Source organism: Lathyrus oleraceus, chromosome 6 (genome assembly GCF_024323335.1).
Source record: "Lathyrus oleraceus cultivar Zhongwan6 chromosome 6, CAAS_Psat_ZW6_1.0, whole genome shotgun sequence".
Classification (NCBI taxonomy): domain Eukaryota; kingdom Viridiplantae; phylum Streptophyta; class Magnoliopsida; order Fabales; family Fabaceae; genus Lathyrus; species Lathyrus oleraceus.
Genome location: NC_066584.1, coordinates 31,002,891 through 31,074,979, shown reverse-complemented (window position 1 = coordinate 31,074,979; position 72,089 = coordinate 31,002,891). Strand labels below are relative to the sequence as shown.

The 72,089-nt window shown below is 38.6% G+C and overlaps 2 protein-coding genes and 1 long non-coding RNA gene across 7 annotated transcripts in view; 1 reads left to right on the top strand and 2 right to left on the bottom strand.

The window, feature by feature from the left end:
• Positions 1-48,131: 48,131 nt before the first annotated feature.
• Positions 48,132-52,752, bottom strand: LOC127095919 (uncharacterized). Its single transcript, XM_051034548.1, has 2 exons — positions 52,322-52,752; positions 48,132-49,965 (listed from the first exon to the last, which is right to left on the bottom strand). Exon 2 carries the CDS (start codon positions 49,918-49,920, stop codon positions 48,220-48,222), a length of 1,701 nt encoding a protein of 566 aa, XP_050890505.1. The 5' UTR covers positions 49,921-49,965; positions 52,322-52,752; the 3' UTR covers positions 48,132-48,219.
• A 15,077-nt stretch (positions 52,753-67,829) lies between these two features.
• Positions 67,830-72,089, bottom strand: part of LOC127095918 (uncharacterized) — an 8,006-nt gene continuing 3,746 nt past the window's right edge. Inside the window, exon 3 of the long non-coding RNA XR_007792690.1 lies at positions 67,830-68,361. This is a non-coding gene — a long non-coding RNA (uncharacterized LOC127095918). The remainder of the gene's footprint in view (positions 68,362-72,089) is intronic.
• Positions 70,980-72,089, top strand: part of LOC127095916 (putative wall-associated receptor kinase-like 16) — a 3,939-nt gene continuing 2,829 nt past the window's right edge. For 2 of the 5 annotated variants that reach the window (XM_051034545.1, XM_051034543.1), the window contains exons 1-2: positions 70,980-71,072; positions 71,148-71,996. In XM_051034545.1, coding sequence (XP_050890502.1) covers positions 71,156-71,996 — 841 coding nt within the window. In that variant the 5' untranslated portion in view covers positions 70,980-71,072; positions 71,148-71,155. The other 3 variants (XM_051034546.1, XM_051034547.1, XM_051034544.1) reach the window with 3 other exon arrangements.

Here is a 72,089-nt window from a genome sequence, read left to right as displayed (position 1 = left end):
CCTGGTCATGTACGCCAGGAAAATGTCTACCCAAACTGATAATGATCAGCTTCTGATCCATTATTTTCAAGACAGTTTGTCCGGTGCTGCACTCAGATGGTACATGAGTCTGGACAGTGCTAATATCTGATCCTTCAACGATCTTGGCGAAACCTTCGTCAAGCAGTACAAATACAACGTTGATATGGCTCCTGACCGTGATCAGCTCAGGGCCATGTCTCAGAAGGATAAGGAGACATTTAAGGAGTACGCCCAGAGGTGGCGAGAGCTGGCTGCTCAGATTACTCCTCCGCTGGAAGAGAAGGAGATGACTAAGATCTTCTTGAAGACTCTTAGCTCATTTTATTACGAGCGGATGGTAGCAAGCGCTCCCTCTGATTTCACCGAGATGGTGAACATGGGGATGCGTCTCGAGGAAGGAGTCCGTGAAGGACGATTGGCAAAAGATGAGAGCTCTTCTTCTAAACGATATGGGGCGTTTAAAAAGAAGGATGGGGAGGCACATGCCGTGCAATCCCATGCTAAGCCTAGAAGACCCTCTGTTCAGAGGAAGCCTGCACGGCGTAATAGCAATCAGCACCAGGTGGCTCACATAGCACCTGTCTTCAAAGACAATTCTCAGCAATATCAACACCAGCAGCAATATCAACAGCCTTAGTATCAGCAACAGCAGCGTCCACAGCAATAGGCTTACCAGCCTCGTGGCAGTACCACCAACCAAGCTAACTTGAGTTATGATAGGAAGAAGATCAGTTTCGATCCAATTCCTATGTCATATGCAGAGCTTTATCCTTCCTTGTTGGAAAGGAAGTTGGTTTCTCCCAGGGATCCCCCTGCTATTCCTGCAAATCCTCAATGGTGGTATAAACCAGACCAACACTGTGTTTATCATTCCGGTGCTCCGGGTCATAACATTGAAAACTGCTACCCACTGAAGACTAAGGTTCAAGACCTTATGAGATGTGGAATTCTGAGCTTTGAAGATTCAGGCCCGAATGTTACCAAGAACCCATTGCCCGCGCATGGGAAATCCGTTAATATGGTCCAGGGGTGCCCTGGCAAGTACAAGGTCAAATATGTAAGCCATATTAGACAATCGTTGGTCGAATTACATCGGTTGCTGTGTCAGTACAGCCACATGGAGCATGACCACGACAAGTGCCGCATCTGTTCAGTGAATCGTTTGGGGTGTCGCCAAGTGCGAAGAGAACTTCAAGAGTTGCTAGATGAGGGAACCATTGAGATTCTGCAGAATCGCAATGTTGATGAAGATGAACCGGAGGTTAATGTTATATCTCCTGTGTTCAAGCTGCCTGAGCCTGTTGTTATTCGCTATGATAGCAGCAAGCCGAAGGTCTCTCCGTCTCTAGTGATTAAGCCTGCAGGCCCTGTGCCTTATTCTTCAGATAGAGCTGTGCCATTCCGATATAACCCCGTTGCTGTGGAAGATGGGGTAGAAGTGCCTTTGCCTTCAACGTCCGTGACAAACATTGCTGATGTGAGCGGGCTGACCCGTAGTGGTCGCGTGTTTTCTGCACCTCCCAAGGCTCATGTTTCTTCTGATACTGCTGAGCGTCCGGTTGGGACGGCTGTTAATGTTCAGAATCCGGCACCTGTTGCCAAACCCTCCTCTGTACAAAAGACTCCTGATTCTTCTGTTGGCCCGAGTGGTATTGTGAATGAAGAATGTGATGAGATGCTGAGGCTCATCAAAAAGAGTGAGTACAATGTTGTAGACCAACTTCTACAAACGCCATCCAAAATTTCCATGCTTTCGTTGCTGTTGAATTCAGAACCCCATAGGGAGGCTCTGCAGAAAGTTTTGGATCTGGCGTATGTTGATCACGACGTCACGATTGAACAGTTTGACAGTATCGTTGCGAACATTATTGCTTGCAACACGTTGAGTTTCTGTGACGCTGATCTCCCTGAGGAGGGAAGAGATCACAACATGGCTTTACACATTTCTATGAATTGCAAATCTGATGCCATGTCCAACGTGCTGGTGGACACTGGATCTTCTTTGAATGTATTGCCAAAATCCACACTCTCTCGATTGTCATATCAAGGTCCTCCTATGAGGCAGAGTGGGGTAGTTGTGAAAGCGTTTGATGGGTCACGTAAGACTGTGATCGGGGAAGTTGATCTCCCAATCAAGATTGGACCAAGTGATTCCAGGTTACCTTCCAGGTTATGGATATCCACCCATCATATAGTTGTCTCCTTGGCAGACCATGGATTCACGAGGCTGGCGCCGTGACATCCACCCTACACCAGAAGCTGAAATTTGTCAAGAATAAGAAACTGGTTGTGGTAGGGGGAGAAAAGGCTCTCCTGGTTAGCCACTTGTCTTCTTTCTCGTATATTGATGCCGAGGATGAAGTTGGAACTCCTTTCCAAGCTTTATCTATTGATGAACCAATCGAGAAGAAGTCTCCTTCATTTGCTTCCTACCGAGATGCGAAACTGGCCATCGAATGTGGTGCAGTTGCTGGTTTGGGGAAGATGATCGAGCTTGAAGACAATAGATCCCGGGCTGGCATTGGCTATTCCTCTGGGGCATTTAATGAGCAAGGTTTGTTCAAGAGTGCAGGATTCATCCATGCTGATCAACCTGAAGAGGCTGCTGCTATCTTGGAAGAGGATGCAGAAGATCTGAACAATTTCATCATACCTGGTGGTGTCTGCCACAATTGGGTCGCTGTAGATGTTCCTACAGTCATCCATAGATCAGAGTAATTGTTCATTTTGTTTAAAACCCTTCTCCCATGCCAAAAGGAGAAGTGATGACATTGTTGGCAAAGCATATATACAATGATGTTTTCATTCAATTAATGCATTGTTCAACATTTGTTTTTCCATTTGTTTTCACTTTTTGCTTTTGCATGAAATCAGTGATCACAAAAAACCCATAAAAACAAGAATAAAAGCAACATTTTTCATCTGCATAATGATTTGTTTGTTTAAATTCTAAAGTTTTTATTAACCAAAATTATTATGCAGGTTGATTCTAAAACCCATTGAACATAATGATCCGACGCCATCTCCCAATTTTGAATTCCCTGTATTCGAGGCAGAGGAAGATGATGTTGAAGAGATTCCTGATGAGATCACCCGTCTCCTTGAGCACGAGAAGAAGATCATTCAGCCGCACCTTGAAGATCTGGAAACAGTCAACTTGGGGTCTGAGGATTGTGTTCGTATGGTGAAGATTGGGGCACTTCTTGAAGAGTCTGTCAAGAATAGATTGATTGAGTTGCTACGAGAATATTCCGATATCTTTGCTTGGTCGTATGAAGACATGCCGGGTCTAGATACAGATATTGTGCAACATTTCCTGCCTTTGAAGCCTGAGTGCGTGCCTGTGAAGCAAAAGCTCAGAAGAACTCATCCAGATATGGCAGTGAAGATCAAAGAGGAAGTTCAAAAGCAAATTGATGCGGGGTTTCTGGTGACTTCTACATATCCTCAATGGGTGGTCAATATTGTGCCTGTGCCTAAGAAGGACGGAAAAGTCCGTATGTGCATTGATTACAGAGATTTGAATAAAGCTAGTCCGAAAGATGATTTTCCTCTACCACACATTGATATGTTGGTAGACAATACAGCTAAATTCAAAGTCTTTTCGTTTAAGGACGGATTTTCCTAATATAATCAAATCAAAATGGCACCCGAAGATATGGAGAAGACAACATTCATCACACCTTGGGGAACATTCTGTTATCGAGTGATGCCCTTCGGTTTGAAGAACGCCGGAGCCACGTATCAACGAGCTATGACTACCTTGTTTCATGATATGATGCACAAGGAGATAGAGGTCTATGTTGATGATATGATTGCTAAGTCCCGAACGGAAGTTGAGCATGTTGAGCATTTATTGAAGCTTTTTCAGCGTCTGAGGAAGTTTAGACTTCGCCTGAATCCGAACAAATGTACATTTGGAGTCCATTCCGGCAAGTTGTTGGGTTTTGTGATAAGCGAAAGAGGTATTGAGGTTGACCCTGCAAAGGTCAAAGCAATACAAGAGATGCATGCACCCAAAACTGAGAAGCAAGTCCGAGGTTTTCTTGGCCGCTTGAACTATATTTCCAGATTTATATCCCACATGACTGCCACATGTGCACCGATATTCAAGCTCCTCCGGAAAGATCAGTCTCATGATTGGACCGAGGATTGCCGGAAAGCTTTCGACAGTATCAAAGAGTATTTGTCTGAACCTCCGATCTTGTCTCTGCCTGTGGAAGGAAGACCTCTGATCATGTATTTGACTGTTCTTGAAGACTCAATGGGTTGTGTACTCGGTCAACAAGATGAATCAGGGAAGAAAGAATCTGCTATCTACTACCTCAGTAAGAAATTTACTGATTGTGAGTCTCGGTACTCTATGCTTGAGAAGACGTGTTGTGCTTTGGCTTGGGCTGCTAAGCGTTTGCGCCAGTACATGATAAATCATACAACTTGGTTGATATCCAGAATGGATCCAATCAAGTATATCTTCGAGAAGCCTGCTTTAACTGGGAGGATTGCCCGTTGGCAGATGTTGTTGTCTGAGTATGATATCGAGTATCGAGCTCAGAAAGCTATCAAAGGTAGTATCTTGGCTGACCATTTAGCGCACCAGCCGATTGAAGATCATCAGTCTGTTCAGTATGACTTCCCTGATGAAAAAATTCTGTATTTGAAAATGAAAGATTGTGATGAGCCTACACTTGATGAAGGTCCGGAACCTGGTTCCAGATGGACGATGGTGTTTGATGGCGCTGTGAATCAGTATGGAAATGGAATTGGGGCAATAATCATTACTCCCCATGGCACACATATTCCGCTTACAGCAAGGCTAACTTTCAAATGCACGAATAATATGGCTGAGTATGAGGCCTGTATTATGGGACTTGAAGAATGCATTGATTTGAGAATCAAGCATCTCGATGTATATGGTGATTCGGCCCTGGTTGTTAATCAGATCAAGGGTGAATGGGAGACGAATCAGCCTGGTCTCATTCCTTATAGAGATTATGCGAGGAGGATTTCAACGTTCTTTACAGAAGTTGATTTTCATCATATTCCTCGAGAGGATAATCGGATGGCAGATGCTCTTGCTACGCTTGCTTCGATGATTGTTGTGAAATATTGGAATGAAGTTCCCAAAATTGCCGTGATGCGCTTGGATAGACCAGCTCACGTGTTTGCAGTCGGAGAGGTCAATGATGACAAGCCTTGGTATTTTGATATCAAGAATTTCCTCCTGAACCAGGTCTACCCGCCTGGGGCATCTATGAAAGATAGGAAAACCCTGAGAAGGTTGTCAGGCAGTTTCTACCTCAGTGGTGAAGTGCTGTATAAGAGAAATTTCGATATGGTTTTGCTCAGATGTGTGGATAGACACGAAGCAAACTTGTTGATGACTGAGGTCCATGAGGGTTCATTTGGTACTCATTCTAATGGACATGCCATGGCTAGAAAGATGTTGAGAGCAGGCTACTATTGGCTGACAGTGGAGTCTGACTGCTGCAAATATGTGAAGAAATGCCACAAGTGTCAGATTTATGCGGATAAGATTCATATTCCTCCGACACTTCTGAATGTGATTTCATCACCATGGCCTTTCTCTATGTGGGGAATCGACATGATCGGCATGATTGAACCGAAGGCGTCCAATGGATACAGGTTTATTCTCGTAGCAATTGATTACTTCACCAAATGGGTTGAAGCTGCATCGTATGCGAATGTGACCAGGCAGGTGGTCGTGAAGTTTATCAAGAACCAACTGATTTGCCGTTATGGTGTGCCAGATAAGATCATTACTGATAATGGATCTAATCTGAATAATAAAATGATGGATGAATTATGCGCTGAGTTCAAGATTGCACACCATAATTCTTCTCCCTACAGACCTAAGATGAATGGGGTTGTTGAAGCTACTAATAAGAATATCAAGAAGATTATCCAGAAGATGACAGTGACGTACAAAGATTGGCATGAGATGCTGCCATTTGCTTTGCATGGTTATCGTACGTCTGTCCGCACTTCAACAGGGGCAACCCCTTTCTCTCTTGTTTACGGCATGGAGGTTGTTCTCCCAGTAGAGGTGGAGATCCCATCAATGAGAGTCTTGATGGAAGCCAAGTTGACTGATGTTGAATGGATTCAGAGTCGTTATGACCAGTTAAATTTGATCGAAGAGAAGCGATTAACTGCCATGTGTCATGGTCAGTTATATCAGCAGAGAATGAAGAAAGCATTCGATAAGAAGGTCAAGCCTCGTGTGTTCCGAGAAGGAGACCTCGTGCTCAAGAAAGTCTTGTCTTTCGTGCCCGATTCCAGGGGCAAGTGGACTCCAAACTACGAGGGTCCATATGTTGTTAAGAGAGCCTTTTCAGGCGGTGCATTGATGCTTACAACAATGGATGGGGAGGATTTCACTCGTCCTGTGAATTCAGATGCAGTTAAGAAATACTTTGCCTAAAAAAAAGTATATGCAAATGAAAAACAGAATAGCTCGCTAAGTTGAAAACCCGAAAGGGCGGCTTATGCAAAAATGAGCGTCTCGGTGGAAAATCCGCAAGGGCTATCCAGGCAAAAATTAGAGACTTGAAAAAAAGAGAATATTTGCATCCCGCTAGATTGAGTACCTCACCCTGGGGCAATCTAGGCAAAAATTAGGGATTTGGCAAGTAACTGCATCCTGACAAGACTTTCTGTTCCACAGCTGTCTTTTCGTCAGATAATTCTCGATTCGTCGTCAACTGAAGCTTCGAATACATCGAGATTCAAATTGGTAGAGAAAGGATCATTATGTTCAATGTAGCCCTCTTCCAATATATATCACTGATTTCAAATTTGTACAAATCTATGGAGTCTTGCCATTTGCAGGCTACCATTCCATCAAATCAATTTGAGCTTTTTATCCAATTATTTGCACTCTTATTTGTTTCAATTCAACAAATGTTTTGCATGTTTTAATTGATAAAATGTCATTGTTTTAAACAAATAAATTTTTCAAAAAATTGTTGTTTTAAACAAAGTGAACATTCACAACGACGAAAGGATACTTAAGAATTTCTCAGCGCTCTCCCAAGGGTGGCATGATTTCCAACAGGTAAGACATTTGTTCATATTCTTGGCATTGGTTGTATCCTCTTTCTCTTGCTTTGTTGTTGGGGTTGTTCTCCAAGCAGAGTTTTTTGTGGTGGGTTGTTCCCCAAGCAGATATGTTGTTGAAGACTTCGTTTTCTTCTCCAGCAGTAGTCTCCCCAGTGCAGTCGCTAGCGGAGTTGTTGTTTCTCTCCTCGGCATGGTGACTTTCTTTTTGAAGATTCAGTGGTTGGTGGATTGATATCCCGATACTCTACCGCTTTCCCCAACATTGTTGCAAGCAGGGTTGTTGCTATCTTTCCTCAGCACAATCGCTAGTGGGATCTGTGATATATCCCCAGAATAGAGCGCTTGTGGAAGACTTCGTTTGTTCCAGCAGTACTCTCTTCCCGGCCAAGTCGCCAGCGGAGTTGCTATCTCCCCATCAGTGCGCTTATCCCTTCAGCAGGGCAGTGATTGTGTTTCCTCCTCAGCAGTTGTGGGTGTTCTCCTCAGAAGAGTTAGCATTTGGTGATTGATTCCCTAGCTCTCTTCCATATCCTCAGTGGGTCCCTCAGTGGATTTCCCCAGTAGATCTGCCAGTAGATTCGTGGTTTGGTGGATTGTAGTTTGTGCAAAATCCCCAAAAGAGTTGGTATCTCCAACAAAACCAGAATCCCCGTCAGAGTTAGGATTGCATCTGTGATAATTCCCTCAGAGTCTCCGTCAGAGCTGATGTCCTCGACAGAGTTGCTTTTGTGGCAGTTTTTGCTTGTTGAAACCTCTGTGCCCCAGTAGGTTGGGTTGGTGGTCTATCATCCACAGATTGGGCTGATTTCCTGATTGGTTTTGATCCTCAGTAGAGTGGCTTGTTGCAGAATCTACTTGTGTGATCTGTTTTTCCTTCAGTGGGTGTATTCCCGATGGAATGGCTATTTGTGCTCCCCAGGTAGAGTTGCTTGTGCAGAAGATCCTACGTGGATGGTCTGTTCTCCCTCAGTGGGTTGTTCCCCAGTGGAGTTGTGTGGAGTTGCTTTCATAGCAGTTCTTGCTTGTGCAGTGAACTTTTGTTTCTCAGTTGATACTGAGGATTCCCCTGCAGATATTTTGGGATTTCTCCTGTTTCCCCAACAGATTTGTCTTTGTGGCCGTTTATGCTTGTTGTGACTTTCTGTGCTAGTTGGGTTGTTGTTGATCCATTACTCAGAGATTTGGTGATATCTCTGACCTTTTGCCTCCTCGCGGATCTTTGCTTTTCAGCATGTAGATCTCTAGCAGATTGGCTTTCCAGTTGGACCTCTTTGGTTTTCCTCTGGAAGTATAGTACCGGGCGTTTGATTCCTGGACCTGTTGTGTTAGCAATGTCTGTTTTGTCAGCATTTATCAAACATAAATCACGCATATTCATGCATAATCATAAACATTCAGATATTCATGTTGCATTGTTTGCCATATATCTTTTGTTTGTGTTCCATGCTATGGCGATATAGATCTATTAGATCTTCCCAAGCAGATGTCGGGTGTTTAACCTCTCCATGTAGAGTCAGCCCCATAAGCAGAAAGTGTTTGTCTTTCCTTCTGCAGTTCCCCACTGAGATATACCCTCGTGGATGACGGTTTCTTCCGTTTCCTCCCAACACATATATTGGGATGGATCTTCCTATTGAGTTATATCCTCATAGGATGATGTTTTGATTCAGTCTGTCTTTTCGGATCGATCCCGAATTGGCTATTTGTCAAATGTTTCTCGTGGTTCCCTGTGGAATAAATGAATGATTTGCCCAGTAACCGGCATTAATTCTTTTATCCCCAGCGGAACCTTTTTGGGCCTCTACCCAGTAACCGGTAGTTGTAAGTCCTATGTTCCTTCTTCTTGATGGAATTTGTGGTTATATACCTTTTATTCCTCAGCAAGAGTTGATTCGGTTTTCTACCCAGTTTTCGGTGGTTGTAAATCCTGATTTTCGTACTCTCCAGCAGAGTTTGTGGTTTGTTATAAACCCTATTTTGTTCCCGTGCGGATTTGTGATTCTTTCATTCCCCACGTGGAGTTTTGGCCACTACCCCGTATTCGGTAGTCGTAAGTCCTATCTCTTTTCCCCTAGCAGAGGTAACCTTTGTGGTTTGTTTTGGTTGATGGCGGAATTTGGTGTCGTTGTGGTTTTATTCCCAGCGGAGTTTGTGCCTCGTGGTACAGGCGGATAATTGCCGGATGCTTGCGATTTTATCCCAGCCAGATTTTTGGTATTCTACCCCGTATTCGGTAGTTGTAAACCCTAATTTCTCCCCTTTGCAGAGTTAACCTTGTTGGTCATCCTAACCGATGATGGTTATTCTTTGTGGTTATCTTCATTCAATATTTGATGTTGATATTCCTCTCTTTGCTTTTGGACAATTGCCGGATGCTAGCAATTTATTCTCAGCAAGTTGTCTTTTGGATCATTGCCGTATGCTTGCAATGTTATTCCTTTTGAAATCGCCAGTGGGTCTTTTCACCGTTTGCTAGTGATTTGTTCCCTGGATCATTGATTGTTTATCAATGCATCCCCAACTGGTCCCTGTGGGTAATTGCCGGATGCTTGCAATTCATCCTCAGTTGAGTCTTCTTTCATTTACTCGTTTGCTTGGTAATGATTGTTGCTCCCTTTGATTGGTCATCTTTATATACCTAGTTGGTATCTCGATGCCTTTCTTTTCGGTCGATTTATCCTTTGTTAACCCAGTAACCGGTTGTGGATAATCTTCCATGCGAGTATATTATTCACGTTCTGACGGTAATGGATAATATATCTCATGCGCTCTTCGGTCGAAGCCTTTTGTGTTTCCCCAGTCGAGTAAGATTCGTTATTTCCTTAGCGGAATCGAATATTTGTTGTTGGATAATTGCCGGATGCTTGCAATTTATCCCTTTATGTTGTCTTTCGTTTACCCGTATGCTTGGTAACGATTGTCTCTCTTTTTGGTTAGTCACCTATTATATGCCCTAACCGGTATCTCTGGTGTCTTTTCCTTTCGAGTATATTATTCACGTTCTGACGGTAATGAATAATATATCTTTCACTCTTTGGTTGGAATCCTTTGTTGATCTTCCCCAGTAGAGTAAGATTCGTATTCTTTGTAGAATCGAGTATCCATCCTTTAACCAGTTTGTGTTTTGGATGATGAGTGTTTTGGCATATAAACCAATCCACGTTTTCGGTAGATCACCTATTATATACCCAGTAACCGGTATCCTTGGTGTTTCTTACCATGCGAGCATATTATCTACGTTCTGACGGTAATAGATAATACATCTCATGCGAGTATTCTATTCACGTTCTGACGGTAATGGATATTATATCTCATGCACTCTTTGGGTTTGTGTCCCCAGTTGAGTAAGATTCGTCTTCCCGTTGCGGATTCGAATGTCCATCCTGTAAGTCGATTTGCTTTTTCAAGCCCTCCTTTCGGATGATGAGTGTTTTGGCAGTAAAAACCAATTCACGCTTTGGTCGGTCACCTATTATATACCTCGGTATCCCTGGTGTTCCTTCCTTTCTGCTCCCTATTATGACTTTGGTCCCCTGTGGAGTCAGATTTTCCTGAGTTGATGTACCTTTTCAGGTCTTTCTCAGATGTTTTGCTGATTGATATCTCTCACCCTTATACTGGTCTTAGATATTCATTCTTCCTGAGTTTGTTACCCTTATACTGGTAACATCTCATTGCCTTATTGCTTTCCCCCAGGAGAGTCTCTTTGTTAGATACTTCTCCAGTGGAGTTCCTGTTGTGATTTTACCCTTTGCTGTATTGGCGTTTTCCCCGATATATGCAATTTCCCCCGGCAGGGAGGTTCTCTATGAATCGTTCCTTGGTCCGAGTCCGGATTTTTATCCGAAGTATCCTTAGTGGATAGTCTGAGTCAGCTTGTGTCTTTCCAACGGATGTGTCTTCCTTTGGAAATCCTCTGATCCCCAGTGTGAGTCCTTTACTTCCCCAGTAAGGTCTCCAGTCCAGTCGTGTCTTGTTCAAGTTGTGTCAGTTTTTGTTTTTCCCCAATTCAGAGTCGTGACCTGCTCTCGCATTTCTTTCTTTTTCTTATTATCCCCATAAGAGTCTGTTAGAGTCTCTGTTCCTGGTGAGTGTATTACTCCGATGGATCGTCTTTTCTTCTGTGTGAACCATTTCCCCACAGAGTTTGTTTTCTGCATACACACACTTGCATCATGAGGTCTCTTAGGGACCAAAATTTGTCTCATTACTGTTATTTAAGCCCATTCTACCGTGTCGAGATGAAGATTTCTAAACTTCATTTCTCCGGCTAGAATGACCTTAAATAGGGGCATCTGTAAGACCCCAATTTTGTCCCTAAGATCCCTCATGGCATCATATCATATCATATCATTGCCTCAAGGATCATTGTGCACCTTTGCCTCCTTTCTTGTGGGTGGGCTATCTTGTGAGTGTGGTTCTTGATCACCAAGCATGTTTTGCATTTGTATATCATTGCTTTTCATTTGATTATTAACCCAAAAGTACAAAAATATTGTCATCTAACCTTGTTACTTGCAGATGAAGCAACATTAGGTCAAGCCAGTCAAAGGCATTCATTGAGCCATAAATGGTGGCCATTCTGAAGAATTTGGGCACCATGATCATTCATCAAGAGTTCATATGATTTGTGACATCATTTTGAATCAAGATCTCAAGTGGTAGAGGCTTGGAATTCATCAAAGCATTGTTCAGTAAACCAAAACCCTATCAAAATCAACTGTGGTCAACTGTGCATTTAATCAGGGATTTGATGGTGGGAAATGGTTGGAGAGGCCTCATTCATGTCCATACAAGTCTCATTTGACATTTCAAACATCAACATTGGAGAATTTGAGGTCAGATGGAAAGTTTCCAAAAATAGTAAGTGACCTGTAATTTCAAACTGCCAAAAATGGAAAGGTCTTCTCCTCAAATTTCCATGTCCAAGAAAGCTTCAAATCAAATTTTGTCCAACATTAAAGTTGAAGATCTTGCTCTTACCTTTCCAAAAAGTCCAAGAACATCCATTTCTCATTTGTGGTTGGCAAGTTATGATCAAATCATTGTTAAGAAATTTTGAACTTCAAGCTTGGATAACTTTCACACCATTTGGCCAATTTGAGTGGGGTTTTTTGCTACAATCTCCTTATGACATGCTCTATCATGATCATTCATCACATGTCATCAAAAATCATCACACAAAAATGGCATTTTTCAAGTAAATTCATTTTGAATTTTGGTGGGAAAAGGTGATTTTGAAAAATGGGCATTATTTTCACTCCAAACCAAGTGCCTTTGCCTCAAAATAGGTTTTGCAGCTCATTCCAATTGAATTTCGCACTGTTCCATTGGCACATGATCATAAGGGTGTTTTGGTCATTTGCATGTAACACTTCCATTTCACTTAAACTAATTGCCTTGCTTAATTAGGATTAATCATCATCATTAACATAAGGTATAAAGTGCTAATCCTAACAGAATTGAACATCAACACATCACAATTTCAGATCTGAAACTTTTTCATCTCAATTTCTCTCAAATTCTCTCAAACTTTTTTCAACTTTTTTCCATCGAATTTCTTGATTCCTTTTGCTTGCTTCTTGTTCTAATCATCATTTACAGGCATGGTGAAGATCTGTTGAAGCAAAATCGTGGATAATTCGTGCTGAATCTTGACTGTTGAAACTTGCATATTCACATGGCAGTTGGAAATTTCTTCGAATTCAAGCTGTGTTGAGCTGAAGTCTTGCTTCCATACATTCATCCAAACATTATTGAGCACCTGTTTCACACTTCCAGGCTTTGAATCCAACAGATCAGCTGCTGCATCTTCATAGAGGTAAGAACTCGATTGCTCCAATTCTCACAATTGTCATGTGGTTCTTGTAGATCTTAGCATGAAGATCATTCTGCAATTTAGATCCTGAAATTTCATTAAGTTTTGAGCAAGTTATGTGGATTTGAATCTTGGATGTTGAAACTTCTTTGGATCGATTCTTTTGCCATGCGTAAAATTAGAACAAATCCATGCTATATTGTTGATGTATGATGAAGGCTGTGTCGATTCATGTAATTTTTATGCATTTCTGTGGAGTTTGGATTTTGATGATGAAGAACAGTATGAACACGCATGAGTTCTTAGGGTTTTTCATTTCCAGAATCACTTTGATCTGCCTTGGCCTTGCTTTGCATGTTTTTTGTGTTTATTTCGCCATGCACGAATCAGACCACGCCACCTCACTTAATGAAACGGTGCGTTTCATTAAGTGAGTGCCAATTTTAAACTCATACGCGGTTCGATTCCGCTCCACCGCATTTTCATGTCTTGGCTTTTGGCATTTTCTCTTGTATGCTTATCACATTCATATGCTTCCTTCCATGCATTTTTATTTTTTTCATCACATTAAAAAATCCATAATTCATGAAATAATAATCCAAATCACCTGGAATTTTTTGCATAATGTTCATCATCATGTCTACTTTTTTATGGATATTTTTTCAAGAATTGTGCACGGCCTGTTTTTATTTTTGTCTAATGGTTTGTTCATTATGTCATTTCTTGCACATTGCTTGCCATTTCTTTTATGAAATCATGATGCTTGATCCAATGGAGCTGAAATTTTGCATGCATAATCTAGACACTTTGATGAACATTTTGGTATATAGTTTGTGATTTTTTCATTTATGGATGTTGAGATATGGTGTGATCAATGTATGTGTGACAATGTGTGTCACACCATTTCTTGTCCAACTTCTTGATTTTATTTGCCATGCCATTTGATTGCCAATTACTCTGAATTTTTGCATAATGATACTTCTGGATGTCTAGTTTGAGCATGATTTTTTGTAGAATTTTGGAATGCACTTTCAATTTGTTTGAGAATTTCTCCCCTGTTTGACCAATTGTGAACCTTTTGTGAGTCATGATATCATATGATTTGTTAAATTCTTGGTGTTTATTGGATGGACTTGAAATTTTGCATGTGCATTGTAGACATCTTGAAGGTTGCCATGGCTTTGGTTTCATTCATTTATCATGTTTGGTTTCTGTTTTATGTTTTCTTGAAGTTGATGCATGATTTAGTGCCTTGTATGAGCTTGTTTGAACATGCTTTGACTTAGGGATTTTAATTGACTTGCTTCCCTTTATCCAATTGGCTTGATGTTTGGTGTGTTGCTTATTAAATGTATTCTGTTTAAGCATGATTTTTCTTGGACTTTATTGAGCCATTTTGGTATTGATATGCTTGTGTTCATTCTATTTACCTCATTGAGCTTCCAACTTGCCTAGTTTGACATGTTTTGCTTATAAAATGGATTTGATGAATGCTTTTGATATGAGACCAATTGGACTTTGTTCTTATTTGATTAATCTTGATTTTGGTCAACTTTCATGTTCTGTTTTGGTTTATTTCTCCTCCTTTGACCCTAGGCTTTGTCCTAGTGGTCTACTTCTCATGTTTGAGTGTGATTTTCAGGTTAAGAAGCAATTGCTTTAAGGAGATTAATTCAAGTTGATTGGGTTTGGTTTATTTAATTTGTTATGGACTAACTTGGTTTGTTTTGTAGGATGCCTCTAGCTCATTTGACTTGAGCTTGTGCTTTGCACATGTGATTGATTGTGTTGACTGTCGGTTCTTATCTTGTCTGTTTTGACTTTGTGATTGGTATACTGATTATATTTGATTGATTTCAGGTACATTAGTTGCTATAGTTCCATTGTGAACTTGATTTTGCTTTGCTTGATAGCTTAAGCATTAAGGTATAATATCTCTTCTTCATGTAGTCTGGAAGACCTGGCTTGTTACTTAGCCAGGCACCTGTCTGAAGTCCTCCTTAAGAGGCAATGTTTGTGATTGTTTATCTTTGTCCCCAAGCAGGAAAAGTCCTTTTGATAAGGCAATTGGTAGATAGAAGAGATGTGTAATCCATCTCCTACTATTCTGTGTGTCTTCCCTTTACTCACATTACATGTTGTAGCATTGTGGATCTTAACCCAAGATCTATCGAGTCATTAACTTGTGGAGAGAGTTCCAACTTTCTGAACTCCCACACCTTCTGATATTCAATGCTCTCCCTGACCAGGGATAAGAGCAATGAGGCACACCCCTCATATCCTTTCATCTGCTTCACCTTAACTCTCAATGTTAAGGTTAAGAGCACCATTTACCCCATTCCAGTTGACTTTAAAGTCTAACCCTTGCTTGAGCCTAATTGCTTGGTTATAGTGTGTGCTAAATGACTTTGTTTGATTGATTGCTTGATTCATATGTACATGTTTGCTTGCTTGCCTTTGTGCATTTATCATCATTAATTGTTCATTATTGCATGATCCTCATTTCATATCTTTGTGATTTGTTTGAGTTTTCCCATTGAGGAATCAACAGTAAGACCATTCATTGGCCATTGTTCCTATGATTTGGAAGGGATTGAGTGTAAGACCATTTCATTGGCCACTTATGTTCTCTTTGCTTAGTGCTTCTGTTTGATTGTTGTATGTGAGGATGCAATTGTAAGTCCATGTTGTTGGCATTTGTACTCCCATGATCATCTGGTGGAGATGAGAGTAAGCCCAGATAGATTGGCATCTGACGTCCATCTTTTTGTTTGTTTGTTGTATGTGAGGATGCAATTGTAAGACCATGTTATTGGCCTTTGTACTCCTATGATCATCCTTTGGAGGTTGGTATAAGTCCAGATAGATTGGCATCTGACATCCATGTTTTGATTCTTTGGAGATTGGTATAAGTCCAGTTGATTGGCATCCGGTATCCACCCTTTTATCTGTTTTGCTTTGTGAGATTGGTGTAAATCCATTTATTGGTATCCGGTATCCGCTTTTGCTTTAGGAGATTGGTGTAAATCCATTTATTGGTATCCGGTATCCGCCCTTGTTTGTGAGATTGGTATAAGTCCATTGATGGCATCCGGTATCACCTTGCTTTATTAGCTTACTTGCTTTGTTGCCTCATTCCAAAGGACACACTTGAATCATCTTCTATATGATTTCAAGAGGTGAACTTCTAGGAAGTTTTACACTCCTTCATTCACATCCTTTTTGTTTCAAACCCCTTTTCACTTGTTGACTTTTAAAGCTTGTAAATACATGTTGTGCAAACATTCTCATCTCTTTTCAAATTAGAAACCTGGACCTTAAGTCCTTGACTTTTCAAACTCCATTTCATAACACTTCTTCGAATTGAATCTTAATCATACTTTGACCATCCTTTTGTAAATACTCATAATCAATTAACTACACCCATTCAATTGTTTTGTGGCTTTGTCCATTGTTAATATGCTTTCATACATTAGCCATAGGTTTCAATTACCATAGTGGTTGATGTAAATCTTACCTTATCCTTAGTTGAGTTGATTGTAAGTCTTCCATACTTATTATAGGGTTAACCCCTCACTAGTATGTTGAAGCCGTCCTCGCATGGTGGATTGTTGATTCAGGTTGAGTTTTCTCCCATTGGTAATGAAAAGCCTTAGTGCTCGTGTTTTAAAATGAACTCACTAATTTTTGGAAATCTTTTAGCCAAACTACGGCGTTTTGATCCTTACCTTTCATGGAAGGTACGTAGGCAACGGGTTCATCCGTTCAAACACAAAAATAATAAAATTGTACATTCTTTTCTCATCATCCCATTCATGTTTGCACAATATGCCATAAACAAATAAACATTTTTATACAACAATTGTGAAAAGGGCTCCCTAGGAGTACCTAGGACGTGATGGGTGCCTAACACCTTCCCATTGTGTAATTTACCCCTTATCCAGATTCTCTGATCTTTTCATTAGTTTTCTATCTGTAAAACTTCTTAGGCTTTTGTTCACTTTTTAGCCAATCCTTTGGATAAATAAAAGTGCGTGGCGACTCGATTTCTTTGTATGCTTTGCATGGTTTAATCAATAAATCATAAAGTGACGAATACACCGCTACAATGTGGCCTAATGGACAATGCCAAAGGTAAGTTGGATTTAACTCATTAGGTTTCATCCTTTTAGTATTAATGTTATAAATATACATTTCAAGATCAAGGACATATAGTCCATTGTTCATTTGTGCAGTAACATAGAATATATTATTCAAATAAATGGAGCAACAATTGTTCTTTATTAAAAATGAAAAACCAAACTTGTCTAAACAAGAAACGGAAATAATATTCCTGCTAATTGCAGGTACATAATAATAGTTCTCTAATTGAATTATTAAACCACTAGGTAAAGTCAATACATAAGTTCCCACGGCTAAAGCAACAACCTTTGCTCCATTGCCAACTCGTAGGTCAACATCACCTTTTGCCAAATCTTTACTCCTTTTTAGGCCCTGCACATTGGTACAAATGTGAAAACCGCATCCAATATCTAATACCCATGATGCAGAAGTAGATAAATTAATTTCAATAACAAAAATACCTAAATTTGAAGTCTCTACTCCATTCTTCTTATCTTCCAAGTACTTTGGGCAGTTTCTCTTCTAGTGTCCGGTCTTACCGCAATGGAAGCAGGTGCCTTCCTTTGCTATGCCTCCACTAGGCTTCAAAGCAACAACATTGGGTTTGGGTTTGGCAACTTCCTTGCCTTTCCCTTTATCGCCCTGCTTGGTGGGTCTTTTGTTATGTCTTTTTCCATTTCTGATCATCAGAATGGACTTCCCTTTTGACTTTAGATTCTTCTCAGCAATTCTTAACATGGCTAGCAGTTTAGGAAGAGATTTGTCCATATCATTCATATTGAAATTAAGGACAAATTGACTGAATCTATCTGGAAACGATTGCAAGATCAAATCAGTCGCAAGTTCCTTTCCGAGGGGAAAACCCAACCTCTCAAGGTTCTCCACATACCCAATCATCTTGAGCACATGGGGACCTACAGGGGCTCCCTCAGCTAACTTGCCTTGAAAAAGGGCCTTTGAAACTTCAAACCTTTCATGCCTTGCCTGCTCTTGATAGAGCATCTTCAGGTGTTCGATCATATCGAACGCAACCATGTTCTCATGTTGCTTTTGCAACTCTGAGTTCATAGTAGTTAGCATGAGGCAAGCAGTTTCATTGGCATCATCGACATGCTTCTTATAAGCATCTCTTTATGCCTTAGGTGCAGAACTAGGAGGTTCCTCTTCAGGAACAGGTTTCTCCAAGACATACAGCTTTCTATCATGTTTGAGGACAATCCTCAGATTTCGGTGCCAATCCAGAAAATTTGTCCTAGATAATTTTTCCTTATCAAGGATTGATCGTAAAATGTTGTTAGAGGTGTTTGTTGTCATGGTAATCTATATGAAAATAATTAAAATACAAGTATCAATAACATATTTAATTAGGCCTTTAATTAATATGCTCCCACTATTTTACTCAAAACAAATGACCTTCACCATTTGATTCGGAAAATCCCGTTGGAAGATTTTCTAGTGGGTCGAGATCCACATTTCTCTTTGTTTTAAGTCCGCGTAGGCGGATTACACAAAACTGGATTATTTAGGTAGGAACTCCTTCCAATTGTATCTAATACAACTCTCGAATATTTGAGTTAGGTGAATAACTCCTTATTCCAAACCATCACATGGATCATTTCCAACTCTTGCTTCTAAACATATATAATCTTATTATAATTTGTTTAGTTAAGTTTGACTCGTTGTTTTAGAAATTGGATATTACAATTATCCCATCGCACCTTACTAATATAGAACATGCACCTCGCGTAGGCGAAACCTACATTATTCGATACTAGTCTTGATGAGTGCTAAAACTTGGAAAGCATAAACTTAATATTTAATTTGAGGGAATTTACAATAGTTCTGATCTCACCGGCTTATTTATCATATAAATCTTCTCTCACATGCATTAACATACATACAAAATGAAACAGTTATGGCTCCTAGCGCAATTGTTCTCCCAAGCCAATGAGAGAACCTAAGCTAACCTAATAACGATCTAAGCTTCTCCAAGCGAGATCTTCAAGGTTGTCCTCCTTTGATATTATATTCTTCTCTTTCTTTATAACATTACATTATATAAAAGAAACTCATTTTACATACGAGGGGAGTGAGATGAGAAAAGAAGTTACATTAAGAGATTAAAAGAGAGGCACGATACGCAAGTCGTATTTTAAAATCTCAAAACAAAATAAAGGAAAACTAAGGTCATAACCGATCACCGCAAGACAATAATAATAAACATATTATTATTATTATTAATTTAAATTTTGTTAATTAAATAAACTAAATTAAATTTCGGCGATCGGTCACACTACATAGAGTTAGCCGGGGGTCAAGGGGGCAGCGCCCCCTTGAGGGGTTGTTAGGGGTAGCTCCCCGACGCAAAATTTTAATGAACAATTCATTTGAAATCGACGTCGTTTTTCGCATCAACACTTGGTACTTTAAAGCACAAATCTTGCTCAATCACAACCCTAATCGCATAACTCTTTGACAACACAACCCTTGTACCGTCATGAACCCTAATGCACCAATTTTAGACTGTCAAACACACATCGATTATTAATTCAATATGATTGATCAACACGGCATTGCTTCACCATACTAATGTCGGATCAAGAAGCAAATGACCATTGATCGCTCAAAGGAAAATAACCATTAAGTGTTTGAATGAACGAAACAGAAACAATATATCATATATACCATATTTTACATCAGGATTACTTATATCATATATATAACTTGATCGATCTCAATTTTGTAACCTATGGACGATCGATGTATTGTTGCTTCACCACACTAACGTCGGATTCCGAAGCATAGTCAACATCAATCATCCAAATCGTATACACATGATGCCAAATTTAATTACTCGTTTATTCTTTGATTCATTCTGTCTTTTAATCGTATTAATACAGAAAATACAGAAAATAAACACCTATCAGATGCATGGTTTCATAAGTGGCTCTGATACCACTGAAGGAGAAGAGCGATCCAAAACGCAGCGGAATTTAAAAATTTATCCTTTAGTGATCCTTACGAATGGGCATGAATAGTGATAGAATTGTTACCTCTTGTGGCGATTGAAACCTTTGATGCAGATCTACGGAGCGATCACGAACGTTGAATGGTGACAACGCCTCTACTCAGTCCATACGAACGGATTCCTTCAATCTCAGCGCTAGCTGCTACGAATGAAGGCTTTGAGTGAGAGAGAGAGAGAGAGAGAGAGAGAGAGAGAAACGAAATTGCAACTTCACAAATGCTTCTGCACAAGGGTTCTATTTATAGAACCACTTGTGTGGGCTACAAGCTAAAAAACCCACTTAAGTGTATGTGGCCCATATCTTATGATATGCCAAAATCACTTAAGCGTGTGGTACCATACCATATTTTGTATTCTACTTAAGTACACCGTACCTTACGATGTTCTACAATTCACTTAAGTGCACCATACCTTACAGTGTTCCTTAGTTACTCTATCTCTCATCAATTTGTCCTTTTGTGTGTGACCCTGTAGGTTTTCGCGACATTAGCAATTATATTAAATCACGTATTTAACATAATAAACAGTGAGTGGTATCTAGCAACAGATACTGTTACCCAAGACACGAAAATGTCATGTGATCTGACAAATCCTTTTGTGATAATACTTATATGTACAATTACCATTTTGCCCTTATGTATATATTGAACACAAGGCATAGACTGTGTCATCCTTGTCCAGTTCAATATTGGGCCCGTAGACATTTATCCTGTTACACAGGATGGGCAAATTCCATCTAGGTTACTCATGTCCCTCAGCATGCTTCTTGGAGTATCCATCAACGATTTTTATGGTCATCCAGTTATGGACAATGTTTGATCAACAATAAGGCAGACGACTTTACATCTAGGGAACATAGTGGATTCAGGTCAAAGGGCGGTATACACCATTATCACCATGAGAATAACTTATGACACTTAGCATAACATTCTATATAGTATTCTCATAGCGGGTCAATCCAGTATAAGTATTACTCTCAATATTCATGCTTATGTTTAAGACTTGATAACTCCTTATCCATGATCCATGAGTGTGATCATCAGTCTAAATACATAATAGTCTTAATGCTTTAATGTTATCCCACTTCACAACAAAGTTCGACTATGGATACTTTAAGAATAATGTCCTTATGTTTAATGGGATCTCATGATTAACTCACACTTGATACATTAAACGGACTAGCTATTCTAGGGACTTTATTAAACAAACATAATAAAGAAAAAGTCTTTTATTATTAATAAATAATTCAATACAAGTACCAAAAGTATTGGCCTCTAGGGCTTATACCAACAGTTTTTCCTTCTTCTTTGGTCATACATTTTAATAATGGGTATATGAAACATCAGTGATACAAGTGGGCTTCTAGCAAAGAGTAGGAATGGACTCGCCTTCGAGTTTTAAAATTCTATTTAATTTGTTCTAGTAGTTCACCGATGAGGATGTACTTGACTATCAGAGTCATCTAGTTAATTTGTTTTATTCTTCATTTTATTATCCCACTATGGTTACAAGATTAGTTGTGTTGATGCAGGTTAGTGTTTTGTGTATAACCGTTTTGGTGAAACATTTCGCCTTGGAGCTAATGATTTTGGATAAGAGGTTTGCCCTTAAGTTCTTTTCCCTAGGTATGTGATGTATCTCCCCCTTGTGGAACTTTGATATGGTGCCCTCGCCCTTGAATTAGTTAGCTTCATCCTTGATTCAATCAATCATAAAGATTTTATATGGACCAAAGAGTACGAGACGAGTTTTCAATAACACAAAACTCATCTAACCCAGACACTAGTTCTAGTGATTCCTGACCATACCCTAGGATTCTAAGTTTGGTGTGATGCCTCCTTAAAAGGCTTAGGGTGTGCATTAGTGTGGAACCTGAAGATGGTTGCCTACGAATCCAAAAAACTTAGATCTCATGAATATAATTGTATGACACATGACATAGAGTTAGTATCAATAGTCTCTACCTTAAAAATATGGAGACACCACTAATATGGTGTCAAGTTTGATATTTTTAGGGACCATAAAAGTTTACAATACATGTTTGATTAAAACATATAGAATATAAGGAAAATAAGATGGATGGAATTCTTGAGTGATTATGAACTTGATTTGAAGTATTTGTTGGAACAAAATAAATTGGTTAATACCATATCACTTGGGTTTTGATGATAATAAAGTATTGAAAGAACAATTGGGGATTCTAACATTTGTTTAACTATGTAGGATTATATCATTAAGAACAAATGAAGAAATGCTTAAGGAGTCTAAATCTGAAGATCAGACTCTGGCTTTGAAGATCGCTTCTGAAGATTCTGTCTCTGATGGAGATCCAGACTCTGAAGAAGTCAACTTTAAAGAAAGTCAGTCTCTTGTGACCTAGACTCTGAAGCTTCAAAATCTAAGAAGAGGATTATGATGTGATCAGACTCTAAAGAGTGAAGTCTGAAGGAAATTCATCCTCTAGAGCAAAAGCTCTTCTACCAAGGCAACTCTGACAAACTCATAACCTTTTTTATCACATGAAAACCTAAGGAAAAATATCTCTCTCTTGGTTGTCTGAGCCTCAACAGATCATTTCTCTTGCAGAAAGGTGTTTGCTTGATGTGTCTAATCAAGTACAAAGGTTATCCAACTTTTGGGTGAAAGTCTTAATCAACTCTTTCTCTTCTCTCTATATAAAGAGCTCCAGACCTAAGGAGACAAAAATAACACAACAATACACCATACCACAAGACTCTGAAACTTGACATTCAAAGAGACTGTACTTTGTCAATATTGTTAGACTTAAAACATATTAACAATTGTATATTTTAGAAGTTCTTAAGTTTTAGAGTCTTTTTAAGTTGTATTCTATCTACACCTCTGATTGCATATCAATTGTAAGTTGTTACCCAAATCTCTTAATAGTTTGTTGTAGAGTCGTAAGTCTCTTGATTTAGTGCTTGAGCATTTGAAGTATTTAGCTTGTGTGCTAGAGCAAGAAAGTCTCATACTTTTGTGTTTGAGCAAGGAAGTCTTGAGCTTGTGGGCTTGAGGAAGAAAATCTTAAACTTGTGTGTTTGAGTAAGGAAGTTGTATACTTGTGTCTATAACCAAAGAAGTCTCTTTCTTGTGTGCTTAAACATTTCTAATCAGATTTGGTTATATTGGAAATCCCTTAGAAGTACAAGGGGACCAGACTACTCTCAAGTTGTGAGAGGAACTTGGATAAACTGCTTGTGTCATGTGCTTTTACTTTACTTGCTTCTGAACTATCCGTTGCTATAATTTGTTTAACATCTAAGTCAGATTCTGTTTCAGAATCTGATAAAGACATACAAGAGTTCAGACTCTGAGTGACTCTGATTCAGACTCTAAACTGAAGGTTCAGACTCTGATTAAGATCAACCAGAAGCTAACCAAGCCTTTCTGAGTCAGATTCTGAACTAAGTGTTCATAATCTGTTTAAAAGTCATCAGAAGTAGAAGTTAACAAAGTTTGAAAGAAGAAAAAGCCAACACAATTTAACCCTTATTCTTGTGTTTTTCTCACCTTCAGTTGGCCAGAACAAGGTCTGTGCTAAACACTTGACAATGGTGCAGAAAATATCCCGAGAAAAACACATTCTTTATTATGGCTGATAGAGGTCCCATAATCCTTTTGGTAGGGTTAATCATGATTACAGTACCTCTGAGAAAAATAGTTATACAACTAGACCCCCTTCTTTCAGTGGAGATTCCACTGAGTTTGAATGGTTAAAAAACAAAATGTATACTCACATCATAGGTCTTCATGATGAGTTATGGGGAATCTTGGAAGATGGCATTAATATCCAAGTCAATAGTGTTGGAATGGTGTCTAACAAAAAATCTCTCACAATTGAGCAGAATTTTTTTTATAGAAAACACCATAGAGTTAGAGGCATCTTGGTTGATGCTCTACCTCATTCTAAGTATATCAAAATCATTGATAAATCTACTGTTCACACCATCTTCAAATCTTTATGTGCTATCTATGAAGGAAACCAGCAAGTCCGGGAAGCTAAAATAATCTTCTGGTTCAGTAATATGAGTTGTTCAAAATGAAAAAGGATGAGAACATTAAAACTATGTTCTCAAGGTTTCAAGTACTAGTGTCTAGATTTCAAGTTTGAAGAAGAGCTACACTACCTTTGATCATATCAAAAAGATTCTTAGGTGTGGTTTCCTAAATTTTCGGTGTCTATTTATATTATGTGGCTAAAGAATATTTGGTTTAAGTCTGTTATACTTTTAATTTTGATTGCAAACTAAAGTATTACATTATGGTTCCATCAGTTTGATTGACGATCCAATAAAGTCAGCTCATCTTGCTTCCTTGAGAATTTCCAAAGAATCTGATTGGATTCTCTCGTATGATCTGAATTTGAGATTAGCATTATGCCCATCATCTTAAGCGGAGGTAAGTTGCATTCGACCATTAGTGATTGCTAAATTTGTATGCAAAATTTGGTGTTGGTGACACGTTTGTTAGTGGGGTTCTCTACAAGATAACTTCTGATCCAAGTATTTTCAAGGTGATTCTGATTTTTTTAGACATTCAAGTTGTTGATTCTAAATAAGTTGAGAATGTTGATGAAGTTAATTTATGTGGCAAGATGAGGAGGGTCTCCAAAAAATGCTATATTTTGCCAATGTATATGGTGCGATCACGGTGACAGATAGAGGGAAAATTCCTACACTACCTACAAAAGATGTTGCCATTCAATTCAATGCCAAATATCAACACCTCAAATAGGCTCCCTTTCAAAAAATCCATGAGCTTCTTTTGTAGTTGAATATCCAAACAGTAGTTTGCTTAGTGTTAGACTGTGTTAATTTGACAATCCATTTTGAATTTACAAGAGTAATGTGATAATATGTTGTGTTGCAGGAATCTATAATGTCTAAACATCTTACAAAGTCTAACAAACCAAGGTATACTTGGTGTTCTCTATTTCTTAAGAACCGTCTAATATCATGAGCCTAAAAGTTAAAGGTGAAATAGATTCTGTACTTGAACTGGCAATGTGTTATTTATGTTCAACTTTGTAAGATGTTTAGACATTGTCGATCATGGTCTTAGTTTTTTTTAACGAATCAAATACGAAAACTTTCTTTAAAAACCATTACGGTGATCACGAAAACTATGGTTTCTTCCTGTAGTTCGAAGAGAAAAGAGATCAAATAGCTTTAAAGTAAATTCTTCGAGTTATTTTTATTGACCCTGGTCGAAACAGCCCTGCAAAATTACATTCATCTCTAATATATTTTATGGCCTTAAAATTTAATTTGCAGACATATTTGAAAAGTTTTGATTCTTTTGAAGGCCATGGGTAAGGTAAAACAATAGTTAGTTAAGGCAGAGGCTGCATTAGAATCACGAAAGAAACCACCCGAGGAGACAGGTCTACGAGTTTCTAGAGAGTGACTTCTTATAGATGAATGAGTTAGGCATTTACATTTTTAACTTATTTGAGTTTATACACTTGTATAAATGTGAGACCGTTTAAGAGAGCTTATGAAAATAACTTGTGACAACAACAACTTATAGCTTATGTTTTATATTGCATTGTCTTTCTCTCACCTTACATTTATTAATAACTATTTCTTGTGTAGAAAGAAAGAAGGGAAAGATACTTGGTGAAGCAGCAAGTTAAAGGTGTTGTTGATTCATTGTAAATTGTTAAGTACTACTTATTTCATTCTTTTTATGACCTTATGTCAAAGATCTTTTGTATGTTCTAAAATTTAATTCCTTAGAGGCACTAATCTGCCAATTAATGGTTGAATGACATATATAATTTGGTATGAAGAGATATTAAGAAAACACTTATCTATTTTGTGTTTTTTTCCTTCATTTTCAATAGTGTTTATGATGTACCTTAAATGTGAGTGATCTAATTAATACAATAATCAGATTTACTTTGTGAAATGGATTTTTCACTTCATGTCATTATTGTTGTTTTTGTTGCCATTGGACTTTTGACTTCATGTAATCAAATGTCCAGCTTATGTGATCAATGTATTGCTTTATATTTTTCCTAGCATATCTATGACGTGACAAGTGCTACTATATTTTGTGTGTGCTCTCATGGATATAAGACTATCATGTGATGTTGACGTATTCACTGCACTTTTTGCAATAATCCAGGTATATACCAACTACAGTAGTATGGTGAGAAACTTACTACACTTTTTCTCTTCAAATTGGAGGATTGTAACTTGCGGTTCCAAAGTCATGCTTGGGAAAACTACCTGTCAAAATCCAACTGCACACATGTACTACACTTAAGCTGTGTAGAGTAGACCCTCAATGTTACCTAACATGTCCAACTAAAATTTCAAACTAACCAGTTTTCTTGTAGCTGCTTTAATTATTTAATCATTTCACAAACTAATCTGTCAAAAAAGATTGTTCTTCTAGGGCCTATAATTCCCACTTCCTAATGTCTTTATGACCAATCTTTTGTTGAGATTAGCTCTTCATAAATATGTAACATTTAACAAAGATATTAATCATGTATTACATCATGAACCTATGAATCTCATGTTACATCATTGAACCATGTATTTTGTTGTTCCCCTATTTTCAAGGAATTTTAATGTTTATCTATAACAATTACAGTGACATGTATTTTGTTTCCCTCAACCTAATTATTATGTTTTTTGTAACTGAGTTTTAATACAACTATTGTCAAATATATAACTAAAATATGTCATTTAAGACACTTATACCATGTTGTTAGAATCTCTCTAATACACGATACATACCATGTTTGAATTCTCATAAAGTAAATCTACATAAAATAAACAAATGTCAAGGACAATTACAATGCCATCAGTATTTGAAAATAAAATTTTGAAACTAAGTTTTTTTACATGATGGTAACTAAGTTTTTGAAACTAAGTATTTGAAATTAAGTACTTAAAACATGAGAGGTCTATTTCAAATTTCCTACTATCACATTTTTATTTTGTTTTAGATTGCAAAACCCATGTTTCCCCTCTTTGGTTTCCTTTCTCACATCAGCTTCATTTCAAAACAAGTATGAAGCGCCGCGAAAAATACAGAGTTGCCACCGAATTTTATTTATTCCAAAGGAAAGGGAAAATAGCAATAAAACCCCAAATGAGAGAAATGGTCTCGCAACCAAGAGCGGATTCGGAAGTCGATTATGCAATGGGGAGGTATTAGCACCCCTCACATCCATGGTACTCCATGGGAACCACTTGCTCGTATCAAATGTGTATGGATGTTGTTTATCTGTAAATTGCTTACTATCGGGAATGAGATGAAAGGATAAGATGAGAGAGAAAATAATTTTTAAGTTAGTGTGCTCGCCAAGGATTTGGGCCCTTGTGCCTACGTATCCCCATACATGCAATGAGGAAGTCAGAGCTTTGTAGTTTGACTCAAAATGGAGTATTTGTTTGGTTGTTTTTACTGAACAGTATTAGCGTTCACGCGCTACTGTTCACTTTCTTGTATACTCTGTCATGGGAGCGGAAAGTATTTGCTTGTTTGCGGTAAAGTGGATACGCTTGATTCGCACTCTAGCAGTTAAACATTACTTGCTCGCACATGGAGGCTTAAGCTTCGTTCACGGTAGAACGGAAGTAACACGCCCTTATTGAAAGGTTTTGAAGAGAAATCCCTAAGGCAAAAGATGATTTGATTTGTTGGGGTTGATTTTATGTACAGAGACAAGCATTAGACCCTTGGCTAGATACAGTCAACGGTCCAATAACTCAAGAGTTGAGAGGACAATGTTGTCATAACCACTCTTTTTCATCAAAAAAGTAGATTTGAATTGTGAAAAGAGTTTGGCAAGTCTAATCATTGGAACTTAGAGGGTGACAAGTATCTGACCCTTGACTAAGTACGGTCAACAATCAGAGTACTTGGGAATTGAGAGGATCATGGAGTCCTAACTACTCTTTTTCATCCTCATAGCACCTAGATCTAACTTATTTGAATCATTAGATGTTTTAAGGGGGAAATTCAAGTGTCGGGTCCTCAGGCTAGGTACGGCCAACAACCCAAGTACTTGAATGTTGTGTACAAACACGTACACCCCATTTGCATTCCAATTTATTATGAAAATGGTTTTCAAAAAAGGAACTTGACGTTGGATAAAGCATTTGAATTTATTGTGAAAACAGTGTGTAAAGAATGGAGGTGAGAGATAGAATGAGGTTAAGAAGAGAATGGAGAAGAGATGTGGATAATGGATCATGGAATGGAATGGAGAGTGCTTGACATTGGATCAAGCATTCACGTTGCAATGGTGTGAGTTTTGTTCGGAAAAAACAACTTGACGTTGAATCAAGTACCTTTTGTTTATCTTAAAATGCTTTGTTTATCGTTTTGTGTTTTATCTTGGTTATTAACATGCACGGTGAACTACCTGGAAAGTAATAAATCTAAGCTATTACATGATTATGGGGTGGGGGAACATTTAACCCACAATGGAGGGATGGATCCACACAATACAACATAAAGGAATAAGGGAAATACAATTTGCAACTCATGTTCCATGCCTAAACCATACAAGTGGCATGGCACTCCAAACAATACAAACTAATGAATAGAAATAAACAGAACTTGGATGGTGTTGAGATCTCTTATTCACATGTCACCATAAAAACAACAATGGTCAGTATGCATTAATGAAACGAAATTAAAATTCTAATCCAAGTGAATGAGATGGTATGATGATAGCATGGTGTGATATGATGATCATGATGAACAAACGTATTTCAAACTAAAATGAAATGGAATTTTTCAATTTAGCCACTAACCACAAATAAAATGTAACTAAGTCAAAGTGAGATTTCTCATGTACATGGAAATTAATATGGCAAATCAAATGGAATTCTAGACATAGCATAGTTAATCACATGAAAATTATTTCTGGAAAATTAAGGGATTAAATCTAATATGCAAATGATGAAGCTTAATTCCTAACTAATTACCTAATCCTAATGAACCTAATTAAACATGGATTAAGCTAATTACCATTAAAATTATGTGAATCCTAAATGTAAAAAAAAACAGGAATTAAAATCTATTTCATACAAAAAACTACATCATGATTAATAACAAAAACATAATTAAGATTTGGAATTGATTAAATCAAGTATGAGATTTATCATGATTAAGATGAACAGTTGTTTGGCCTAAGGCCCAGTTAGCACGGTTAGCAGGAATTCAGCACAATAATGAAGATGGAAAAAATGCTATCAGCATGCGTGTTAATGCTACATATGGCAGTGAATGATATGGAGTGAACACTCATTGGACCAGTTAACTAATCCAAGTCTCAAGGCAAAACAGAACCACCGCCGGAGGCGGCGGAGCTGGTCGGATTCAAGAAAAAACACCAATTTCTTACTCCTCTCCAACTTTTCTATCCTAATCTCTCATCTATCTCAACTACAACTCAACAAATTCTGGAAATTAAGCAATTAAAGCCAAGAATCCTAAGCACAATATCTGAGATAAAATGGAAATGGAGGTGAAGAAGAATCAAATCACCAAACCTTGGGATTTTGATTCTCCACTACACAATCTACATTGTGATATCAACCGTTCGACAAAGATAAAGATTCACCGACCGGCAAGACAAGGGATTGTCTTGGAACTTGTTGAAATTTGGAAGTGATGAGGATGAAGAAGAGAAAACCAGAGGTATGCTACTTTGAACCTTGAATCTTCTACTTCTACTGTGAACTTCTCATCTTCAAGAATCAACTCTGAGAAATTCTGAATTGGATTGTTGTTGTTGATGTTGATTTGGCGAAAGCAGGGATAATTGTTGAGTGAAAGAGGTTTAACTTAATTGATAATAAACTTCAATGTGAAGCTTGCTCCAATGGTGATTTGAGCTTTGGTGTAGGGAGAGGAATTGGAGAAGATGAAGTAACAAGAAGCTGAATTTGCAATGAGAAATTTGAGAGTGATCAAAAATTGAGAATGAATGAAAAGTCCTTTTCTTTTGCTTCCCCTTGTGTTTATATAGGTTGTAGGTTTGGGTCCAAGGGAGGTTCGGAGTTAGTTATTGTCAGGTTAGGAGTTAGCTTAGGAGTTAGTTGAAGTGAACTCAGTGAGTTTGGTTGATTAACTCACTGAGTTGGCAGTTAGTGTAACACCTCAAAATTTGCCCTCCTCTCTTGGGACTAGCTTAGCATATTGCATCTCATTTTTAGGATATTAGGCATTACATCTTTGCATATCATGTGAAAATGAGCAAGTCATCCTCCTATGTTTTTATCAGAAGATATAGGGATTAAAAGATTCAAGCTTGAGGGTCTCATGGATTGATCACTAATCATCTGGGGTTTGTGCTTCAATTAGGGTTTCTTGGTTCCTCAAGGAGGTGGAGTATTATCTTGGTTGAAATGGTACATTATCATCATCATGATTCATTATTCCTGATCATGTTCTTGGGGATTAGGGTTTTGACCTCTGGTCAACCCTAATCAGTTGCATTATGCCAGTCAGGGTTTTTCAAGGAGATGAGGTCTTTATTGAGATGGAGATCCTCATATGTTTTTATTGAGCTTGTATAAGCTAGGGTTTCATTTTGGTGCCATTTCATCAAGTGGTTGAGGCTCAGAATCATCTGTGCATGATCAAGTCATCTATCAACCATAAAAGTCAACAAAAGTCAATTGTCAGTTCAACTGTGGATTTGGAGGTGGGAAGTGATTAGAAATACTTCACTCATGTTCAAACAAGTCTCATTTGACATTTCAAACATCAACATTGAAGAATTTAAAGTCAGGTCAAAACTTTCCAAAAATAGAAAGTGACATGTAATTTGAACTTGCCAAAATGGAAAGGTTTTCAACTCAAGATTACATCATCAAGAAAGATTCAAATGAAATTTTGTTGAACATGAAAGTTGTAGATCTTTCTCTCCCATTTCCAAAAAGTCAAAGATCATGGATTTCTCATGTGTGGTTAAGGAGATATGATCAAAACTTGACAAAGTGTGCATTAAACTTCAAATGGGCATAACTTCTCAACCAAAACTCCAAATTGGATGGCTCTTTTTGCATTGTTCTTATTTTGACCTCTAATTTCCAAATCTTGCATTACATGACATGCATTACCTTCACATGAGCATTTGGAAATTCCTTTGATTTTTGGAGGGAAATATGAAATTTAAAATTTGTGCATTATTTGAACCTTACACCATTTCTATTGGCTCCAAAACAGCATTTTAAGTGAATTTGAATCAGAATTCGTGCACTATTCACCATGCATTTCATGCATAGGGTGAAAAACTCATTTTGCACTTACACCTCATTCTCACCAATTCCATTTGCAAATTGGTTTAAACTTGGTTAAGGCATGATTAGTAGAACATATATAAGCCTAATCTCTAACTGTTTTTCAGTTAACAATCACAATTTCAGATCTAGATCAAATTTCTCAAACTTTTTCTCTCAAATTTTCTTTCATTTTCTTCAAACAAATTGCATTTCTCTTGGTTGATTCATTATTTTGAAGCATCATTGAGCAAGTTTGGAGGTAGAATTCAAGAAAATCGTGGCACATGGAAGCATATTCAAAGCATGAAGCATCAATGGTGATTTGAAATTCTGGTTGAATTAAGTGCAATTGGACCTCAATCTCTCTTCCAATCATTTGTGCAAGCTTCATAGAGGAACATTGGAGCATTGCAAGGCTTGAATCAACACAAATCCAGATCTGCTCTTCAAGAGGTCATTGAATCGAATCTCTCATTTCTCAAAATTATTATGCTATTATTGTAAATCTAAGTGTGCTGATCACTCTGAGCTTTAAATCATGAAATTCCATGCAAAATTGAATTAGTTAGGTTGATTTAAAGTTTTGTGCATAAATATTGATTGCTTCGATTTGCTCATGTTAGTTTGATTCAAGCTTAGCTATGTGTGTATTCTTGATGTATGATGAAGGATCTTCACATTGATATGTTCAATTTTGAATTCTGGTAAATTTGTTCTTGGTGTGTTTGAATGTTTCACTGTTCATGTTGTGCGTGCAATGAAGAAGATGAATACAGTCCTTTGGCCACGGTTTTGATTTCTTTTTGCCACGAAAATTTGTTGCAGAATGTTTCCTTAGGGCTTCAACGTGATTGGTTCATGTAATATCCCATGCGCGCTTCTGATTGGCTTATGGCTTCGAACATGCCTTTGGCTGACAGCACATAAGTGAAACGCTGCGTTTCACTTGCTGGCGCCAATTAATTCAAAATTAAATAAATATTTCATTTCCATTGTCACATTTTATTTCATTTCATTTTCAATCTTTAAAAAATCATATCAAATCCAAAACACATCCAAAAATAACCAGGTTTTTTGCATCATGATCCTGATTCTCTCTAGTTTTTTACCATCATATTTTCACAATTGTGCTTGGCTGAATAATTTTTGGTGCTAGAATGTTTGAACACATGTCTATATTTGACCTTGCCTTACTTATACATTTGTGAAATACTGGTCTTTGATCCAATGCTCATGAAATTTTGCATGCTATAACTAGACTCATTGCTTGACATTTTGGTGTTGATTTGGTATTTTTATCAATTACCATTGCTGTTTTATGATCATGTTAAGTTAGGTGTGACAATTTGTGTCACACCTTGTGATATTCAACTTGATTGATGTGTTTGCCATGCCAAATGATCTCCAATTGTTTTGATTTCTTGTATGATGCATGCTATGGATGTTGTGATTGCTCATCATTTTTGTTGGGATTTTTGGGATCATTTCTGATTTATTTGAGATTTTTCATTCTGGTTGGTCACATTTGAGCTTTTAAATTGCCTTGAACTTAATTTGATCATGAAATGCTTGTTCTTTATCCAATGAATGTGAAATTTTGCACACTATTTCTAGACATGTTGAGTGTTGTTTTGGCTTTGGTTTGAGGTTTTTACCAATTACCATTTCTGTTTTATGCCTATGCTAACTTGGTGTGACAATTTGTGTCACACATGTGCTTGTTGTGCTTGTCTTGACTTATGCTATGTGATTGCCATGCCTAATGATGTCCAATGCCTCTAATGTTTTGTGTGATGATCATGTTGTATGTCCTGTTTATCTTGAATTTTGCCAAGATTATTTGAATCATTTTTGATTTAATGTGCATTTGTTTCTTCTGATGTCACAATGTGGTCACAATTTGCATATCTTGCCATGTTTGGTTCATGAATTGCTTTTGGTTAATTATATTGACATGGGACCTTTTGGAATGTGTTCTTGATTGAATGAAGTTGATTCATGTTAAATTTCATGTTCTGTTTTGAATGGTTGACCTACTTTTGACCCTAGGCTTTGACCTAGTGGTTTGGACTCACTGTTTGGATTGTGGATTTCAGGTTAAGAAGCACATTGCCATGATTGGAGTTGCTCACTCATTTGAGTTGATTAGTTGATTGATGTTGGCTTGAGTTGTTTTGTAGGTTTTGAGAACAAGTTCCATTGAGCTTGTGCCTTGCACATTGGTGCTTGATGCTTTGTCTGATTGTGTGACTGATCGTTGTTTGTCTGTTTGTTGACTTGTAAACTGATTGGTGTCGCATCCGCGAAAAACAACCGGCGGGCTAAAACAAAAACAACACAGAGCCGCCACCGTGCGTTATTTATCCCAAAAGAGGGAAAGGAAATGCTCGAAGTAAACCTAGGAAAAAGCATGGTCTCGCGATCAAAGAGAAAGGGATCGGGAGTCGGTTACGTAAGGGGAAGGTATTAGCACCCCTCACGTCCGTCGTACTCGACGGGATCCACGCTCAAAAGAAAGAATAGGTTGCTAAACAAACATCACACACACACACCAAAGACAACGCAGGTGGGGGAAAAGAGGAGAGGGTTCGCTAGGATATCGCATCCTATGCCTACGTATCTCGTCTGGAACGAGAATCAGAGCTGCCGTAGTTCGGCTCACGCACGCCAAACAAGACACACACAAACACGGGCAAACCTGGAACTCGAACGCCAATCGCTGGACTTACATCGGCTTCCGAACCAAACAAACACAATCAGGATACGGACAGCCAATCGCTGGGCTTACATCCATATCCTGACACACAAGAGGAAACAAACAACAAGTTACTAAGGAGTCGGGAACTCGAGCCTAGCAACTGTCAAGCAAACACACTCAAAAAAAGAAAAGGGTGCCCGGAGAGACCTCGCACGGTCTCCTGCCTACGTACCTCATCTGGTATGAGGATCAGGGCGACGTAGTTCCCCTGAACGGGAAAGAAATTCTAACCAGATACAAAGGGAGACACACTACTAGGGAGCTGGACTCGAGCCTAGTGTTATCATGCATCATTGCCCTATGTTATGGTTTCTATCCTGACTTGCACAAGCAAGCTAATCCTATCCAGGCAAAAGCAAGCAAGCATAAACAAAACAAAGCAAACATTTCACATAGCACACACTATATCCAGTCAAGTGAGGCTCAAACAAAGGGTTCGACTGCCGAAGCAAGTCAACTGTACAAGGATAGTGTTAGCTCTTAACCCTGACATTGAGAGTCAGGGTGAAGCTGGATGAAAGGTGAGTGAAGATTAGACTTCACAGCTCTTATCCCTGGCCAGGGAGAGCTTCAGACAAAGGAGCGTGGGTCCAGAATGGAGGAACCCTTCTACACTCAAGACTCTGACTCAATTGTACATTGTACAAGATCTTGGGTTAATGTCCCAATGCATCAACACAGTGGTGTGAGCAAAGGGACGACTCAACAGAATAGCGGGAGATAGATTGCATCTCTCTTTGATCCGCCATTGCCTCATAGAGGTCTTTACCTGCTTGGGGACAAAAGTAAACAATCACAAACATCGCCTCTTAAGGAGGACTTCAGATAGTTGCCTGGCTAAATAACAAGCCAGGTCTTCCAGACTACATGGAGACAAGAGAGTCTACCTCAACTGGTTTATACAACCAAGCAGCAACACAACAAGTTCTTAAAGAACTAAAGCGACTATGGTACCTGGAATCAATCAAGCACAGTCAATATTCCAGACAAACCAACATTAAACAGCAAAAGTCAAACAGTTAATATATACAGTCAACCAATGCAATGTGCAAAGCACAATCAACTCAATTGAGCCAAGCATCCTACAAAACACACAAGTTAGTTTACAACAAGCAACCAAACTCAATTCAATCAACTTGCATTTTTCTCCTTAAGGCATTTGCATCTCAACCTGAAACACAATTCAAAAGTGAGAAACAAGACCACTAGGCCAAGCCTAGGGTCCAAAGGAGGTGAAAAATCCAAAACAGCAAGTGAAAATTAATCAAAACCACAATCAAACAAATTAGAAACAAATCCCATTGGTCCCATTCTCATATCATTCATTATCATCATTTCATGAACAAAATATCACAAAGCATGTCATTTGCAACCTCAAAAGACCAAACAGAATGATCACCATCAAATCAATATCAAAACAGCTCAATAAATTCCACAAAAATTCAAGCTTAAACAGAACACATTCAATGAGTAGCATATCAATTTTCAGCTCATTTGGATCAATGGAAGTATGGAAATTAAATTCATAAAGTTCAGACAAGTTCAAGCAAGCCAACATATGGTATCCAAACAATCATCAACTTCCAATAATCATAAAACAGTGACAATTCATGATAAATGAATGGGATCAAAACCACAATGACCTATAATGGTCCAGGCAGCGCGGTAAACAGAATTCAAAATCAAGCCAGGCAAATGCAAGATCAAACACGCGTTTCTTCATGTTCTTCATCAAGAACGTTCACAAATTTTCCAGAAATGATGATGAACAATCTCTCACCAAATGCTACAAACCATATACTTAGAACCGTCTCAACTAGCACATCACGAATATGTAATTTGTTTAACCTAACTCTCAACACACTAAGCAAATCGAACGAAAAAAGAATGCACATCCAATGTTCAAATTAAGATTTCTCCTCCTACACTTAACCAAATCACAAACTACAAGCAGCATGATGTTCTACATGGAGAGATCTACAAAAGCCATATCGTAGTTCATGCAATTAAAGAATTCGAGGATTTACCTCTTGAAGATGGCAGATGCGAATCTTTGAGTTTCCAAGTGTAAATTGCCAAAATAGATGGAGTGCAAGGCTATGGAAGATGATTGGAAAAGCTAGCTTAGCTCGATGATGCTTCAATTGCAAGATTCATCAATTTGCCATGGAAATGCAAGCTTTGGACAGTTGGAATTCTTCACTCTTTGGCCACGAATTCAATGAAACAGTTCCTCTATGATGATGATAGAATGTAGATCCAAGAAGAACGAACCAAATTGATGAAGATTTCTTGAAGAAATGATGAAAAATGTTGAGAAAAGTTTTGAGAATTTTGAGAGAATTTGGAGGGAAAAACAGTTAGATCCTTGAAGAATGAAATGTAATTAGCATTTTCTGTTACAATTAACATTATATACCAAGCTTAATCCACTTTGCTAATCACAATTACCAAAAATCAAGTGAATTAGTGCTAATGAATTTTTAAGTGCAATGTCCAAAAAGTCCTTTTCCAAATTGGCAATGTATGACAGCAAAAACCAGCTGGAGCAAATTTCATTTGGCATTTGGAGTGTGTTAGAATTGGTTCCATGTGCATAGGCCTTGTATTTCTCAAATTCACCATTTCACACCAAAAATACAAATGGATTCACTTGAAAAATGACTTTTTGCCTTGACCATTTTTGGTGAATTTTGATCATGCATCATGAAAGTACATGTGAAATGGGGTTTGCTCAAAGAAAGATCACCCAAATTGGCCATTCCATGTGAAAGTTATGCCACTTTGAATTTAGGCATTTTTGGAAAATGATTGGACCATAACTTGTCAACCATACATGGGAATTTCAAGTTCTTGGACTTTTTGAAAAGGTGAGAGAAAGATCTACAACTTTCATGTTGAACAAAATTTCATTTGAAGCATTTTTGGACACGTAATTTTGAGGTGAAAAACTTTCCATTTTTGGAAACTTTCATTACAAGTCACTTTCTATTTTTGGCAATTTTTTGTCTGACTTTATTTTCTTCATTCTTGATGTTTGAAATGCCAAATGAAACTTGTTTCAACATGAATGAAGTGTATCCAACTCTCTCCCACCTCCAAATCCATCATTTCAGGCACAGTTGACCACAGTTGACTTTTCTGACTGATAGATGAATTTGGCTATGCACTGATCAAGTTGAGCCTCAATCTCCTGATGAAATGGCTCAGTGATGAAACCCTAGCCTCCATAAGCTCAATATAATCATGAAACCATTATAGACCCCATCTTCTTACCAAGCCCTAATTGGCCCCAATACAACTGATTAGGGTTGACCAGAGGTCAAAACCCTAATCTCAAGGTATCTGATCATGAACTTGAATCTTCTGGATGATAACAAAACCATGATGATGATGATGTATCATTTCAACCAAGATGAAGATCAATCTCCTTGAGAATCAAAACCCTAATTTATAGCCTATTCCTCAGATGATTAATGATCAATCCATAAACCCTCAGGCTAGAATCTCAACCTCCTATCTTCTGACCAAGACTTAGGAGGATAACTTGCTCAATGTAGCCACATGATATGCAAATATGTTATGCCTAATGACCTACAAAATGATATGCCATATGTTAAGCTAGTCCCAAGAGAGGAGGGAAAATTTTGAGGTGTTACAACTGCCCCTATTCAATCCACTGTGAACCTGTCGATATGAATAGCCTCGACTTTCAGATGATCAGGATGAAGAGTGATTGAATACCAAGAACAGACGAACAATTTGCACTCCGATGGGAAAACAATTAACCATGCCTGTCAGAATCGGCAAAGAACACAATCTTGAACAAGAATCCGTCTGGTACGGAGAAAGTCGGCCTGATCACCGAAACAACAACGTCGACCTGGATACCAAAATAAATGGTAACACAGGGATAACCATGGCCTGAACACCATACATCCGCTGGGGATTATTATCTCTTCTTTTTATGCTTTTCTTGAACCCCGAAATTTTCTCATGATTTCTCTTTTTCTATTTTCTTGAACCCCGAAATTTCCTTTCGTGCAAATGATCCCAGACCATTGCATTTGAACCCCGACACCTTGTTTGCCAAAATAATGCACCCCATTCTCCATTTTGAACCCCAGTCGCCTGACGATAACTCGCGATCGCCATTGTGAACCCCGTTCTCCAGAAAACACCTCGTGTCTCCTTTTCTCCGTTTGAACCCCGCTCTCCAGAAAATGTCTCGACATTTCCCTTTCTCCATTTGAGCCCCGTTCTCCCATCTCGTGTGATAATTCCGCTGGCAACTCGGAAATAACACCAAACACCACTCTGAGGGCGACATATCAGAGGGTAAACCTTCACAAAAGGAAAGTAACATGTGCATCTCTTCTTCAGAAGACACCCATAACGACCTCTACTGGCCTCCGCCAAAGTCTAAGGTGACACATGAACAGAAGATAATCCTTAGGACCTCATCCTGGATATAATCTTCAACTCCAATCTCCATTTGGACCCCGATCTCCAGAAAATGTCTCAACATTTCCTTTTCTCTGATTGAACCCCGCTCTCCAGAAAATGTCTTAACACTTCCTTTTCTCCGTTTGAACCACGATCGTCGCGCTGATCGCGTAGCGTCCTTTGATTTTATTTCCATCTCTGTCCGACAGAAAAAATTTCCTCCAGTATCGCACTACTGGGGAACCTTGCTGATCTGACGTCATGATGCTAAACTCCTCAGAGTAACACCTTCCAACTTCTGTCTCGCACGACAGGAATCTCCTCTAGTATCGCACTACTGGGGAATATTGTCGAACCAACACCACCATATTGAACTCCTCAGAGTAACATCTCCACCATCCGGCGAAACTAAATCTCAAACGGTAACCACGGCTTGAGTTGCGCTGATCGCAAAATATTCCCATCTCTGTCCGACGGAAAAGTTTCCCCCAGTATCGCACTACTGGGGAAGTACGGTTGATAAAAAACGGTATCAGACTCCTCAGAGCAACACCTTCACCCTCAGGCAACCACTTCTCAAATGGTAACCACGGTCTGAGACTAGCTCATGCTTGCAATATGATGCATGATTGATTTTTCTGCGTAACGCTCCATAATTATGGAAATGCTACGCGATTTATTATGCAATATGCTATGCTATTTTTTTTCATGATGAATGTATATAAAGGCATCCCCCTCAAGGGACTCTTCTGAGGAGCTCGAGACACTCTGCTGAGGAACTCGCCAACACTCCCCTTCCACCCTGCTGGGGAATAGCGCTGCTGCTGGAAAAAGGCAACCCTTGCTGGGGATAACCTCCTTTGCACCCGATCCGCTTGGGAAATTGCTGGGGATAGAACCACCAGCGCTCTGTGGGGATACAACTGTCTTTGACTTGCTGGGGATATCAATCCCTACTCCGCTTGGGAAACCACCGCACACAGATACTTCCGCTGGGGAAAACGCAACCTTCAGGCCTGGCGACTGGGGAAGCATTGATCTGACACCTGCTGGGGATAACCATCCTGACCCTGCTAGGGAAGTCACAGACCTTGAATCTGCTGGGGAGTTGGTCCTTCTGACTCTGCTTGGGGATATGCATCCCGACTCGTCTGGACCTTTTCTGCTCCATCATCTTGTATTCCAAGCCGCTCCGTACTCGACGGAGAGCGAACTCCCGGGACTTATACAGACTTTTCAATTTTCCGACTTTGAAGAGTCTTCTTGATTAATTCCAAGGATCATCGTACGTCTCGTCGTCTTTTCACCGTTCTTCTATTCATTCGCTCGTCCCTGATCGGACTCCATTGGGGATTTGTTTTGTCAAAAGCTTCCACATCACAACCTGCAAGTGAGGGAAAATACCTAACAGTTCCTGCAAAAGAGATCGTTAGATAAAACCGTGCCCCAGGCGTGTCAAGATTTCAACACTTGGGTCACTCAACCTTCCGAATAAGATTTCAAGCTTTCAATCTTATAAACATGCATTGGAAGGGACCTGTATGTCTTAAAATGCAAGATTCTTTATCAAAATAATCGGATGTTTTTGCAATCAAAGCGGTAATGAAAAACAAAAACAAAAATTATTTGACTGAATATGCATTTTATTGATTGAAAAATGTGTGGCTCACATTGAGCAATACAAAGGAAGCAATTCCTAAAAAGAGGTAAGTGCGCACAAAAGGAAAAATCTATCCTAATGGCAATGTGAAACCCGTGATCTCATCGAGTTCCAACTCGGTTACACCCCATATGTCCTCAGACTCTCCGTGCTTTCTGCCTTCTGAACAAGACGCTTCTGATTGATCCCCACCGGGTATTATCCATGATGCCTTAACCAAAGCAAACGATCATGCTAGACGCAGTTGTTCGTTTCAATCCCTCTTTTGCCTGGACCGCCCTTTCAGGTTTTCAGTCCACCGGGATACCCTTTTTTGCCCAAGTCGCCTTTTCAGGTTTTCGACTTGCCGGGTGTACAGTTTTTTCATTTTATCCCTAATTTTTGCCCGAACCTTTTCTTTCTGTTTTTGGTTCTCCGGGATGCCCATTTTTGCCTGGACTATTTTATTCTTTTCGTCCAGCGGGTCTCTTTATACGAAGTATTTTTTAACTGCGTCCGCATTCACAGGGGATGGAAAATCCTCGCCATCCATGGTCGTTAGCAACAAGGCTCCGCCAGAGAAAACCTTCTTGACCACAAACAGACCTTCATAATTGGGTGTCCATTTGTCCCTTCGATCGTTTTGAGGAGGAAGGATCCTTTTCAGCACCATATCACCCACGTGATATACCCGAGGTCGTACCTTTTTGTCAAAAGCACGCTTCATCCGCTGCTGGTATAACTGCCTATGACAAATGGCTGCCAACCTCTTCTCTTCTATCAGGCTTAACTCTTCGTACCGGGTCCTTACCCATTCAGCCTCTTGCAATTTCACGTCCATCAGGACTCTCAAAGAGGGAATCTGAACCTCAACCGGTAACACGGCCTCCATCCCATATACCAATGAGAAAGGAGTTGCCCCAGTAGATGTACGCACCGACGTTCGATACCCATGCAATGCAAACGGCAACATCTCATGCCAGTCTTTATAGGTTACCACCATTTTTTGCACAATCTTCTTTATGTTCTTGTTGGCTGCCTCAACCGCCCCATTCATCTTTGGACGATAGGGAGAAGAATTGTGATGTTCAATCTTGAATTCCCGGCACAGCTCTGCCATCATCTTGTTATTCAAATTAGAACCATTATCAGTAATGATTCTCTCGGGAACCCCATATCGGCAAATGATGTCTCTCTTGAGAAATCTGGCAACGACCTGCTTCGTCACGTTCGTATAAGAGGCTGCTTCAACCCACTTGGTGAAGTAATCAATAGCCACCAATATGAACCGATGCCCATTCGAAGTCGTAGGCTCTATCTTCCCAATCATATCAATGCCCCACATAGCAAACGGCCATGGAGACGACATTAAGCTCAACGGATTTGGAGGCACGTGCACCTTATCAGCATGAATCTGGCATTTATGACACTTCCGCACGAAATTGAAACATTGGGCCTCCATTGTCATCCAATAATAGCCTGCTCTCAGCAGCTTCTTCACCATTGCATTCCCACTGGCATGGGTACCGAACGATCCCTCATGAACCTCTTTCATCAATTGGCTTGCTTCTTTATCATCAACACATCTGAGCAAGACCCAATCGAAATTCCTCTTGTACAGAACCCCATCCTCATTCAGGTAGAACACCATGGCCAACCTCCGCAGAGTCTTTCGGTCCTTCTTCGATGCTCCCTCAGGATACTCTTGAGTCTCTAGATAGCGCTTGATGTCGTAATACCACGGCTTCTCATCATCAGGCACTGTATCAACAGCAAACACATAAGCCGGTCTATCCAGACGACCTACTTCAACACTGGGGAACTGATTCCACCACTGCACCTTAATCAAGGCGGCCAACGTAGCCAAAGCATCTGCCAAAGAATTCTCCTCTCTAGGCACATGATGCAACTTCACCTTGGTGAAAAACGTCAACAATCTCCTCGTATAATCCCGGTATGGAACTAAATGAGATTGATGCGTATACCATTTTCCGTTAACCTGATTTATCACCAGAGCTGAATCTCCATATATGACAAGGTTCTTGATCCGCAAATCAATCGCCTCTTCAATTCCCAATATACAAGCTTCATATTCAGCCACGTTGTTGGTGCACTCAAATGTTAGCCGGGCGGCAAAAGGAATATGGGATCCTTTCGGCGTAACCAAAACAGCACCAACACCGCTACCATTCACGTTAACGGCCTCATCAAACATCAGAATCCATTCGGATTCAGGGTCAGACCCCTCCTCCGGGATTGGTTCCTCACAATCTTTCGATTTGAGAAACATGATATCCTCATCAAGGAATTCAAACTTCATCGGTTGATAATCATCAATGGGTTGCTGGGCGAGGTAATCAGACAATACACTCCCCTTAATGGCTTTCTGAGAGGTATACTGTATATCATATTCAGTCAAAATCATTTGCCACCTCGCAACCCGTCCGGTCAATGCTGGCTTCTCAAAAATGTACTTGATTGGATCCATCTTGGAAATCAATAAAGTGGTATGAACCAGCATATACTGCCTCAGTCGGCGAGCAGCCCAGACCAAAGCACAGCAAGTTTTCTCGAGCAGTGAATATCTTGTTTCACAGTCGGTAAACTTTTTGCTAAGGTAGTATATGGCATGCTCTTTTCGACCAGACTCGTCATGTTTCCCCAATACACACCCCATAGACCCCTCGAGGACTGTCAGGTACAGAATTAACGGTCTTCCCTCCACATGAGGCATCAGAATCGGAGGCTCCTGCAAATATTCTTTTATTTTTTCAAATGCCGCTTGGCAACTATTATTCCACCTGACCGTTTGATCTTTTCTCAACAATTTGAAAATTGGTTCACACGTGGCTGTTAGGTGAGATATGAACCGTGAAATGTAGTTCAATCTACCTAAGAAACCACGAACCTCTTTCTCTATTCTCGGTTCAGGCATTTCTCTTATTGCTTTTACTTTCGCAGGATCAACCTCGATTCCTTTCTCGCTCACGATGAACCCCAGTAATTTACCGGACCGCACTCCGAACGTGCACTTGTTCGGATTCAACCTCAGTCTGAACTGTCTCAGCCGGTCAAACAACTTGGCCAGATCTACCAAATGCCCCTCTTCTGTTTGGGACTTTGCTATCATGTCATCAACATAGCATTCAATTTCATGATGAATCATATCATGAAACAAAGTCACCATGACCCTCTGATAAGTAGCATCGGCGTTCTAGAGACCGAATGGCATCACCTTGTAACAAAAGGTGCCCCACGGTGTAATGAACGTTGTTTTCTCCATATCATCTGGCGACATTTTGATTTGATTATAGCCAGAAAAGCCATCCATGAAGGAAAACACCGAGAATTGAGCTGTATTATCTACCAACACGTCAATGTGAGGTAATGGAAAATCATCCTTCGGACTAGCTCTATTCAGATCTCAGTAGTCCACACACATTCTCACCTTACCATCCTTCTTCGGGACTAGCACAATATTCGCAACCCATGGCGGATAATTAGTGACAGCAAGGAAACCAGCATCCCACTGCTTCTGCACTTCTTCCTTAATTTTCATCGCCATTTCAGGTCGAGTTCTGCGCAACTTCTGCTTCACTGGAGGACAATCTGCTCGCAACGGTAGCTTGTGCACAACGATATCGGTATCCAACCCTGGCATATCTTGATAAGACCAGGCAAAGATGTCGACATACTCTTTCAACAACACTACCAATCTGCTCTTTACACTTTCCTCCAAAGCAGCCCCGATTTTCACCTCTTTCTTGACCTCGTCGGTACCCAGATTCACAACCTCAATCTGCTCTTCATGCGGCTGAATCACCTTCTCCTCTTGTTTCAACAACCTGGCTAATTCCCCTGGCAGTTCACAATCTTCTTCGCATTCTTCTTCAGCAAGATAGATTGGATTGTCGAAGTCATACAAGGGTGTAACAGGATTGTTATCAATGAGATCCGGAGAATGATCGCATCTGCATGAATGTTGATTCATGCATTGCTTTAGAACCGGAACGAGACAAATTGAAAAAGAAAAATGAAAACATTGCCATTTTTATTTGTTTTTATTTTTAAACTGCAAAAATAAATGAAAAACAGGGAACACCGCTTTTAATTGAAAAACATCCTTTTATTAATAATGCGAATTTGCAAATTTTAAACATGAGGTGGCCCTTACAATGAACCATTACGTGTCGGGCAACACGTATGGCTTTCATGCATATAAAATCAAAACAGGAAAAATATTACTCTTCCAGCAGAGTGACCCGGATGATCTTTTCAGCCTTCCAGTTCTGGATTCCCATCCCTGGTGCGCACGACTTTATCCACCGGTCCATTTCACAGTCGCTATCAGCTTCATCACTCATCATGCAGATGTGATCTGGATCCAGCATTCCGGCACTAGTGAAGGTGACTGACGGACGACGTCCTCTTCCTTGTCCCGATGAGCCTCTGCCAGACTGATACCCCACTCCGAAGTGGTCTTTCTTTGCAGAGATATCCATCATCCTGCCCCAACCGGGAGCCTCTCCATTCTTCACCACCTCAACGGCCTGTTTGTACGAAGCCATGGACGGTTTCTCCTCCTCTTTCGTAAAAAGAGCATTCTCCACCTTAACGGTTTCGAACGCTTGACTTGGTGTCTCCCAGATTTCGCCGTCCATTTCAACGTACTTGAATGAGGACAAGTGGCTGACAAAGATGTCCTCTTCTCCGCAGACGGTGACAACCCGTCCTTCCCAAATATATTTTAGCTTCTGGTGTAAAGTCGAGGTCACTGCCCCAGCAGCATGGATCAACGGCCTACCCAACAAGCAACTGTATGCCGGCTGGATATCCATGACATAGAAAGTCGACTTAAACACCTCTGGGCCTATCTTCACTGGCAGCTCAACCTCTCCAAACACGGCCCGCTTTGACCCGTCAAATGCCCGCACTATCAGATCAGTCGGAGTCAGAATCAGCCCGTCACAATTCAACTTAGCCAGAGCCTTCTTCGGCAACACATTTAATGAGGAGCCGGTATCAACCAGCACATGCGAAAGCACAGCTCCTTTACACTCCATTGCGATGTGTAACGCCCGGTTGTGATTTCTCCCATCTACAGTCAGGTCCATGTCTGTAAAGCCTAACCCATGGCTAGCATGCACGTTAGACACGACCGTCTCCAACTGGTTAATGGTAATCTCTTGAGGAACATAGGCTTTCTTCAAGATTTTCAACAAAGCCTCCCTGTGCCCCTCAGAGCTTAGCAGCAAAGATAGAATTGATATTTTGGAGGGAGTCTGCTGCAGATGGTCAACCAGCTTGTACTCAGACTTTTTGATGATCCTTAAGAATTTCTCTGCATCATCATCAAGCTTCTCTTCCGACCCAACCGGCGCCGGCGTCGCTACTGGAGTACTATCACCAACCACTGCTTTTCCTTTCGCCCTGGCTAAAGCCTCGGCCTTTTCTTTTTTCTCTTTCTCTCCTTCTCCTCCCCTCAAGGCATCAGGAGCAAACAATCTTCCACTGCGAGTGAAACCGCTGGGACCGGCATTACCCACCTTTGACACGGTGGTTTCACTAGCAGTCTGGTCTTCTACCCTCTCACCGTTACAGTACACTTCCCCACCATAATGCCATGGCACGGCATCATCTTTGTCATATGGAATTGGTCCAGGTACCGTGATGGTAACTGGAGCCGCCTCAGCAAGAGTAGACAAATCCACCAGATCAAAATATATTGTTATGGTGGAGACTTCATCCTTCCCCTTATCAGCCTTCTCAATTAAAATACTTCCCTCGTCCATCAGACTCTGAACAGTCTTCCTCAACAATGAACATCCATTGACAGAAACAGTGCACTCAGCACAACCAACACCACAACCCAGATAGACCCCATTCAACAACAACTGTCTCTTAACCTCAGCCAGAGGAGTCTTCAACTGATCAACAGTAGACAACCCAACTCTACTCTCTTCAGAAATAGCATTCACCCCCCTTTGACCATGCGCAGGCATGGGATTAGCATTGACATTGGGAGATGGTGCGAAGTTGATGGCTTTCGAATCCACCAGGTCTTGAACTGTGTGCTTAAAAGCTTTACAGTTCTCTATATTGTGTCAGGGCGCACCTGAGTGAAATTCGCATTTTGCATTCTCGTCATAATTGGCTGGCCTTTGATCAGGTCTCAAAGGTGCCAGAGTTCTGAGTTGTACCAGCCCCAGATCCATCAACTTTTTAAACAGAAAAGAATAAGTCACAGGCGGCCTGTCGAACTGCCTATCATTCATTCTCCCCTTGACTTGATATCCGGCCCTCTGAGGCCTCTGCTGAAATGGTTGTCTTTGTTGTTGAGGTTGTTGCTGTTGTTGTTGCTGATTATCAGCAGGAATAGTTACTGCAGCAGTGTGCTGGAAGTAACGGTCCCTACTGGGTCCCCTCTGAGCATATATGGCGCTGGTATCACCTTCTTTCTTCCTCTGACCATTCCCAAAAGGCTTTTTCGACCCTGAAGAAGAAGCGTTACCCTGAATCTTCCCGAGCTTCAACCAGCTCTCGATTCTCTCTCTAGCCACGACTATATCCGAAAAGTTGGTCACCGGACAACCAACCATCCTCTCAGCATATGCCCCTTGCAAGGTCCCCATAAAGAGATCAGACATCTCTCTGTCAACTAGTGGAGGTTGCACTCTGGCAGCCAACTCCCTCCACCTTTGGGCATATTCTTTAAACCCTTCATTGTTTTTCTGAGACATACCCTGCAGCTGGGTACGACTCGGAGCCATATCAGCGTTGAACTGATACTGTTTAAAGAATGCGTCCCCAAGATCTTGCCAATTCTTGATATCTGAGGACTTGAGCTTGGTGTACCACTCCAATGAGCCTCCGGACAGACTGTCTTGGAAGAAATACATCCACAGCTTTTGGTCCATAGTGTAAGCTAAGATTTTACGAACAAATGCCTGAAGATGAGTCTCGGGGCAAGAACTCCCATTATACCGATCAAATGTGGGTGCCTTGAATTTCTGCGGGATCACAATCCCCTCTACCAACCCCATATTTGACATATTGACCACCCCAGGAGTGGCATAACTCTCCAACGCTCTGATCTTCTCAGCCAGCAGCTGAATCTCTTTGTTCTGTGGTGGGGCACCGTATTGTCCGAACGGTTCGTTGTGCATCGAGAACTGATCGGCTTCTCGGTCTTCCTCTCTGTCGTCATCAACACCGAAGAAAGGAGGGAACAAACTGTCTTTCATGTTCTGACCCGGTTGACCACCAGCAGTACCGAAACCAGCGGCATTATTCACTATACCCACTGTTGTTCTCTTACCACCATCTCGAGAACCACCCAGCCCCTGGTTGGAGACACCATCCAGGTTCACACCACTGTTTGCCGCTGAAGCCCGCTCGAGCTTCTCGACTTTATCAGCTAGAGCCTTCTGACCAACCGCAAAACCTTGCATGATGTTGATCAGCTCGGTCATCTTGTCTTTCAGCTCGAGGATATCAGTATTTGGGAGATCCATCAGTCTGGGAGTATTACGGCGCGTGAAATATCTGTGCGGACGTGTTGAGTGCAAAGGTACAGCTCTGCGAGCACGAGCAATGATTCCTGAAACAATCAAGCACGTTAGAACTGATACCTGCAAAATAAAACACAAGTTATCATGATCATGCATGAATGCAGTGTTTATCCACATGAGGAACACTTTGTCTCTCGATCCTGGCTTCATCGAGACAAATAATAATCCGGCAGCAATATTCTGACATTCAACATTTGATTTCATCATACAGATCAGAGATATATGATTTAGCAAAATACTGCCCAACCATGTGTGTGCTTGTGTGAGTGCATACAGTAAAGCGAATAAAGCTTGAAGATCAATCACTGAATGAAAATCACCATCACATAACAAAATGCACAATAAGTGTCATAGTCATACATCAAATCAGATACAAATCTCCAGAATCGGGAAAGAAATACAAGCAAATGAATTCCGTCAACAAGCCTGACGGTAATCCACACAAATGATAAAGCTAGCCTGACGAGGGTCCCACAGATGGCCCTATCTCGTCAACCATCTTCGCGAACTCTGCGGCGAACCTGAGCTCGGTGTTCTCCTGCTGTAATCTCCCCACCTCTTTCTGGTGAATCTTCATCTGCCTGAAGTAATGATCTCTCTCAACAATGTAATGATCTCTCTCGGCGATGATCTTTACTTTCTCCGCTTCCCACTCTGCAGCAAGGGCTCTGGCTCTGTCGTCCCTCTGGTCCCTCACGAGGATTTGCCTCCTCTTCTCATCTTCAATGACCTTTGAAGCTCTGGCTAACTTCTCTTTAGTGATGTCGTGCTCCCTTGTGGACGATGCTAAGGCTTGATTGATCTTCCCATAGTAGGAAGTATCCATCTCAAAGCGCTTTGCTTCCAGGGCATGTCGTGTGTCCTGATCCTCCATCTTCACTCTGATCTCCTGGTTGGCCGTCTGAATTCGAGCAACACTCATCTCCAATTCAGCTTTCTCTACGAGCAACTGATCTCTGGCTCTCTTCATCTCGAGGAATTCTCCCATACTGACAGAAGAACTCGGACCCTCAATCATAGGACACCCAGGATCACCTCCCGGAAATGGTAGATGTGTGATCTCAATCCTCTTCCGAAGCCAATCCTCGAATAGAGGAAAATACTGGCTATTGACCTTGCCAAACGGAACTTTGCCCTTCCTTTGAATGTTACGCCATGACCCAGACACCTGCATCAGCTTGGCCTGATTGCCCTCAACCGGGAAGTAAAAGGACTCCTGAGTCTCACACTCAAGGGGAGGAACTTCCATAGCGAACCCCATCTGTCTCCTAAGAAGCGTTGGGTTGTAATTAATGCAACCCTGAACTCCCATAAGAGGCACATTGGGAAAATCCCCGCAGCTATATATAAAATTCCGTCCAGCCAAACCATTATGAGTCCATGCTATATCAGCAGCCCGCAAACCCATCAATCTGACCGACCACTTGACCGTAGGATCGAGATGAGCAAAAGCACCTCGGGAAGGCAAATACCCCATAAACCATCTGAACAACATTTGACCACAACATCGGATCAGACCACCACGCCGCTTCTCATTCCTGTTATGAACCGAATAATAGACGTCTCCGATCAGAGTAGGAATAGGGTTCCTCTGTATGAACAATCTGATAGCATTATGGTCGACAAAGCTCTTCTGATTAGGAAACAGAATGATCCCATAAACGCTCACAGAAATCAAAGCACAGACCGTCTTCCAATTACCCATAGCAGCATGTTCCTTGGCCTTAGCCTCCAAGAAACTCAAATGAAATCCAGGTAATTTTCCTTTCTCCTTCAAACCCTCATTGGTCATCTCCGGACTCAAATAAAGAGCACGAGAAATCCCAAGGACATCAGGCTCTCTCCTAATGGCGCAGAAAGGAATCTGATCGCGGATCTGAATACCCAGGATGCTAGCATAATCTTCCATCAGAGGTCCCAACAAATAGTCTGGAAACACAAAACATCTCAAACCCGGGTCATAGAACTGGAGAAGAGTATGAATGGCGCTTCTGTCACTGTCAGTGAGTCTGAAAACCGCCTTCAAAATACCACTGTATGCCTCTCTAAACATCCCCACATGGTCGGGCGTAATCAGTGCTATCATATCTCTCAACTCGTCAATCTCTGGGTTGAAGAAACTATAGGCAACATCATCTTTCAAACCGGGCCTCATATCTGAGCAGAAAGTCTCTCAACCAGGATCTCGATCAAAATGTCCCTGCATATGGATAAACATGTGTTAGATGCAGGTAAATGCAAATGTTAATGATGCTGATGAATGAATGCAATGCATTGCCATCCTCCAAGTCATTTGATCGACTGTTGCTTTGAGTCACGGCCCTGATCTCTGAACTGATCACAACCATCTGAAGGAGTATGTAACCACAAATCCGACTCAAGGGATTCCGAAATAAACGGAACTGAAAGATACACCATCATCATCATTCGGTAATCTCTGAGCAGATACCCACAATCCTCTGAATCGGCCCGGGGAATCCTGAAATAAACGGATCCCCACTGATAAATAACACGGACAGCACTCCGACGTCTCGGCAATAAATGACCATAAATCCGACTTATAAATATGACTCTGATCAACGTAACCAATAGTCACCATCTGAGTCATCATCTGAACATGCATCTGTACGAATCACCCTCCCCTCACAGGTAAATTCTAATCAGGTCATCCTAAGGCGGATAATAGTCTCGACAATCGGGCAGAGATACTCAATGGGTTTGCCCTTTCGGGTGTGCCATTGTAGCTCTCCTGAGATCATCTAAACCAAAGATCCGGGAAATGATCGGTCACCAGAGTCAATAGTTCAGATGAAGTGACACAACCAAAGTGGATACTCCACAAAGGAAGGGCACTATCAAATGAACCTCGTCCGGCTTGTGGTATGTCACGTTACAACAATATGCTGATAAAGCAAATGAGGAACATGAGACCACACTAATCCTAGGTGTATACTCGGGCCTGGGTTTTAGCCCCACTCAGAACACCCACCCCAAAACAAAGGAACCACCTGCACAGAGGACGGCAACATGATAGTATGATGCATGCAGACATTAATGCAAATATATACACAATCAGAATAACAAATGCAATAAATAGAACACAAGCAACCTAAACTATCCTAGAACGCTAGGAGAGACTCGCTTAGGGAAAATGGACCAGCGCATGTTAACATTTCTATGTCCCCAGCAGAGTCGCCAGCTGTCGCATCCGCGAAAAACAACCGGCGGGCTAAAACAAAAACAACACATAGCCGCCACCGTGCGTTATTTATCCCAAAAGAGGGAAAGGAAACGCTCGAAGTAAACCTAGGAAAAAGCATGGTCTCGCGACCAAAGAGAAAGGGATCGGGAGTCGGTTACGCAAGGGGAAGGTATTAGCACCCCTCACGTCCGTCGTACTCGACGGGATCCACGCTCAAAAGAAAGAATAGGTTGCTAAACAAACATCACACACACACACACCAAAGACAACGCAGGTGGGGGAAAAGAGGAGAGGGCTCGCTAGGATATCGCATCCTATGCCTACGTATCTCGTCTGGAACGAGAATCAGAGCTGCCGTAGTTCGGCTCACGCACGCCAAACAAGACACACACAAACACGGGCAAACCTGGAACTCGAACGCCAATCGCTGGACTTACATCGGCTTCCGAACCAAACAAACACAATCAGGATACGGACAGCCAATCGCTGGGCTTACATCCATATCCTGACACACAAGAGGAAACAAACAACAAGTTACTAAGGAGTCGGGAACTCGAGCCTAGCAACTGTCAAGCAAACACACTCAAAAAAAGAAAAGGGTGCCCGGAGAGACCTCGCACGGTCTCCTGCCTACGTACCTCATCTGGTATGAGGATCAGGGCGACGTAGTTCCCCTGAACGGGAAAGAAATTCTAACCAGATACAAAGGGAGACACACTACTAGGGAGCTGGACTCGAGCCTAGTGTTATCATGCATCATTGCCCTATGTTATGGTTTCTATCCTGACTTGCACAAGCAAGCTAATCCTATCCAGGCAAAAGCAAGCAAGCATAAACAAAACAAAGCAAACATTTCACATAGCACACACTATATCCAGTCAAGTGAGGCTCAAACAAAGGGTTCGGCTGCCGAAGCAAGTCAACTGTACAAGGGTAGTGTTAGCTCTTAACCCTGACATTGAGAGTCAGGGTGAAGCTGGATGAAAGGTGAGTGAAGATTAGACTTCACAGCTCTTATCCCTGGCCAGGGAGAGCTTCAGACAAAGGAGCGTGGGTCCATAATGGAGGAACCCTTCTACACTCAAGACTCTGACTCAATTGTACATTGTACAAGATCTTGGGTTAATGTCCCAATGCATCAACACAGTGGTGTGAGCAAAGGGACGACTCAACAGAATAGCGGGAGATAGATTGCATATCTCTTTGATCCGCCCATTGCCTCATAGAGGTCTTTACCTGCTTGGGGGCAAAAGTAAACAATCACAAACATCGCCTCTTAAGGAGGAATTCAGACAGTTGCCTGGCTAAATAACAAGCCAGGTCTTCCAGACTACATGGAGACAAGAGAGTCTACCTCAACTGGTTTATACAACCAAGCAGCAGCACAGCAAGTTCTTAAAGAACTAAAGCGACTATGGTACCTGGAATCAATCAAGCACAGTCAATATTCCAGACAAACCAACATTAAACAGCAAAAGTCAAACAGTTAATATATACAGTCAACCAATGCAATGTGCAAAGCACAATCAACTCAATTGAGCCAAGCATCCTACAAAACACACAAGTTAGTTTACAACAAGCAACCAAACTCAATTCAATCAACTTGCATTTTTCTCCTTAAGGCATTTGCATCTCAACCTGAAACACAATTCAAAAGTGAGAAACAAGACCACTAGGCCAAGCCTAGGGTCCAAAGGAGGTGAAAAATCCAAAACAGCAAGTGAAAATTAATCAAAACCACAATCAAACAAATTAGAAACAAATCCCATTGGTCCCATGCTCATATCATTCATTATCATCATTTCATGAACAAAATATCACAAAGCATGCCATTTGCAACCTCAAAAGACCAAACAGAATGATCACCATCAAATCAATATCAAAACAGCTCAATAAATTCCACAAAAATTCAAGCTTAAACAGAACACATTCAATGAGTAGCATATCAATTTTCAGCTCATTTGGATCAATGGAAGTATGGAAATTAAATTCATGAAGTTCAGACAAGTTCAAGCAAGCCAACACATGGTATCCAAACAATCATCAAGCCAGGCAAATGCAAGATCAAACACGCGTTTCTTCATGTTCTTCATCAAGAACGTTCACAAATTTTCCAGAAATGATGATGAACAATCTCTCACCAAATGCTACAAACCATATACCATTAGAACCGTCTCAACTAGCACATCACGAATATGTAATTTGTTTAACCTAACTCTCAACACACTAAGCAAATCGAACGAAAAAAGAATGCACATCCAATGTTCAAATTAAGATTTCTCCTCCTACACTTAACCAAATCACAAACTACAAGCAGCATGATGTTCTACATGGAGAGATCTACAAAAGCCATATCGTAGTTCATGCAATTAAAGAATTCGAGGATTTACCTCTTGAAGATGGCAGATGCGAATCTTTGAGTTTCCAAGTGTAAATTGCCAAAATAGATGGAGCGCAAGGCTATGGAAGATGATTGGAAAAGCTAGCTTAGCTCGATGATGCTTCAATTGCAAGATTCATCAATTTGCCATGAAAATGCAAGCTTTGGACAGTTGGAATTCTTCACTCTTTGGCCATGAATTCAATGAAACAGTTCCTCTATGATGATGATAGAATGTAGATCCAAGAAGAACGAACCAAATTGATGAAGATTTCTTGAAGAAATGATGAAAAATGTTGAGAAAAGTTTTGAGAATTTTGAGAGAATTTGGAGGGAAAAACAGTTAGATCCTTGAAGAATGAAATGTAATTAGCATTTTCTGTTACAATTAACATTATATACCAAGCTTAATCCACTTTGCTAATCACAATTACCAAAAATCAAGTGAATTAATGCTAATGAATTTTTAAGTGCAATGTCCAAAAAGTCCTTTTCCAAATTGGCAATGTATGACAGCAAAAACCAGCTGGAGCAAATTTCATTTGGCATTTGGAGTGTGTTAGAATTGGTTCCATGTGCATAGACCTTGTATTTCTCAAATTCACCATTTCACACCAAAAATACAAATGGATTCACTTGAAAAATGACTTTTTGCCTTGACCATTTTTGGTGAATTTTGATCATGCATCATGAAAGTACATGTGAAATGGGGTTTGCTCAAAGAAAGATCACCCAAATTGGCCATTCCATGTGAAAGTTATGCCACTTTGAATTTAGGCATTTTTGGAAAAAGATTGGACCATAACTTGTCAACCATACATGGGAATTTCAAGTTCTTGGACTTTTTGGAAAGGTGAGAGCAAGATCTACAACTTTCATGTTGAACAAAATTTCATTTGAAGCATTTTTGGACACGTAATTTTGAGGTGAAAAACTTTCCATTTTTGGAAACTTTCATTACAAGTCACTTTCTATTTTTGGCAATTTTTTGTCTGACTTTATTTTCTTCATTCTTGATGTTTGAAATGCCAAATGAAACTTGTTTCAACATGAATGAAGTGTATCCAACTCTCTCCCACCTCCAAATCCATCATTTCAGGCACAGTTGACCACAGTTGACTTTTCTGACTGATAGATGAATTTGGCTATGCACTGATCAAGTTGAGCCTCAATCTCCTGATGAAATGGCTCAGTGATGAAACCCTAGCCTCCATAAGCTCAATATAATCATGAAATGATCCCCATATCCATTATAGACCCCATCTTCTTACCAAGCCCTAATTGGCCCCAATACAACTGATTAGGGTTGACCAGAGGTCAAAACCCTAATCTCAAGGTATCTGATCATGAACTTGAATCTTCTGGATGATAACAAAACCATGATGATGATGATGTATCATTTCAACCAAGATGAAGATCAATCTCCTTGAGAATCAAAACCCTAATTTATAGCCCATTCCTCAGATGATTAATGATCAATCCATAAACCCTCAGGCTAGAATCTCAACCTCCTATCTTCTGACCAAGACTTAGGAGGATAACTTGCTCAATGTAGCCACATGATATGCAAATATGCTATGCCTAATTACCTACAAAATGATATGCCATATGTTAAGCTAGTCCCAAGAGAGGAGGGCAAATTTTGAGGTGTTACAATTGGTTTAGATTTTTTTCAGGTACCTAAGTTGCTTTGAGTTCTTTGAACTTGCTTTGCTAGCTTGTGGGTTGCTTAACCTAGGTATAACTCTCTGACTTCATGTAGTCTGGAAGACCTGTCCTGTTATGTGGGCAGGCACCTGTCTGAAGCCCTCCTTAAGAGGCAATGCTTGTGTTTGTTTATCTTTGTGCCAAGCAGGAAAAGTCCTCTTATGAGGCAATTAGCAGATAAAAGAGATGTGTAATTCATCTCCTGCTACTCAGTGTGTCATTCACTTTTCTCACACACCTTGTGTTGATGCATTATGGATAATAGCCCAAGATCTATGTTGTGTCAGTCATCTGTGGAGAAGAGTTCCTACATTATGAACTCCCACATTTTCTATTTGAGTCAAGCTCTCCCAGGCCAGGGATAAGAGCTGTGAGGTCTTACCCTCGCTTCCCATTTCATCTGCTTCACCCTAACTCTCAATGTTAGGGTTAAGAGCTAACTACACCCGATTCCAACTGGCTTGTGTTTCACAGCCTAACCTTGTATGAGCCCCAATTGTTTGCATATAGTGTGTGTGCTTGCTTTTTGTGCTTGTATGTGTTTGTTTGTGCTGTTTAGGATAGCTTGCTGCCTGTGCAAGTTAGATAGAAACCTCAACCTAGGACCATGGTGAATTTGCATGATAACTATTAGGCTCGAGTCAGTCTCCCTTTTAGTTTGTCATTTCCCAGTCTCTGGTTAGGAGAAAGTTTCTCCCTTGTTCAGGGGAACTACGTCGCCCTGATCCTCATACCAGATGAGGTACGTAGGCAGGAGATTGTACGAGATCTCTCTGGGCACCCTTTTCCTTTCTTGTGTGTGTTTGCTTGACGGTTAGCAGGCTCGAGTACCAGACTCCCTGTTAGCTTGTTTGTTCAACTCTTTTGTTGCTTTTGACGACTCAGCGTCCGGTTAACCTCTTGTTTCTTGGAGTCTGACATAAGTCCAGCGATTGGCAGTTGGTTTCTTGTGTGGGTGTGTGTTTGTTGGTTCGGAGTCTGATGTAAGTCCAGCGATTGGCATTCGGTTTCCAGGTTTGCCTGTTTGTGTGGAGTCTGACGTAAGCCCAGCGATTGGCAGTCGGTTTCCTGTGTTTGTTTTGTTTCGGCGTGCGTGAGCCGAACTACGGTAGCTCTGATTCTCATTCCAGATGAGATACGTAGGCATAGGATGCAATATCCTAGTGAGCCCGTTCCCCTTTTCTTCCATCTCTGTCTTATTCCAGTGTGTGTGTGCATTCTTTTGAGCAGTTTTAGCAACCTTTCTTCTATCCTTTTGAGCGTGGATCCCGTCGAGTACGACGAATGCGTAGGGGTGCTAATACCTTCCCTTCGCATAACCGACTCCCAATCCCATCTCTCTTTGGTCGCGAGACCATGTCTTTTCCAGGTTTACTTCGAGCGTTTCCTTTCCCTCTTTTGGGATAAATAACGCACGGTGGCGGCTCTGTTTGTTTTGTTTTTCCCGCCGGTTGTTTTTCGCGGATGCGTCAGTTAGTTGGTTGAATCAGTTGGTTGGTTTTGGGGATGATTCCAATAGTGATCGGTGGTAGCAGGTTTCCCTCTAAGTGGATTTGGCTTTGAAGTTTTATTCATGACCTGTTAATCAATTAGCTTGGGTGCAAGGTATACCAAATGAGCTTAAGTGTGACCTGCAATTATAGGTTAATGTAGAGTATCTGAATCATTGTGATTGGGTTGGCATGACAAGGATTTTGTACTTAGTAGTGCTTCAGCAGCTAACAGTGTTGTCGAATATACTGCAAGGAACAGGTTGAGTTGACTCAAGCTGGGAAGGAGTCGACTTAAACAGAGCATTCTCCAGGGTTGAGTCTACCTCTGGGTCGACCGAGTCGGACCCACGACGAATTGGTTCAAAGAAAAATAAGGAATGAGTTGACGTGAGGAGTGGGTGAGTTGACTCAAGCAGGATTTCTCAGAATTGAGTCGACCGGTGAGTTGACCTGTTCGGACCCGCGACGAAATAACTCAAAGGAAAACGGAAATGGGTCTACGCAAGGATGAGATGAGTCAACTCAACCAGGTTCCCCTGAACTAGGTCGACCTGTGAGTCGACGTGTTCGGACCCATGGGTTTTGCGTCGAGTCAATGAGTCGACTCATAGAGCAGAAACTTCCAAAAATGAGTTTTGCAATGTGTTATACATTTTTTGCACCTTTTTCCGTATGTAATAACTATTTTACGGATGAATATGAACGAAATCGGCCAATTGAATGAATTGACTTAATGTATGACCAGGTTACTTGAAATGGAGTGAATCGATACATATAACGAAATAGAATCCATACAAAACCTATGCATGAACCATTAACCATGAACCCAAACGATCAAAGGCAAGCACGAAACAAGAGCAACAAATGAAATGACCACTGACCAGATGACCATGGGACATGGACTTGGACAAGCACAAGATGCACATCGGAGCAAATGATATATGGAATCAAACCCAAGAAACCAACGTGCATAACCCCAAACTAGGAGGTTGTTGGGTGAAACTTGATCAAGTGAGAAAGGCACACTCAATGGAATGATGAAGGACCCATTAGATAGGGTTTAGGAGGCCATCCAAAGAGCGTTAGATACAGTTAGAGTTTGCGATCATGATCAAGTGAGGATCCCAAGATTAGGGCGTTGCTTCACCACTTAGCCAAAGTTGAGTTACCAATGATAAGAACACACACAAAACTTGAGAGCCACCTCTGATTATAGTTTGATTGAGCCCCCTTCATCTGCAGAGAAAACTTAGCTTTCACTGAGTGAAAGCATAAAGCTTGGAATCCACGATACATGTCCTCTCGTATTGGACAAATGGCTATGCAAATGAAATGAATGATATGAAGACATGCATATGACTAGGGTTAGGGACCTAAATGAACTTTGTGAAGGGTAGGGTAAATTTTAGGGTATGACAAAGTACAAGGTGTATTTCAAAATAAATACAAACTTTCAAGTTTCAAGTTTTTTTTCATAAATTAGAGTTTTTATAGTCCAACATTTAAGGTAAGTCTTTCATCTATCTATACAAGCTCTGCTTCAATGTATTGTTATGAGCAATCCTAATTACTAGTTATGCTTTACAACTCATATGTTCTTGGAAAGCCAACGCATTATCCACCAATCACATTTCAATATTAATATAACCTTTAAACATGATTTGAACAAAACAAACAACCCTGTCAAATGTCCAACACATGTTTGTATGTTTTCTAAATGAACTAGCATATTTGGAGAAAGAAAATGAACTAAGGTAACTAACTAATAAGTTTTTCCTACACTGTTGTGTATCTTTCATACAAATAGTTATTTAAAAAAGTTTAAATAACTATTATGAATTATGTAGTGAGTCAATAAAGTTTTAATAAATTTTGTTGGCTCATATTATATAAATTATATGAAACGAGAAAAATAAAACTATCGATCTAAATATGTAGTGAGTCAATAAAATTTTAATAAATTTTATTTTCTCATATCGTGGAAATCATATGAAATGGAAAAAATGAAATTACTTATCCAATTATAAATTATGTAGTGAGTCAATAAAATTTTTTTAAAAATGCTCATATTAGGGAAATTACATGAAACAGGAAAAATGAACTAAATATCCAAATATGTAGTGAATCAATAAAATTTTAATAAAATTTATTTTCTCATATTGTGGAAATGATATGAAACTGAAAAAAGGAAACTGCTAATTCAATTATGAATTATGTAGTGAGTCAATAAAATTTTAATAAATTTTGTTTTCTCATATTGTGAAAATTAAATGAAACGGAAAAAATGAAACTACTGATACAATTATGAATTATGTATTGAGTCAATAATATTTTAATAAATTATGTTTTCCCATATTGTGAAAATTATATGAAATGGGAAAAATGAAACTACTAATCCAATTATGAATTATCTAGTGAGTCAATAAAATTTTAATAAATTTTAGATGTATTACTATTTCAACATTAATTTACTATTATTCTTAAGTTTTTTCTTTTTTCAACTTCTTATTTTTATTATAGTCTGCAAGCAAATGTGTGTCTAGAACCATATCCTGCCCTAAAACGTATCATATGCATATGCACAGGTTTGTTACTAGTTTGTATTATAAATGAAAGTTGTTTCAATCAAAAACTCAATATATTATTTTTATTAGAAATGAAAGTTGTTCCAATCTAAAACTCACTTCACATATTGATGGTGAATCAATGGATGATTTTGTGATGTTAGTGGATTAATGTTATGTTATACGGTCTCCAGTATACCTAAAAATAAGTTGATGTCCAAGTCAATGGGCTATTAGAGATGAGAGACGTTTTAAGGTTAGAAAGTGTGTACATTGAGTCTGGATAGTGTTAAGTTCATATAGTCTTGAAGTTGTCGTATTGAGTTTGGATCAGACAAAAGTCATGTTGAGTCGTTATAACAAATACATCGGTACATACCGGAACAGTAAACCTCAAGCTTTAGTTGACAAAGGCAGGTAATGGCTTGAGTCCGATGTTTCATCAGGGTCGTAGATTATAGGTCGAGTCAGATGAAAATTTGAATCTGACATTTTCATATTTAGAAATCTCTTTGCGAGACCATTGTTAATCCAATATGTTGTAGTGATGATTAATCTGAGAATAGAGTTGACTTTGAAGCTAGTCTTTTTGGATTTAATATGTTTCGTCTATGTCTTGGCATCATAGATGATTCATGACTTTTCCTTAGTGTGTCTGGTCTCATTGACGTCATATCGTATCTTAAAATAATTTATCAGTTAAAATGTAAATGTTCTCATCTCTGGTCTAAGTTGTAGCTCTTGGATTAACGTGTACATGGTATCATATACTAACGATATAGTGGCTACGTGAGAAGTGGGTGTATTAGAGACTATTGTGATTCTTTCAAATACAAGTGTAGGAGCTTGGTGGTGGTCATGATTCACTGAAACTGAGGGTCATGACTCTTGCTCGACCAAGTGTAGGATCTAGAGGAGGGGAGGGGGGTCTGACATATTGATGATGGGGGTTGTCACTCTCACTATACCAAGTCTACAATCTATTTTAAGGTCTTAAAGAGTTCCCATGGGACACTCGTTAGGATTTCCCAAAAAAAAATTTAAATGCATTTTTAATCCTTTATTGACGTGATTTTAATTTTTTGGTTTTCTTATTTCAAAACCTACATTTTTTGTCTCTATATTTTATTTTTCTTGATTTTTTTTGTCTCTCCCCACTTTTGTTAATTTGACAGTAATGACTAGGATACAAAATTAATTTTAATGACGTGGTATGACTGAGATGATTTATTAATTAATATATTTTTAATAAAATAAATTAATTAAAATTTTGAAAATAATTTTTTGGGCATAAAGCCCATTTTATAAATGCATCAATTCAGTAGCCAAGGTGATACAAGTCTTTGTATATATGAGCTTTATAAATACTAATAAAATTTATTAGACAATCGAAGTGTGACTTTAATGGATGTTGTAGGTGGTGATACAACCATACTAAAATATAAATAATTTAGTAGTAATATTTAAGAAATACATTGATGTAATAGACCATGTACTATAATTATACTATCTTAATAAAAAAATATTAATAAAACTATACACTAAATGCACAAGATGAAAATTCCATACATGAATGAATAAATCTATAATAAAGTCAAAATAACAAAGTAACACGATAATAAAATTCATAATCCCTATTGTTCTTTCTCCGTCTCATATATTGCAATGTTGTATGTACCTTAGTAAGAATGAAATGTAAAATGTCCCTAGTAGGAGAGCCTTCCTGAAAGACCCATATGTTTATGCCCGCTCGTGCAAGATCCATAATACGACGATATACAACCAACACATCAAAAAATGATTTGTCCTAGTCTACTTCTCTTTTAATATCTTTTGATGAGCTGACCTAGGTTGATCTCCCAAAATATTCGGTGTCATATAAAGATGTGACACTCTGAAATACCATTGTATGTAGTCGAATGCAGAGCCTCATTTGCTAGGAGCTACGACCCCTTGTGCTTCAGTTGGTACCAGACGATTAAGGAAATTATCATACATGACATCTACATATATGCGGGTCATAGCGGGAGGAGAATCATAAGGGTCTCTTGGAACAAATTCGATATACCCGAATTAATACACGACTCACTCAGATAGATGTGATATCTCAAATGTGACCCACAAGCCAACCATCCAGAGTAGAAGGCTATATCATCCAAGGGACATGTGTGACGGTGATCAGCGTATAACTGAATGTGTATATCATTTGCTACTGTATAATCAAGATACACTTCGAAGGGCTCATTTTCTTGATTCTCTCTGAGTAGGACGAATGCACAAGCACAAGGCATATCCTTGTGTATCAACATATGACCAACCAGAGATGTGTGGGAAGTGCAGGAGGCTTCATGCTTGAAAATGGTACATATGCATTATTAGTAATGGTGTAGCACAAGTGTTATGAAAATGGTACAAAAACAGTAAAGGATGCAAATACGTTATCGTCAACAGCGTGCAACTAGTTGTCATATGTTTGGTCTTCCACATACAACCTTTAGGTAATTTGGAGTACAAGTAGATCAAACAAGTAGTCCCTTAGTTGTAGTCATGAATCCGCTCAAAGTCAGCAAAGTATCTGAGGTAAATCACATCAACGTGATAGGCATGTCAAAAAATATGGGCGTGCCAACCAAGTACAACATGTATGCTCTCAATGCATATGCTCTATGCAACATAGCTTTCTCATCATCACCATCATACTACTTTGCCTCAGTCAATTGTTGTGCATATCCGGTAATCCAAATCTAGCATGACACCCTCACGTGTCTCCTATATCCTTCAGGGCATGCTCTAGGTCAGCTCACAAATAGGTCACCATCATCTCCAACACATCATCTCTTCTAATCCTATAGTGGTATAATAATCTTCCCATAATCGAAAGACGCAGTAGACATAACACATAACACATCGTCTAGTGTGATGGACATCTCACCACGTGAAAGATGAAAAAAATGATATTTGAGGTTGTCATCTCTCAACGAGCATTAACAACATATTGTAGTTAATAGAAGTATAACCAATCTTACATAAGTTTTACAGCTCAGATAGCTGCTTCACATCTTGAAACCATTGCTCCTGAGATGCTACGGCCTCACAATTTTCTAACTATGATTGATGCATTTTAAAGCATCACAATACTGCATTTTAAAACATCACGTCGAAAAATTAGAATATTATAATACATTTATTTCAAAGAATAAATACTAATAAATTTTACGCCAAGGATAATTATTTACTTTTATCGCTATTAAATCGTAGTAAAAGAAAATCTATTTATTTTCTCACAATGAAATCATGACTATTGATTGTATCTTAAGTGAAAACTATTCTAAGTCTTGGTCAAGCTAATATCCATTATTACTCAAGTTAGCGTTTTTATAGTGTCACTTTTTTCTTTTGTATTTTCTAGAGAGAGAAAAAGGCAAGCATATCAATGTTTGAAGACAAAATGTTACTCATTGAGTCACTAAGAATGCCAATTCCTAAGTCTACGTCCATAAAGACAAATAGAGGCATTGCCCAGCTAACATTCAATTGTATTTTTCTTTATAAAAAAAGATTGAATGGTTTAGAAAACACTTGAAAACATGATAATGTTATATTTTTGAAAATAAATAAATTTAATAAAAATATTCAAAGTCTTCGTCATACATAAATATCTAACTTTGTTGTCATTACTTAATACTCATGTGAGAGTTTTCATAATGTAGTAAAGAAAAAGGATGCCTTAGCATTTAATTTTCAATAGACAAGGAATATTCTTAAATGTTAGTAATACTAACAACTAAGCCCCAATTTGAAAACCGGCTACCGAAGAAGAATCTTCCTGCCACAAATTGTATTTGACATTCTAAAGGGTTGTGATTATACTTTTGCCTTTATTATAAATTATTGAATTTTAAAAATAAAAAATTGTTAGAATTTATTGAAAAATTATCGGATATTTTACACAAGTATTAAAAATTAAGTTGCCAATAAAAAATTACAGGCCTGTTTGAAACATTTTTTAATTTTAGTTTTTAAAGTTTATTTTTCAAATCTGTTTTAAAATTTTTTTGATAAACTAGTTTTTAGAAACTGTTTTTAAAATATGAAAATAAAAAAATTTATTTGATAATTTAATTTTTTAATAGTATTTTAAGAAGAGAATAAAAATGCATATTTTGTCATCTACTTTTAAAATCTATTTTATTGTATACCTAAAGAAAATTAATTGATATTTGTTTGAATACAAATAATTGGGTTAAAGTAATTTTTTTAATTTTACAAATCTCATAACACTTGTTTGATGAATATTTTTCTTTATTCTTTTAATTACTATAAATAATGTTTCTCTTAAACAAAATAGGAATTAATCATTTTTAATAACTTTGATAATTTTTAATAGTTTAAAATTTTTAAAAATATATAAAATTGTAATGATCATGCAGAATGTGATATAAAGTATGGAGGAGAAAACATTGTGTTAGAAAAATAAATATAAAAACAAAAAAAAAACAAAAAAAAATAGATTATAAGAACATTAAAAAAATAATATTAATAAGATTTAGCTATATAATATTTCAAAGTCGAAGAGATAAGTTCAATGTTTTAGAAACCGCGTTGGACATGTCGATTGAACCGATCGAATCAAAAATCAAAGGGGTCATTAGTATGATTCAATTGGTGGGTTATCCATCACAAGTGTGACATGTTAAGGGATGAGGACGATGACGAGCGTCACCCTGATGACAAGCTACCCGTCATCGTGTTAGAGGACGTGTTCTGACCAGCTGAGTTGGGTTTGGGGGATGGTTTTGTCGGGTGCTCGATGATTGACTATTATTTGGTGTATTTTGATGAATATAAGTCAATTAATTAAATTATATAATTAATTGAGTAATATTATGCATAAATGAGTGTGATGTGAAATTGTGAATACATGTGATGAACATGCAAATATGATGTGGTGTGGATTATTATGAATATTTGTTCATGAGTTATTGAGATGCGTGATTTGAGATATAAATGATTATTGACGCAGTGAATATATATTTGTTTATACAGTCATAATGGGGTTGTATTGCATCTGTTGTTATCGAGTGATAATGTATAGTCAAAGTGAGGTTGTACATGCATTTTTATGTCATACATCATATGCGTCGTTGTTATGAAAGAGGCATGTTCGCTAGTTCAGAGTTAGGACTAGTGACTTGTCCCAAGCCTTGAGTGTGTTTTAATATATGTGGAAGATTATCCTGAATGTTTATGCATTGTTGTTTATTTGAATGTATTTTTACCCACTTTTTGTGTTGTTGTGTATGTGCTCCTCTGGAGTACAGATAATCAGGTACTTGAGTAGGAGCTTGAGGATAATATTGTGCCTCTTAGTTACTTGTTGTTCGGGTCTATAGTTGGAGTCTCTCTGCGACGTAACACAAGAGGATGGGGATGTGTTATATTTGTTTATGTTGTGTATCTTTCTATTTTATTTTATTTCACAATGAATCACCTTTCAAACTAATAATGTTATTGAGACTTTTATGCCAAGTGTTTCTATAATCCTGTTGCTTTTAAATGAGTTATTTTTTTATTATGTGGTTCACAATGTTTTGATGGTTGTGAGTAGCATCATGCTTGGTGAATATTTATGTTTTATACATGTTTTATCATTTAACTGTCGAGTCGGGAAGTAGGGTCTTTCATAGTGGTATCAAAGAAGGTCGGTCCACCCGACCATGTTTTTGACATGTTAATTACTCCCTAGTATGCGACATGTGTGTGTATATTGTTGATGCATTATTTCTTCTAATGTTTGTTTAATGGTGTGCATAATGGATGGAGGGAACGATTACCCTATAGTTTATACTTTAGAGTCTGTGGCTCAAGCACTGCAGGGTCAACAGAATTAGGCAGGTGATGAGTTCCATGGTTTGGGAAAATTTCTGAGGAATAATCTGCCGACATTCAAGGGAAGATATGACCCAGAGGGTGCTCATGCATGGTTGAAAGAGATTGAAAATATTTTTTGAGTAATGGCATGTACTAAGGAATAAAAGGTATTGTTTGGTACTCATGTTGTTTGAGGAAGCTGAGGAATTGTGGGATAACGCACACAAGAGACTAGAGGTTACTGGTACTGAGGTTACTTGGATTGTGTTAAGACGCCGTTTCTAGAGAACTACTTTCCTGAGGATGTGCACAGCAAGAAGGAAATTGAGCCCCTTGAGCTGAAGCAAGGAAATTTGATAGTTTTTTAGTATGCTGCCAAGTTTGAGGAGTTAATGAAGTTTTATCCGAATTATAATAGTGTTGTTGCTGAAGGTTCGAAGCGTATCAAGTTTGAGAGAGGGTTGCGTCCCGAGATCAAACAAGTTATTAGTTATTGGGAGATCCAATGCTTTTTTGTACGGGTAAATAAATGAAGAATATATGATGAGGATAATAGAGCTTAGTCTGCTCACTATAAGAGTATTAGTGAGAAGAAAGGGTAGAGTCAGATTCGTAGGAAGTCATACAGTGCTTCAATCGACAAATGGAAGCAAAGGATTCTAGATGCGAATAAGCAAAGTGAGGGAGGGACTCCTACTTCTGTGAGATGTTTTAAGTATGGTGAGTTTGGACATCGTGCTTATGAGTGCAAGAGCACAATAGTGAATTGTTTCAAATTTAGGAAGCTAGGTCACCGAGTTGTTGACTGTAGGAGTAATAATCTGACTTGATTTAACTATGGAGAGTGGGGTCATATTTGTACTCAGTGTGAGAAATCTAAGAAGGCTCAGTCTGGAGGGAAAGTTTTTGTGTTGTCAGGAACAGAATTTACTGCGTCAGATAACTTGATTCGAGGTACGTGCTTTTTCAATAATACTCCTTTGATTACTATTACTGATACGGGTGCGACACATTCGTTTATATCTACTAAGTGTGTGTCGAGGCTGAAGTTAGAAGTGTCCGCTATGAATGGTAGCATGGTCATTGATACCCTCGCCAATGGGTCATTGACTACTTTGTTGGTGGGTTGGAATTGTCCTTTGACAATTTATGGTAGAGATTTTGGGATGGACTTAGTGTGTTTGCCTCTAAGTTAGCTTGATGTTATTTTGGGAATAAATTGGTTGGAGCTCAACCATGTATAGATCAATTATTTTGATATATCGATGGAAATTCTTGATTCCGAAGAGAGTATGAAGTCAAGTTTCATGACCGCGAGGAAGGTAGAGTTTTCCTTGAGTGATATTGCTCAAGTGTTCAGTGTGCTCACGTCCTTGAGTGGGGGAAATGACAAAATGATTACGGATCTACCTGTGGTGTGTGATTTTCCTAAGGTGTTCCCAGAGGACATTAGTGATTTTCCGCTAGAGCGTGAGGTGGAGTTTGCGATAGACTTAGTAACTGGTACTAGTCTCGTGTCGATGGCTTCTAATAGGATGTTTGTTTTAGAGCTGAGTGAGATGAAGAAACACTTAGAGGATCTTCTTGGGAAGAAGTTTGTTCGACCGAGTGTTTGTCGGGGGGAGGGTCAGTATTACTTGTCAAGAAGAAAAATGGTAGCATGAGACTGTGTGTTGACTATCGATAGTTGAATAAGGTGTTTATCAAGAAGAAGTGTCCACTTTCGAGGATTGATGATTTGATGGATCAATTGGTAGGTGCTTGTGTATTTAGAAAGATTGATTTGCATTCGGGTTATCATCAGATTTGTGTGAAACCAAAAGATATTACGAAGAATGCATTGAGAATGAGGTATGGTCATTATGAGTATTCAATGATGCCTTTTAAAGTGCCTAATGTACCTGGAGTGTTCATGGAGTACATGAATAGAATATTCCATCCGTATCTAAATCATTTTGTGGTTGTGTTCATCGGCAGCAACTTGATATATTCGAAGTCTGATAAAGAGCATACAAAGTATCTGAGAGTTGTGTTGCAGACCTTGAAGAATAAGAAGCTATATGAGAAGTTGTCTAAGTGTGAGTTCTGGATGAAAGAAGTGAGTTTCCTTGGTCACGTGATTTCTACTGGTGGTATTGTCTTTGACCCATCAAATATTGATGATGTGTTACAAAGGAAGACTTCGAAGTCTGTTACTAAGATAAGAAGTGTTCTTGGTTTGGCTGGTTACTACAGAAGGTTCATCGAATGCTTTTCAAAGTTGGCCTTGCCTTTGACACAGTTGACTCGAAAAGGCCGGGCTTATGTTGTCGATGGATGTGTAATGAATGTGTGCTTGTTATGTATTATCTACCTTAGCATTCTTTAAACTGTTTATATTTGTTTGTTATTTCTTACCCCCTTTGCTTTGATGTTGTCTATCATAGACATCTTGCTGATACTCAAGAGTAGAGTTTGCTGGAGTAAGTGGAAGTTAGCTCCTGAAGTTACTTCGTTTAGTTTGTCGTTGTTTAGAAGTTTTACTTTGATCGTATAACATTGGGATTGGGAACATTTGATTGCTTTATTCAGTTTTTGTTTTTGCTAAAATCGAGAGTCGTATGTTATACTCTTGACGTTTAAACTTATGTTATAGTGGAGGCTTTTGCCACATTGTTTTAATTCAAATAAGGTATTTTAATTAGACTTAATCATTGTGAAGCATGCATATTTGATGATTTTCGCTGCAATGATACCATAAGCGAAGGTGAGCATGCGATGACAGGTGTATTAGAATGTTTTACCTCAATTGATAAGTGTTGTGGAACAGGTGTTGTTTTATGATGAGTGACATCCTAAACGTGTGCATTATGATCAATACTTGAATTATTCTATGATTTAACTGTTTCATGGTTTAGGGTGTTACACTATGCAACATAACTTGTTCATCATCACCATCTGACTGCTCTGCCTCTATCAATTGTTGTGCATACATACTCTCCGATAATCCAAATCTAGCATGATACCCTCAGGTGTCTCCTATATCTTTCAGGGCATCCTCTAGGTCAACTCACAAATAGGTCATCATTATCTCTAATGTCACATATCTTATAATCCTAAAGTTGTCTAATAATATTCCCTTGATCGAAAGATGCAGCAGGCATGACACATCGTCTAGTGTGATGGACATTTCACCATGTGGAAGATAAAAAGATGATGTCTCAAAGTGTCATCTATCAACGAACGTTAACAACATATTGTGGTTAATAGTAGTATAACCGATCTTGCATAAGTCTTACAACTCAGATAGTTGCTTTACATCTTGAAACCATTGTTCTTAAGGTTGTTGCGGCCTCACAATTTTCTAACCATGATTGATGCATTTCAAAACATCACAATACTGCATTTTAAAACATCACATCGAAAAATTAGAATATCATAATACATTTATTTCAAAAAATAAAAAACAGATAAATTCAAGGATAATTATTTATTTTTATCACTATTAAATCGTAGTAAAACAAAATCTATTTATTTTCACAATGAGATCATGACTATTGATTGGTCAAGCTAATATCCATTATTACTCAAGTTAGCGTTTTTATAGTGTCACTTTTTTATTTTCTAGAGAGAGAAAAAGGCAAGCACATCAATGTTTGAAGACAAAATCATTGAGTCACTAAGAATGCCAATTCCTAAGTCTACGTCCATAAAGACAAATAGAGGCATTGCCCAGCTAACATTCAATTGTATTTTTCTTTATAAAAAAAATTTGAATGGTTTAGAAATCACTTGAAAACATGATAATGTTATATTTTTGAAAATAAATAAATTTAATAAAAATATTCAAAGTCTTAGTCATACATAAATATCTAATTTTGTTGTCATTACTTAATACTCATGTGAGAGTTTTCATAATGTAGTAAGGAAAAAGGATGCCTTAGCATTTAATTTTCAATAGACAAGGAATATTCTTAAATGTTAGTACTACTAACAACTAAGCCCCAATTTGAAAACCGGCAACCAAGCTTCAATTTAAAACTCGCCTATCCGATCTAAGAAGAATTTTTATGTCACCCTCCAAATTGTAGTTGACACTTTTTATTAGATCTTTTTTTTTAAATTGTTAAATTTTGGATCTTTTATGCAGTTATAGAATATTTCATTAAATTTCTATTTGGAAGTAGAATTACTGAATTTATTAAAAATTATTGGATATTTTGCAAAAATATATTTAAAAAATTGGAAATTTACAAAATTGCCCGTAAAATATTAAGTTTTCTAGAATTTTTTTGAAGAACTTCTGGTTTTTTAAAAAATCTTAAAAGTAAATATAAAAAAAATCAGAAAAAAAATAAATTTACTGAATTTTTTGAAAATTTTCAAAAATTTGAAAAGTCGATAAAAAGTGTTATATATATATATATATATATATATATATATATATATATATATATATATATATATATATATATATATATATTAACAAAGTTAAACAGATAAAACACATATGTATGAAACTGTCAATAATAGGAAGAATATGATGTTAAAGTTCTGGACAACGATATCGATATCACATTGAAATCATCATACATTTCTCACAACCCTCTATACCAAAATTCAACCTCACAACCCTGCATACCAAAATTCAACCGCATGCATTTGATCAATTCAACCCAATTCTTCCTCGTCCTATAGAAGTGTTCTATGATATGTGGTCTATTAATATTTGCTTTTTTTTCCTTAAAGATTAAAATATATTTTATAATTTTTTGAATAAAAATAATTATTTTTCAAATTACATTTTTTATAACTATTCATATAAAGTAAAATAACATTAATTACTTATAACTATATATATTTGTGTTTTCATATTTTACTTAATACTAATAAAAGACTTATAAATTCATATGGATTGTGTAATGTCGATATAATTATTGAATAGTTGTGTTATATTGATAGTTAAGAAATGTAGATAAAAGTATACTAATGAATAAATAAATAAAGTTCTGTCAATATAAACTAGAACATGTCTCTTAAAGAATAAACTAAGTTATGTTATATATATATATATATATATATATATATATAATATATATATATATATATATATATATATATATATAAAAGTGTAATTTTCCAAATTAAAACATACCATTAATATTAAGTTGTCTTTTTTAAATAAACTAGAATATGTTTCGATATTGGATCTATTCAATAAAATATCGATGCATCTTAATTATATTTAATTAAATTCATAATATATATATATATATATATATATATATATATATATATATATATATATATATATATATATATATATATATATATATATATATATATATATATAATTGGATCTATTCATACTATCACCCTATAAAGTATAAGAAATCGTAATTTCAGTATAAAGTCACAAACATATATTTAAGAAAACATAAATAACTAAAATGTAGTCTCTTCCCGAACTCTTTTTTGGATTCATTCTCAATCAAATAATTAAAATAATTAAAAGCATAAATCAATAAATAAAATATTATAATGATTGCTGAAAAATGAGAGTATTCACTTCAAAAAATGTATTTTCTCTACAAATGAGAAAGTATTCACTTCAAATGTATTCACTTCAAAAAAAAGAATGTATTTTCTCCACAAAATGAGTATTCACTTCAAAAGTAGTGAGTTGAATCAATTGGCAAAATGGGATATTAGTGGTTGAATCAAATAAAATGGGGTTTTTGTACTTTGTTCCCAAAATTTTACAAAGAAAACGACGTATTGTGAAATGGAGAAAACAATGACTAAGCCTATTACATCATATTACATTAAATTAACTAAAAATAATAAATAAATATAAAATAATAATTAAGAGTGAAGTAATTAAAAGTTGAAAATGATAATTATGGATACAAATAAAATTGTTTAATTAGTCTTAATCAAGATTAAGATATAATTTTTATAGTAGTTTATTTTCTTATATTTATAGTAGATAACACTTAATACAAGAAAAAGGACCAGCCGGGGACTAAGCCTATAAAAGGTCTGTTTATAACTAGATAAGCACTGAAGTCACAATTCGAAGCAAGTATTAACCAATTTTCACTTTTTAAGGTTAGAGTACCTTTTGTCTTCTCTTATTATCATATTTGTTTATTAAAAAAATAACAATTTTCACTTTCTAAACAGTTTTATGAATGAAAATGATGAAGCATGTGTTAACGGTTACTGCATTAACCATGGTGGTAGGAATAGTTGCACTCGCAGCTGATTCAGAACCAAAAACCTGCAACGAGATTCGCACTTGTGGAGATGCAGATATTCCATACCCTTTTGGCATATACAACAACAACCCGGACTGTTTCTCGGGTAGAAGATTAATTAAGCTCAACTGCACTGATAAATTCAAAATTCTTGCGGGTAACATACCGGTATTAAACATAAACCCCTCCGCATCTCAAATTGAAGTGTTGTTAACTGTCTCCAGGTATTGTGGCAAGGATGATAATAATATACCCAAACTTACCATAAGTTCTTATACCATTTCAAGCAAAGATAACAAGTTCCTAACCGTTGGTAATAACAGTTTCGGTTATCTTAACACTTACAGAGATGGAAACCATAACTACTCAACAGGGTGTTTAACAAGATCTTTCGGTGATCCAAGATCGATTGATAATGGAACATGTTCGGGTATAGGGTGTTGCCAAGTTGATATTCCTCCTCAAATGAGGCATATAAGTATAGAAGCTGAAAATTTTAATCGATCTTCGAAATCTTGTAGCTATTCATTTGTTGTCAAGAATGGTAACTATACTTTTTCTTCCACTCATTTATCACAAGGTTTCCCTAAGAAACTACCTGTCATTTTTGACTGGACCATTGGTAAGGAAAACTGCACTTCTGCCAAGAATAATGGAGCCAATTATGGGTGCAAGAACAATAGCAAATGTGATGACAAGGACACAGATTATGGTTATCGATGCAAATGCAATCCAGGCTATAAAGGAAATCCTTATCATCCCATTGGCTGCACAGGTCAATTTTTTATTGCAACTTTTACAATTTTGTTTTTTTTTATTTTCATAGTCAACCTCAAAACAAACCCACCCGATCATTTATATGCCATAA

Coding starts and splice junctions, on each gene's coding strand:
- LOC127095919 (XM_051034548.1), bottom strand. CDS start 49,920: ATGAGGCCCGGTTTGAAAGATGATGTTGCCTATAGTTTCTTCAACCCA.